A 72,089-nucleotide genomic window follows, 5' to 3' on the forward strand; every position below is an offset into this window, starting at 1 on the left:
TGAGTTGTTTGGGGAAATTTAAATTTTTTCAATTTTGGTGAAGAAAAAACCCTTCTTTTGGTTTAAAACTGTGCTAGGTGCATTTCCCCCCTTTCCCTTTCCTTTTAACAGATCAAAATTAAACACGGGGTTTTAAAATTTTAAATATGATTACAAGGGCCTAACAACCAATTGCAGGGGATAAGATTAATCGTAATTTTTAAACTTAAAAAGATATATTTTTAAATACAAAATTAACCTGCCTTTGCTTAACAAAAGCTAAAAATTTTAATAGTTAACCCAATATCCGGGGTTTTTACTAGGCATTTTTAGGATACAATTTAAAAACCTTTTAATGTCTTTTTGGTTTTGCAAAAAATATTCTTTTTCTCCCGGGAAACGTAACCCTGAAATTTTTTTTTGTTATATGTTTTAAGATTTTAAAATATTATCTAAATATAAACATATATTTTAGGATTTTGTAGTTATTATAAGGTCATTAAATATTAGGAAAATGTAAGATAACTAAATTATTGTATGTGTAAGAAATATATACAAAGCCCAAAGCATGGTCATGATGAAAATGTTTCATATTGTCTCTCACAAATTTTATCTGACTTACAATCCCATTCTCATGTTGTGCACCCTCGTCTGGGGTTTCATACGTGACACTATCCGTACTGCTATCGCTGTCAGAACTTTTGGTTCTGATGTTACTGTCTCTTTTTATTCTTTGTTCTTCAGTAGAGAATATATTTTGTTCTTTGTTTTCGTTAACCGTCATATTTTCATATGAATTACTTTCGTCATCTAAGTTTGACTCCAAGCTTTGTGTAGTATTTTCTGTTTCCGCAGTATCTGTCAATTTAGTTTGTTTTGAATAAGACGTAGACGCCTGATGAGAATTTACATCACCATTGCCCATGGGTAACACTGGTGTTTCTGATGCAATTTCCTCGTCGTGTTTGCTACAAATACAATTCGATGATTCTGCACCTTCATCGTTGATTCCTTGTGCAGGTAACGGCAAAACTAGGTCTTCTTTGCTAGATTCAGATAAAAGACCTGGCGGGTAATAATCATGAAAATGTGGCGAAGATATTTGTTTTTGTAACTGTCCTTCATTTTCAGGGGATTTGCCAACTTGTGATGATTTGAATGAGTTCTCTTTTGTTAGAACATGACCAGAATTTTTTTCGCCTTCTGATGTTCCTATGGAATGTGAATCTGTATCAAGTTTATTTTGTCGTACCGAAACAAAAGAGTCTGAGCAACCTGCAACACTCATGAATGCTGATGAATTGCTGTCTGCCATTGTATAGTCAAAAGCTGCAATATCATCAATAACTTTCGGACGGGTATTCTCATCTTGACCTAGAAAGAAGTTGAAAGAGGTAAAAGGTCCGTTTTTAACTGAAGTATTTGATCTCTTTGAGCTTAAATCGACAAGAGATAAAAATATTTATAAAGGTAATGTATTGCTTTAGTATAATTGACATGACAGAAGAGCCTTGATAATTTTTGAACTGTGATAATACAATTAAGAAATAACTAAAAAATTACACAACTAATTTAAATCTAAACATGTTCTTTACCTTTAAACAGTTTGACATATGAAAAACCCATAACAATTGCATTTTGGAGTTTTTATAAAACCATCTTTCATAGAAGATCATAATAGAAGGTTTGTAAAACAAAAATTATTTAGTTGATAATATCAGGTATCATATTTGATATCAAACCACAAACGAAATATACATTTGAATATGGATGTTGTTGGTAAGTTGGCGATACATGATCAGATATAACAAATCTTTACATTGCAAATAACAAAAAATTGTCCAAGAACAAAATACAAAATGTTTATTACATAAATGAAAATCAAAGTCACGTAAAAACATTTTCTTCACAGGAAATATCTTAAAAAATATATTAGTGGAAAATGCTCCCATTGTTGACCAATCGATTTTAATATTTTCACGATTAATTATCAATGTTTGGTATAATTAGTAGTGTGTCAAGACCTGTTTAATTTATTCCTTATATAACTAAGCATGAAACCTCGAAAATTACTTTAAAAGCAAAAGAAAACAGTCACAACAACGCAGATTAATCAGAAAAACGCAGATCCCTTTGATAAACTGTTTAAAAATAGCGCTATGAAACTATAAAAAAGTAAATGAACACCCAAAATTCGGTGAACAATATGCAAGTGATAATATATACAATATAACTGCAAGAAATCAGAGAAAATAAAGTTTGGTAGAAAGAACAAACGTCAACAAAGCAGCATTTGTAATACCTTGTTCAAAGGTTTTGTAGTCATCAGAACTAAAAGGACTTGTCAACTGGACAGATTGTTCTTGCACAATTGTCTTAGCAGGATTTGTTTTATGTTTGCTGTGTACTGTGGTTGCCAGTTGTGTTTCAAAGCGTCTGTTACCTGCTGAAATAATAAATAAAAGCTATCATTGAACATTATTCTTTAATAATGAACATTTGTGTGACATGAATAAAAGTCTCTGCTGTGCATCTTGGCATATGCAATTCTTTGAACTCGATGGACTAATTTAACACTTATTTAGGATAAAAAAGCATCTGTACATAACTGTTTCAATTTCTTAATTTGTATTTTCTGTTTTCTGAATGTAAAAATTACGAATTACTAATTCGGTGCTTATAAACTTTTTATATGCTAGTTGTTTCATTTTAAGCACTTCTTAAAAAGCGGACACACGAACTTCGGAAATTAAATCTTAATATATGAATCAAGAGACAAGCACGAGTATCTTACATTTAGTTTCTTGAACCGGAGAAGTGAGACTTTCTTTCACGCATGGTATATATCTACATTCATCAGTGACAGCTGTGTCTTCAACCTTTGAACTTCTTTTGTCAACTAAACTCAGACATAACATTTGAAATTTGAAACTGATACAAGCCTTATAATTCATAGAAGGTTTTGACAAAGAAAATATTTATACAAGTATTGTGTATGTACAAGTATGTTGCGTTTGTAGTTCTCAAGATACATTATTTATTTTATCGTATTCTAATAAGGACTTACTCACCTTGATACATAAAGCGTTTCTTCTATAAAATATAATCTGGAAACGGGCAATTGACAATTGTTTGCTAGACACTACTTTATTGAGAAAAATAAGGCAGAAACAAATATGAAATGAAGAATGTCTTCAAGCATGTAATATGCTTAATGAAAATCATTATAATTGTCTCCCATTCTTTTCTGCAAGTCTCTTTAACTTAAGTTTGTGTTTTATATATGAATTCTTAATTTTCGTTCCAAAGAAACGTATTCCATCTGCGTATTTCAAACAAGTTCCATTCGGTACTAGATCAAGCATATTTGTTCCAAAAGATGAAGATTAATGAATTTGATTTAAATTCTATCCAGCATTTCTGTCAGTGCCATACACAAACATTAATTGTACCAACAGAATGGAAATCATATATAATTTAATTGACCGATCATTTTCATCACATTCCTTCTGCGGTATGTAAATGTTGTTAAAGTCACGTTTTATGTAAGCTGTTTCTTTTGTGTCAAAGGACGAACATTTTATATATTCGCACCAGAAAGAAATATTAACAAAAATTACCTCTGTCGTCGCCAACTATCACTTGATTTCGATGTTGACTGTTCTCATTACGAGAATTTGCCGCATGTCTTCGCAAGACACCATCTTTACCTAGGGTTAAAAAGTTTACCGTTCCAAATTGACAAAAAAGGAAGAATATCTAGAACAATTGTTAAAATTTAACATTTTCTTTCGTGCTTACAATATATTAAGCAACACACCTTTACTAAAGTATATACTTCAAAAGCAAATAAAAATAATCTATATCCAATACCTATTACTTTATATACATATTTGAAGGGCCGCGATATAAGAATTGTCACATACACATGGTAAATTACAACAAGGTTAATATACGGAAGAGTAGTGCTGGGAGGTGATAATCCACCCGATGGGCATTATTCATTTCAGGCCGGCCCGTCTATGACGTGTATTAATGTCTTTAATACACTTGGCAGATCTTATACAAGGGGGTCATACCATACGCGCGCATCATCAAAATTCTGATAACGCGGTATTTTGAACAAAAAACGAGTTATGTAAAGCAATCAGAATAGATTTGAATCTAATTTGATCCTAAGTGTAATTCACTTTACACTCTTAGTTCATTTTCTTAAAAGTTGATATTTTTGTAATGCTTCGGCTCATCTGAAGGGACATGGCGCTTTTAATACTCATTAATGTACGCCATGACTAAAGACATGTACAAAAAAGGTAATAAATAAATAAACGTTCCTTGATATTTTACCATTGTTAACAAGTAATGGATTGTCCTTGTTTGAACAGAAAGATTCAGGAGTGTACCTACCATTCACTCTTTCTGGCGCTGCAAATACATGTTCAGCTGAAGAAAAAACAACAACATGAAATACTAAGTATACTTATCATATGTTGCGGTTCAGATGGGAATGTCCATCCTGAGGGTAACCTGGCTTGACGAGTTACCAACCATGGGATCGAAGGACAGATATACCTATCTAAACCACAAACACTTTTCTGATGTTTTTCACTGCATATTCTACCATATCTTGTCATATTTAAATGGTTTACCTTAAATAAATATTTTTTTTCACGGAAATCAATATCATTTCATCCGACACTAATTTCGTACAATAGCGCATGACTTTACAGCTTTTTTACAGCAACGAAATTATAAGTGCGATAAAACGTCATTGTATAGAACCCAACCGGCATCCCCTTGCCCGATGAAATTTCCAACACAGGTAAAACAGAAACACCACTCTGATATGCGAGTATATGATGTATACTCTAAGATTGGGACATTATTTCCACTAAAAGTTTAAATTTTGTAGTATTTGATGGAAACATAGATAGATATACGCAGAATTTTGTTAAAAATTGCCACTGAGTACATATTTGTTAAGATGGTTGTCTTATATACGAGAAATGTCCGCAAAATTCATATACTACTTTATATTTTACTGTAAAATAATACTTATGCATTACAAATTTTTTGCCAGCAAATAAATTCATATCTAGCAACACATTAACAAAAACCTACTGAGCTCTTATCAACTTTTACATTCTATTGTCGTTACATACAATATATTGTATAAATCAATACAGAGCGGTTCGACAACGCCTCTGAAGCGTCGTATACCGACTGATACGGTTTAATAGTAAAATTAGAAAGGGATAAATTCTATGTACTTTTGTTACAGTTTCTATTTCGTCAGTTTTATAAAATGTAACTGAAAACTATTTAACTTTGTAAAATATCTTACCATAAGAATACTGAGGGTCATCTGATTCCGTTGTAGATGCTCGCTTTGATTCCTTACAGTCATCTGAAAGACGGATCTGAATTTTGTACATTGCTCCTATGTATTTGATAATGAATGCAATGTTAATTATGGGAAACTATCAAAAATAGATATGATCTAATATTGCAATTTATTTTCTATTAACATTCTATAAACAACTACTCAAAACGTCAACTTTTTTATGATTGTCCATATTTTATTGAAAAATTGTACTTTAAAATCAAAAAATGAAAAATGAATCTTCACCTTTAATGTCATCATTAATTTCCCTTACTCTAGAATACATGTATCCACTATCTCTTTGGTTATCAAAACGTCTCGAATTCCCTAAAAAAGTAAAAGCAAATTGTTAAAATAAACATTAATTATAATGCATATTCAATTTATAGATATTTTAAGTATATAAAGCTTTATATCGTAATGTATTGTATGAAATTAACAATATTTTGTTTGAATTAACAATAATCACATTATTTTGACGGAGCATAAGTGCAAGTATGAAAAGATTCCGGGAAAAATTAAATGAATCTGATTCATTAGATAAATCCTTAATGTGTTTATTATAATTGCAATCCGCAACTTTCTGATCGTGACGGAGCCGCCGCTTCCGTAGCCACTGTCGCTGTGTAAAGATAAACAATTCATTTCCTCAATAAGACATCAAAAGCATTTTCCTACATAATGGTGTTAAAAAAGCTCTAAGGAAAAGTTTAAGAGAAAAATGTATCCCTGCATATACATTTACCTATAAATGTCAACTTTATTATGAAAATTTTTACAATAACTTCTCTAGCAAAAACAATAACTCTGCTTCAATATACAAAAATTCAAAAACCTTTTGTCATATCCGAACAAGTAGGATAAAGGTTCATTAAAATACGAAACTGAATATGAAATATTAAAATATATTAACTAGATCTTGCAATATAAAATATACTTACGCAGAACACGTCTGACTTTCTACATGTGCCTCTTTAAACATCTTCAACCATGTCTTTATTTAAAAAGAGAAAACATATATTGGCCAAAAAAAAAAAAAAAACTACTTGCACCACCAGGATTATTGCAAACATCTTTTTAATTTGTAGTGCCCTACATACTTTGAACTATTCGTATCATATGTTTAGAATAAACCATAGACAAAAGAATGTGTATTCTTTCATGGGTTTAAGTTACCTAGCTAGTTAACGAAAAGTCAATAGTTCTGAGGTGCCGCTCATGCTTGGAATAATACACGAAGAGACCAGGGATCTTCCTCCATCAGTTTTGCTAGAATGTCTCCGTATGACACTGACAGAGTTTGTGTGATTATAAACCTAACAAGTCAAATAAACAAACAAAACGCAAATGTCTGCAAATATCTTTCTCGTCTAATAGAGTTGACCAAAAATAATTTTAACAGACGCCGTATTTCATATCGCTCATAAAACAGTCATCGATCTAACATTTAGCGTTACTCTAAATGGTTTATACATCTTATATACTAGCATACAATCATCTGGAAATGGCGAATGGAGTGTACATTCCCATAGTATCTCTTTTTCCTAGCATACACACCAATTTCAAAACTGTCTATTTAAATGCCTCTTGAAATGGTAATAAGCTTACATTATCCTTCCAAGTAACGATATTCTGGTAGTTACAAAATAAAGTTGTCAAGAGAATAAGCGATATCAACAAAACATTTTGTTTATCTTAAAACACCGGATATATATATTATACAGAAATGCACAAAACAGATACCTTCCTGCACAACATACTGTACCTCTCTATTCTTCGCAGTATCACATTTAAGTATCAGGTCCGGGTTGGATTTAGCTCAATTTTCATTAATTATCATACATATATCGGTGTGAAAAGATGAATTAGACCTATTTCAGTTCATTCCGTTGGGTAAAAAAGGCAAGATTTTAGCATTTTATGATTCAAACGCCTTGCCCGGTATATACCGGAATACGGTATATAGTGTGGTGCTCCAATCCTTTTTTTATGTCTCACTCCTTCGGTTTCATGTGATTACTGAATATTATTTTTATCCCAACAATGCCCTTGTTGTATTCCAAGATGCTGAAAAACATTATAAGCCAATGGCCGAAATTAAACATGATATATAATAAATGTAAATATTTTGTTAAACATAAAGAATACCTGAATCCTAAAACTATATTAATAAGATACGACAAACAAGGGACATACTGAATATAAAAGTAAATATATGTTCAACGTGCCGAAAAGAAAAATAAATCACGGAAAGGAAGAGTCCTCGGAAACAATGGAAAATCAGACTTGGTTTGATTGAGATTGTCCATGGGAGAAAACATATATACAAAAAAAAGTAATAGCTTTGGGAAAACTTTTAAAATATTGTTCTTCTAAATCAAAATAGAGAAATTAGATATTTGGTGTGCAACAGTGTCTATCTAGTCTGCGTCTACACAATACTATATGAATCATAACACTGGTGTTGGGGTCAGATACATATAAAACAAATCTCAAAACAAACTTTCAATCACCGCAAGAATATAGATATTTTGGGTTTAGCATTGATAACTAAATATTCCTGTCAATTAAGCTTAGGTTCTGCCCAGATGCCCACAGCTCATGCCTGAAATAATTTATAAAACACTACAGCCGCCATATGGCCGTAATAGTGTCGGTGTGACTTAAAACCCAACCATAATAAACATTTGATTAAATTTTCTCAAGTCAATTTAGAACCAGCCCCGGGTTATATTGACTTTTGTTTTTAACTTACTTTGAGTCTCTATAATATTTCAAATGAGCAATTAAGCGTTAATTTTTTGCTAAAACCCTATTATGTATCATTATAAAATAATACTTTAGAGGCGCTTAACTTCAATTATCAGTGTCATCCATCAATTATCTCATCAATGCATACAATGTAGCATGTAAAATATTCATTTTATCGCCTTTGATAACTGTCCAAAAATATGCCTTACTTATCGTTTCAAACTTTATTATTGTTTCTGAATAAGTAAAATAGTAAAAATGTAATATTTATATAAATTAAGGCCATGTGATATAAAACTTTTTTTATTAGCCATTGACTATGATCTTTTACTTTTCTACTTCTCTCATCGATATTGACCACTCTTGCTTACTTGCAAAATCATTATCAAAGCAAAAAAAGTTCCATACGCAGCCTTATTTTCCTCCTTTTGAGATGATGAAATATTTCAAAATCCCTGTCAAACACAGTGAAGATTGATTTAAAATTATTTTGGCTATTACTCTTTCAGTGTTTATATATCGTTTTAAGATGTTCTTAAACTGCCAATGTGGCATTACAAACATATCAGTTACTCCGATTACATAATTAGACAAACGGTTACGCCATATAGTTTTATATGATAAGGAAAATTAGATATCCAAGCTAAAGATGAAATGAAAAGAAAGAAAATAAGTATAATTGTGGGTCATTTTCAGCAGTTGTAATGTTCACAGTAAACAATTTGGTAATCAAACCGAATATTATAGTGAATGTTTCTATATTCAATTTCTTTGACAACTAATTGAATTTTAAATTGCCTTTTACGGTAATATATGAGAGAAAATGCATATTGTTAAACTTACATTTGCTCATACCTAGCATTTTCCATTCTATTGATAAGAAACCGGTATGTTTGCATTCAAACTGATCTAACATCACTTCAACACCTGGCATAAAATATATAAGACCATGGATATTTACACACACAGAAATGTTAAAGTATATATTATTCTGATTTGTGTTACCGAAATGTATTGATTAAAATTAAATGATAAAGTTAACATTACTGTCACGATATAAGTAACGTTTAGGTAATCATACAATAACCGCTGCCGTTGTCGAGGGGTTAGAGTCGATGACATCTAATCCAGTTACCTCTCTGGCGTGGGTTCGAGCCCCGGGAGATGCTTTGGTAGTTTAGCGCAGAGGAAGGTAGTCTAGTACTGGTGTTACTCTCCAGAAACGATGGTTAGGAAACTTTACCCGACTGAAATACTGCTGGGAAAAGGCGTAAAATGAAACAAACAAACAAACAAAAAAAACTGGCTATTTCTCAGTTAACATTATTCCTAACGATGGCAGTCATAGCCAAAAAAAAAGTTACCAAATGATCATCATTTTAATGCAGTAAGACTCGATATTCATGCTAATTTTATCATGAAATTTTGACAATGTACCTAAAAGTAAAATAATGTCCAGATAAAGAGTAAAGTTATTTACAAATTACAAACGGCACTTTCTATTCGCGTATATTACCAATTAAAGAGCAATATAGGCATAAATAGCCATTGCTGCGTTAGTCTTGCAGTAGAAATATGGTGAGAAATATTTCAAAATAAGTCATAAATTATACACAACATGTAAACCATTACTTGAATTGTGCATATTTTATTTTTACTTTTCTAACTATCTTAGTACATTTTTCTCAACGTTGATTTTCTTGAAATTGGCGGACTCATCTGTTGGCATGAAGCTTTAATTCTTTAGTTAACCAGTTTCGCATTATTTAAAAAAAATATGAATACATATGGACGTAAAAATGTACAAAGTCCTTAAGTTTTGTATTACATTGTGATATATATGATTTTTACAGCGAATCAACGTAACAATAATTAAGATATGTATACTAAATCTAGTTTTTACTTATATACCCAGATACTCTTGTGTCCGTCATCACGATTTATTTATCTACTTCTTGCAGTGCACTACCTGAATAAAATTAAAAATTAAAATACATTTTACTAATACATCTCCATTAACTTACTTAAATTTTAAAAATATTTGGATCCAAAAATGGAGAATAGCTGATGTAAATATTTCGAATTATAAGTTTATGGAACATTAAAATGTTATAAACGTTTGACTCAGGTTTTGCTCTTAATAAACAGCCGTAGATCTAGATATGTATGTTAGTGTACCTATGGCTTGTGTTTATCTTTATATATCGTTTGTAAGGGTCGGTTGTATTTTTTTATTTTTGGTGTCAATTTCTTTACTAAAGAGATAATGTATAAATAAATAAATAAATAAATAAATAAATAAATAAATAAATAAATAAGTGAAACGTATAAAGTTTTTTTACTTAATATGATTTGAATATATTACCCATTGAAAAGCAATGTTATACACTTTTATATGTATTTTTATGTGTAATATCGTTATCACCAAATGTGGGCCCTTTCATAGAATTCTTTCATACATTTTATGACAAAGAAAACAAAAAACGTTATTTATTAGATGAACAATATTTCCTTGGGGACTAAAGTATTCTACTTAAAAAATGACACTACAAAACTCACGATATTTCAAACAAACATACTAGAATACATTTGTTTTGCAATATTTATATTATATTAAAACAAAAACATGTTGCGTAAACATAAGTTACATTGAGGAAGGAATTTTAAAGAAATTTTATGGTAATTTATTTCTATTTACCTTTTATTGCATGTGCATATTGTGAAAAATTGCCGTTTTCTTTGAAAAGCCTCCTGTTTCATGTTTAAACTGAAATGAAACAATGAAAAATACTTCAATACTGATGAAACTTGGCACAAATGTTGACTGGACCATAGCCTTTGTAACAGCATGCTCAATCTTAAATTTCCTGTTACCATGGCAACGGGGGACGTCTCAAAATTGCAAAACTCAATATTTTTGCATTGCTTTTTTCAATCAAAACTGATTTCAATGTGCTGCAACTTCTCAATGGATTAATACAGAGTAAAAGTGCATTGATATATTTCAAAGCATTTGAACGAAAAACCGTGCATTATTATAATACAACGCACGAAAAATTAATATCTATTTCCATTCTTATACGTCAAGAGAAAAAATTGTTGGACTATATTTTTGGTCATTAAATTTATTTTCGCCCAAGAGTTTCAAATAGAAACGTTCTTTAAAGGCTGTTCAAGTCGGTTGAAAAGAGTCTGCCGTTTGCAGAAACATTTTGAGAAAAATGAATTTTGAAAACGTTGGTAAATTTTTTGAGTGTTTCTGTTATTTCACTTTATATTTTTCAAGCGAAATACAGAGTATAAATAGTGAAATTAATGTAAAATTTAACTGGTTTGCGACATTGAAATAGCGTTCTTGTATTGACTGTTTTTGCAAGCGCTGTTTGGCGCTACATTATGACGTCTAGTAAACAACACTCTTAACGTCTGTACAGCGTATATGACTGAATTTATGATATTGGTGTTCGAATTTACTTTCTTAGTCAGACCACACTGAAGGTTCAATGATTACCGCCATATAAACATATGCGGATGTTTCAAAACTCCAAACTGTACCAGTTCATGTTTAATCTTGAATTCAGTTTAAGCCGGTGCTAGGGGGTGTGGACGGTAGTTTGAACTTGACAGTACCGTCCATGAACAGGCTCAATCAAACCGAGCCTTCAATATTTTCAATCTTGCCATGATGGGCCTTTTTTAGGGATTCTAACTTTCTCTATTTTTTCAGAACAAAGATTCAATTTTAATTTATCAGATTTTTTAATGAAAGTGGCGTTGTCAGTGTGTGAATATGAACGGCGAGCGCATTGTTGTGATTTTGGCCGTCTTTGTTTACATGAGAGAAATGTCCTATAGTGTTAGAATCGTTATTTTACAGTCTTGATTTTTGATATACTCAAATGACTCTTGGTTTTTGTCTACGGTCACGGTTATATATGAACCAAGGGAACTAACTCAACTGTGCTTAAATTGAAACATCGCACACTTTATCTATAGAAGTTTGTGTTATCTGAGATATTGTTATGTGCGTTAAATTACCAATAAAGCATGTTAGTTGACGTATAACATCTAAGGAATATCAAAAAGCCGCATCATGCGACAAAGTTTATTTTCATTAGACAAAGAGCAAAAACAATATGTTTTTTTTTTCATGTGTAAATTTCTCACAAATGGAAAAAAACATCATTGAAAAAAAATGAATGGTTAATGAGTAAAGGTATGAAATATTTGTAGAAATTTAAAATTATCAAAATAAATGTACTAAGATTCAAAAGATATGAAAATACAATGTTTCGAATGTATGTTAGGTGAGAATTGAAACGTAAAAAAAGTTAAAACCATGTTATCTCTAAATAATCAGCATAAGCCAATAAGGTTAGCTATATCTATCTATGACTTGTTTTTAAGTGTTTACGTGCTGTTTTTCCCTTCCCTTGTACGTTTTTCAATTAACAATTGCCTTGGGTCTATTTTAGTCTAATCAGGGCATATTATTTGGCCAGATCTTTCCCCAATCTGCTAAGTAGTAATTAATGGATCAACATTATCAATAGATGAAAATGGCTTGTTTCATTTAATCCTTTAAAGCAAAACATACCCTTTTCTCAAGTAATTGAAACAAACATCAACACCTTTGTCTAGTCTTTGATAATGTGAACAACTCTAGTGTTATGGAACACAAGCACCTTGGTGTCATCTTTTCTGCAAATGATAAATGGACTTCACATATAACATTAAATGTCAATAAAGCATGGCAGATGATTGTATTCTTAGAATTCTGAAATTTCTAATTTCTAGAGCAGGGTGGGATAAATTGTATGTAGCTTTCATTAGACATTTGCTTGAGTATGCTGACGTGATGTGGAATAACTGCAGTAATGAACTAAAACCGATATTAATTCAGGTCAGCATGAATCAGAAAGAATTGCCACAGGAGTTACTAAGTTTTGTAACATCAACAAAATCACATCAGTAGAGGTACTCTTGCAGAAAAGGGATGAAAACATCGTGTAGAACTCCTATATAAAATGAAAGGTGGTCTCGTTCCTGATTATCTCTCTGATCTGATATCATTACTTAATCAACTTTTTACTCTTCACAATGACACATATATCCCATAATTGCACTGTAACTCCCAATCATGTGCTACTTCTTTTCGTCAGCATATATTCTTTATTTGAACATATAACAAAATGCATCCACAGTAAGTGCTTTCAAACACAAATTCTACTATACAAATATGTTGGCTAAAAAGACAAAGCACCTGCAAGAAAAAACAAACAAACAAAAAACAACAAACAAACACAAACAAATAAGTAAACCATACACGTCTGAGACTTGGATGCAGCTCTATAGATTTTGACTGGCATAGGAGAAACCTAATCCTATCTCATTTGTGCACATGAAGTACTATTGAAACTGTCTCTCATTTTCTGCTTAAATGTCCTAGTTAGGTATCACACTCTTTAAAAACCTATCCTGTGCACCCATCCTTAGTAATCTTCTTTAAGGCATTGACTGCTTAAGTACGAGCTTATATCAGAATCTGTTCACACTTGTTCAAGGCTTCATTAAACTATCAAAGCGTTTCGATTCTTAATATCCGACTCAGCATTTCGTAGCAAACTGTGTGACACAACTGCTTATTATTATTATTATTATTATTATTATTATTATTATCTCCTACTCTTTTTTATTAAAAATGCAAAATGAATGAAAAATCTCAACAAAATAATGCTTTACGAAAGTTTGTTAATTTAGATTAATATTGAAATTTAAAACATGCACTGATCATTTAAAGTGAAATAATAAAGAAGAAATTCCATTACGGAAAGAAGTTAAAGTGTCATGCTTTTGTTTTCCAATCTGTTAATATTGTGATGTAAAATGATACATGCTTGTAAATTTGCTTAATAAAATATGTTTAACCTAATAGTGGAAGTGGACAAAATTTGTTGAAAGAAATAATCGCGTTACCGTATATTCTATTAAACTAAACCGTTTTCTCGGCGGCACTACTCTACAGGCTCTGAAAGCATGTTACCGCAAATCAGTAAAATGGACTGCAAAAAGTTAGATGACATATTTTTATGTTAATGTGACCCTGATGGTTTTTCCCTTTTATAATAAAGAATAAAACTGAGTGTTACTGGTTCGTATATTAAATTTGTAGTGGAGTTCGTAGATTTGATTTGTAGTGGACACTATATATAATTCCAACTCGTCAAGATACACATTACACCTTTACATCATACTAGTCAAACATCATACAACATACATCAAAAATATAAATTTTCAACATTCCATACTATCATGAAATATATAGTTTTATACATACAATTCCTTAATTATCGTCAATCTATTCTATCAACAGATCAGTTTATTTGGATAGTCCATTCATTATATCTTATCAAAATAAATCATATACACATAAAATACATATTTAAATCTATTTCATCATAGTGTACCTGCATCTTGTGACCACTTAATCATTTACTTATAAAACAATTTACAATATATGCTCAACTTAAAAATATACATGTAGCTCCCAAAAATATATAAACAATGACATATAAATATTATTTAACATATAACCAATTTTGAACCAGACTCTGTATCTTTACCCCTGTCACTCACATTGTGAAATTAGCTCTGTACTGCAATTACTGTATATCACGAACATAGGTGCATAACAAATAGAAACAGTGATTTCTAGAAATAACTATAAGATAATAACATGTGCTGCCATCTTGAATTCTAACACTAAAGAATATTACTAATTTATCTAAATTACTCTTAATAAATCCACAATGGTATTGAGATTACAATAAGTCTTCATTTAGTTGAAATTAGAACTAATGAATAAAATATATACAAATACCAATTCCTCAATCAAGTCATTATTAATCATAATATTATTTTACGTAAAACACATAGGTCTGCATGTCACAATGACTAAAAACCTCTATTACACAACGAATGACGTCAAGTGAACCTACATTTGGAGACAAACGTTATGAATGAGCAGATAGCAATTTGGTCAAGGGGACATAATCACACAAATTAAGATTAAAATCAAACAATGTCGACAGAGTTGTCTTTCTTGGAAAATAACCTTAAAATCAACCTTAAAAATGGCACTTGGTTACATTAAAAAGTTGCATTCTGCTACTAAAGTCGGTGCTTTGTGGCGTACGTAGACGGAAGCTTGCAAATACCACTGTCATTCATATACACACTCAATCAAACCAAGCCTGCAACCTTTCATTTTCCAGTTTATGGGGGTTCTTTATTTTGCTATATGACTGATGTTCCAACCTGGATAACTACATGAAATTACAAATATCCCAAGGTACTCTCTGGAGACGTTTACATGCAGGCATATGAAAGTTCTCAAAACAAATATCTCTTGTACTTAATTTCCAATTAATAAAATGATCATTTGTACTATCAATTAATTAAAAATATTACCCAAGTTTGTATCGTCCATTAGTATGAAATGACCACAGACTACTCCAGCATTCAACCTAACCTGGTTGTCTAAGATGTCGTCTATGTATTGTGACCTGTCAATGTGCCTAAGATTAGATAAGCACAACCAGGTAGGTTCGTCCATCCCAGGTAATGCCTCCCACACCATAACTGACCTACCTCCGTATCGGTCATGCAATATTTACAGCCTGACACCGCTCCCCTCGTCTTCTTCAGACTATACCACGCCTTTTTGTGAAGTCTAGGCAGAACAAGGACTCATCGGTGAACAGAACGTTTCTCCAGTGTTGCATGGTCCGCCGTGTATGCTCCATGGTCTATTCGAAATGAGCCTGGCGATGTCGTCGCGTCAAGTGGATATGTATGCAAGGTATTCTCGACCACAAATTTCCTTCGTGCAGCCTTCTACATACCGTCTGTTTGGAAATACAGATTCCCACAGCATTAACAAGGTTATTTCGAAGAGAAGTTGCTGTCGAAAACACGACGTGTCTGAACGACCAAAATCCGACCTTGAGCTGGTGTTGTGACCCTTTGCCGACCCCAAGCATGCCTCGTGATGGATGAACCATTTAGCCGTTATCTCTCCAAAGCTCTGGTGATGACGGTGTGTTGTACACCATGCGCCGCACCATCGTGGTGACGGAAGTTGTCCCCCTGTGCACCATCCCCACATCCCTCAATAACTTTGCTTCTCTCAAATGCCGCTTAATGTTAGCATTCGCCGAATTGAAGTGACAAATGTAAGAAATGGTAGCCACTGAATGACAATATGCCCGTAATGTCGCAGTATAACAAAAGACGTAATTGTACATCCCACCAAAAGCACAAAATTATTGGGATGCATGCTTCACATGCTACCTAGACGAGTTGTAACGGATAAGTTAACACGGATTCATGTCAGGGGACTATCTCAAAACATTAATGAATCAGAATTTAAAGAACAAAATGGAAATAAATCTGTTGTAACGCTTTTCGCTTAAATGGGGCTAAGAATCGCATTTAAATTGATTCTGAGCATACATTCTCTCTTTATTATCTTTTGCAGATAAGTCCATTTTAAATGCTTCGTTTGATCTATGTTAACATTTCATTATGTTTGCAGGCTTTTTTTTTTTTATCTCAGTGGAGTTCCCTATACTCTTTTTATACATGTTACGTTAGTCTTGCTTACATGAAAAATATCACTGAGATAAATTTCCCTAAAAATAGCTTTCCTATTCTTAATTAACGCACAATGGTAAAATTCTACATTTTATATTCTGAAACCTTTCTTTTATGGTTGAAAACAATGTATTCCTTGGGACGCCTGACAATAATTTACTGTTTTCAATGAAAAGACAGTCTGCAATTTGCTACCATATAGATGATCAAAAGACAAAACTGATTTTCAAAACAATAATATACTGATATCAAATAACTTTTGTCATATAAGACTTATGACATTGGGATATATAAACACATATATATATCACAAAATCTTTTATTAAAATGTAAGGTTTCGGTTACTTACTATCATTGGACGGATATAAAAGAATACAAAACGTTAAAATAAAAGAAGAAGTGATAGATTCGATGGATCTATTCATGTTAATAAAAGTTTAAGATATAGAGGCCCTGGATGTGAGGAGAAAACATTAAAGACATTTTTAATTCAACAAACTTTGTATTGTATAGTAACACTTTTCTTACGAATCACCAATAACAATGCAGACAGAAACTTGCCCATTTTTGCTGCGAAAAATAACATTGTTGGCAAATTAATTCAGTCAGATATGGCATAGCAAATATCGCCACAAAGAACAAAACATTTTATTTTATGCTTTTCAGTGGATTACTGATTTATCCGTGAAAATTATATTTGATAATTTCACAGTGAAAATTATCAAAATATATTTTCACACTTTTCAATGCCGAAACTACTTTTTTAAGATTTTTCCCATGGGGTACCTAAATTTTATTTTTGCTAACAATTCTGACAATGTCAGGCTGTTTAAAGAAAACGCAAAGCTGAAATTGATAAATAACTTGAATGTCAAAAGTAATAAAAAGAAGAAAACTAACTTCTATTCATTCAAATTCCAATCACCAAGTTTCATTTCTAAATTGTTTGTTTCATTTTTACAGTCTGAAAAATACATTCCTTCCACATGCAAACTGCTCTTGATGACATTTGGGCATATTAAAGTATCCTACAAGCAATAACTGCCGTATGCTTTATGAAAAATTGAAAAGCAATGACAGCTACCAGCTCGTAGAACAAGTTAAATACCCAGCGTTCCGAGCAAGTTTTAAGTTTTCCATTTTCATAGCTGCTTTTTTCTTGTTTTCACATATGTCAACACTTATTTTTTGTCTGTTTCAATCCTCAAATATGTTTTCTTTCTTTTAAAAAGGTGTATGACTACCAAATCCAAATTATATCCCTCTGAATCAAACACAATTATTTTCCTCCCATGAAATACACAACTTTAAAAAATGGCTGCCGCTTACATTTAACAAAGCCAGGTCTAATATAAATTCGCAGTAAGTAACAGAAATATGGATGGATGGTTGGAATTTTTCTCCTACAAGAATTATGGTTTTTATTATCAAAACAAACGATAATTCATATTTTTTAACAAAATAAATAATATCACTGTCATTTAATGTAAATTGTCAGACTTATTTTTCAGCTCAATACTTCTTGTTTTTAATGAGACATTCCGACTAAATGGGGCTCTCAATGGGGAAAACAGATTTTAATATTTACGTTAATATTATGGAAATTTCGTTTTAACTTGTTTTTTAGAATAAAATAAAAAGAAAATTTGTTTGTTAGTTGTGTAAGATGTAATTTTATTTCATCTCGTGAGTATACTGTTTTTAAAGCCCACTCGATGAAATAAAATTTCATCTTACACACAAACAAACAAATATCCTCTATATATTTGTAGTTTGTAACATGTCAGACAGTGAGAAACTTGATTACATGATTAAAGCCGTAAAAGATGAAGACAAAAAAGCATAACATACAGATTCGAATGAAAAGTTGATACATTGAAAAAAGATACAATTGAAACAAGAATGAAGCGCCTCAAGGTTGAACTTACTACGGATCTGTTCCAAAAGAGCGCTCGTATTGACGACCTTTTCATCATAATGAAAACTGCTCAGCAAGACCAAAGACGCAATGGAGATTAACGGTACACCGCGAGGATCAGCGAAGAATGACGTACCTGAGTAACCCGGATGTCACAATTACAGCTAGAGGTATGCCGGTAACGGAAGTGGACAACTTAATTATAAAGATAATGTCAATCATCAATGAACCAGGAATTGCCACACAAGCCGTTGCTGCTACACACCTGCCTGCAAGTATTAATACTTAACCTACAATAGTAAAATTCGGAGAAAGGAATCTTATTAATAAGCAGAAAGTTACAAACCGGTTTGCAAGAAAAGTAGAAAATCACATGCCGAAAGACTAAAAAAACTTAATGCCCGCACAATCTTATGAAACATCCCAAATGAAAACATGTACAGAGTTGACGCAAATGAAAAAGTAAAACCCCGAGCCCAGGATAACACAACACAACAATATGAAAACAATCGGTCGGATGGCCGAATAAAGCTCCCGCAGTTAAATGTGCCTGTTTGGACAAAGGACATTAATAACTTAATCCTTTCGCCGCCCTTATGCCCAATCCCGGTTTTTGTTTGGTGCCTTCAGGTTGCCATGAGCTGTAGTAGCTTGAATGTGTCGGGGGCTGCGTCCTGTGAACTTTGCCTTTGCCTTGTTGATCTTTTTATTCGATTTTTACTATCAGAAGTAGTGTTCTAGAAAAAGCTTACGTCTATAAATACTTAGGAGTAATGTTTCATTTTTATAAGGACTTTTCCTTTAATTCACAAACGTTGACTATAATGCATGCGTTACTTTCTCGGAGTACATAGATTCGCCCCCAATTCTTGCAAAAACTGGAGACACCACATGGTTACCTTATGAAAACAGACGTTGGATCTGTATAATCGTTTATTGGAATAGACTTTTATTATCGAATAATAATAGATTCACTAAACAAGCTTTTAACATGGGTTATAAAATTGTACAAAATAATTGGTGTAGAGATCTTAAAGAACTCTGAAACAAACTAGAATTGAGTGAACACTTTGACAAAAAATAACAACAACATAAAAAACAACAACACACAAACAAACCAAAAACATCGCATATTAACATGGACATGTGTAAATCGATAACAATAATAGAAGATAACTATTCTACATCTATGGGTACAACAAATATTTACTGTTAGGAAACTACAAACATATGTCACATTTAAAACATCCTTAACCGAAGAAAAATATGTGCAATTAAATCTTAATAGAAATGAAAGTTCACTGTTCGCGCCATTTTGCATAGGTATACTTCCATTGACGATTGAGACAGGACGATATGTTCGCGAGGAACCAAATCCTAGAATATGTACAGTTTGCGATATGAACACCGTTGAGGATGACAAACATTTCTTACCTGAATGTAAATTATACGATGAAATTAGACTTTCTATATTTTGTAACCAATGGGTTGGATAGTCAATTTACCTCGTAAAATACCTTTATTAAATCAATAACATGGCTTAATCGATATCCTCGCAAAATTGCTTAATATCTAGTGCAAGCTTATCATAAAAGAAGGGCTTATATTTATGATAGGTAGTTGTATTGATTCATAGATTGTGTTTCACAATTGATGTACAAAATATCTCTTTAATATCAACCTGTAAATAACAGTATCAGTATAATATATATATAATCTCACTTCAAGACGTCTATAAAATTGTATAAATGTAAAAGCATAAAGGTTCATTGGGCCAGGTGTTTTGATTAATATTGTATTGTTTATAAATGACACTTAAATAAACAATGTACTCACTCACTCACTCACTCACTCACTCACTCACTCAGTCACTCAGTCACTCACTCACTCACTCACTCACTCACTCACTCACTCACTCACTCACTCACTCACTCACTCACTCACTCACTCACCCACTCACTCACTCACTCACTCACTCACTCACTCACTCACATCACTCACTCACTCACTCACTCACTCACTCACTCACTTATTTAGATATTAACTTGGGCTTTGATATAAGCACTTGTTGGATGATCCTAGACCAATTCATTTTATTTTAAGAAGCTGGTCCGTCAAACCATTTTGTTTTTTGTGTCGAAGAATATTTAAACTCGGTGCATATAACAAAAAATCCTTCAAAAGTTTATTTGATTTTTGCAACTAACTCTCTGAGTACAGTGTCAGTTGTGTATTTTTAGCTTGCAAACTCTTCTGATATTTTACGGGATACGGCATCAATAAGACTGGACAAATATTTCCATACATCTTAATTTTTTTACTACTAGAACGATGTTGAACATTGAGTCTAATGGTCATTTGTCAGTGACCGAAAATGATAAAATATCACGGTTTACAATAGAAATTTTATAACATCAAATATATATAATGCAAAATAAGTTCACCTCTTAAGGGTTCATAATTGGGTCTACAGAAAAATCTGCCAATCTCTGATCTGATTAACTCCAACACCATTATATTGGGTATATTATGTGCGTTCCCTAAATAAAACAGAATTTTGAGTAAATTTGAGGAAAGATAAAACAGGCAACATATTTTAGGTTGATGTCACATATACAGTAGGAATACATCGAGAAAACATAAAAGTATAACAGGTATGTCTTTTGAATGGCCCACCAATTTTACATCAAACATCGCCGATGTGAAAATATATTGATAACATAGGAATCATATCGATCGCCCTGCTGTTAAATATAAGATTTATTGTAAAGCATTTATGAATGAGTGTCATCTTGATACCAGTTGCAAACAAGAAAACAATAAGCTGTACGACACCGACATGGTCTCAACATTTAAACTCACAGCATCTTTTTATGTAAATAAAAATATTGATTTTGACTATTTATTCATGACTTAGCTGTCTTTCTTTATTATGCAAACATTAATATAAAAAGAAAAAAAGATAGCCAAAAAGGCAATATTAAAAAAAAATGTTGCAAGGGTTAGACTGAGCATGTTAATGGGCGATACTGGAAAATAAAGGCTACCGTCCACGCCCGCCCTAGCATCAGATTAAGCACAATTCTAAATCTTACATGAAATGGTAACATTTGGAGTAAAAAAGCTGCCGATGTGATCATATGACGGTTATAATTGAACCTTAAATGAGAAAAGTTAGTGCTAGTCCGATCCATGGAATATTGCGTCTCCAAAATACGTTTAATAAAAGTCAGTTGACAATATAATCGAGTCAGCAGACATTCATAGGTTCATGTAATTCATCAGCAATTTATATGTACGAATCATTTGGAAAATTGTCCGAAATTTCTAATCTAAGAAATATACTATTTTTTTTCTGTCTTTCTTTAATAAAAGCAAACAGGAATAGTCCTTTGAAAGATTTCAATTGGTCAAAAAAACGCAACTGGTAATTTTCTTACAGCAAATTATTCAAAAACTGAGAATTTATAAGACAAAAAATAGTAATTATCATTTAAAACTGTTTGGTTATATATATTTCTGTTTTGATGAACTGGAAAGGCTAATAATTGAGTTGTGAAACAAACGCACAGCTCTTGAGGAACATTGTTGTATTTATTTGACTTAAATATTATTTTATTTTAGTTCTAGATTCCTTTTAGCAACTTTAAAAAAAACATCGTCAATGCATCACTTTAGTATTTTATTTTATATTGTATGATTACAACAGATAAAGTTTCATCATTCAGAACTGGAACTTTATAATACTACAACGATGTCTTAATCTGACTTCCATCACTTCTTTTAGTAAACAGTTGCCATTGAAATATAGTAGAAAAGTCATTGAAATATGGTAGAAAAGTCATCAAGGATTGTAATACAAAAAAAAATTGTCAGGAAGTTTGATATGTTTGACCAGTTTATGTATTATCCATATCACAATGAAATACAGTAATTGTAATTCATTGGAATTCTATCTTTAGTCTAAGATGGATCGTGCCATTAATGATAAATATAGTCTGCCTTCCTTAGATACGGATTTCCTTGTTGGTATATGGTAACATATCGCCGTCCAAACTATTAGTATTCAAAAAGGCCGATAACTCAAGTAAAATAAAATCGAATAAACATGATAGATGAATAAAAAAAATACTTCTTTTTGTTCACACTTCAAGCTCCCATTTGAGCTGAAGATTTGTCTTAAAGCGATCGAATTCCAGTTCTGCCGTTAATTCAGACTTATTTTATACCATTACATGATATAATGACTACACGCCCAGATGTTATACATTTACCTACCATTAAATGTTCCTGGAATAAGTGAATGCATGAAAATAGAAGAAGCCATGTGCTAATGCAAGTCGATGTGACTTAAAAACGTTATATAAAAATAATTTGCTTGTACTGAGCTGAACTGTTAAAATCTACTTGGGCTTGTATCTCCCTTGAAAATAATGTTTTCATATATCTTATTTTAATTAGCGTTTAAAATTAAATACTTTATTTTGAGTACTTCCATATAACGTGTTTTTACAAAAAAAATGTTTTAATGTTTATAATACTTCCGCATTGGCTAAAGATAACATCACATAAGCAATTCATAATCAGTTTTTCATTTTGTACTTTCAAGTTTATACGTTATACTTACATTACGAGATTAAGGGAACCCAAAATATAAAACATGTTTAGCTATGACAAATTGTAAATTTTTACAGTATTTTGAAAGAACGTTATGATTTATTATATATATTTTGGATTTAGAAACATAATAAGGTAAATAAAGGTGATATTTAATACATAAGTTGTTACAATATTTAACTTGCTAATACTTGCTATTATATCTTAATTTTCTAAATTAAAGAGCACAATCTAATCTGTTTGGTCTCAAAAAATGTTTAATTACTTAGGCTGGGTACGAGCAACTGTGTTGATTTTGGTTAATATTATGTTTAGGAAATAGATATCAATTCTGAGTGCATTGTTGTAGAATAATGCACGGTTTGAGTTCAAATGCGTAGTAATATAATCACGAAGGCCGATAGGCCTGAGTGATTAATTACAAAGCATTTGAACGAAGAACGTGCATTATTATACAATAATGCACGAAGAATTAATATCTATTTCCATTCTAACACGTCAAGAAAAATATAATTATTATTATAAAGTTGGTCTTTATGTTTGGCGGTTAAATTTGTTTTTGCCTCAGAGTTTCCAATAGAAACGTTCTTTAAAGGCCGTTCCAATGGGTTGAAAAAACTGTCGTTAAATCTACCGTTTGTAGAAACATTTTGAGAATAACGAATTTTGAAAACGTTGATAAAACTTTGTTTGTCTATTTTATTTCAGTTTATAATTTTCCAAGCGAAATACAAATTTTTAAAAGTGAAATAAATGTAAAACTTAACTCGTCTGCGACGTTAAAATAGCGTACTTGATTTTGATTGTTTTGCACGCGCTGTTTGGCGCTACATTGTGACGTCACGTAAACAACACTTTAAACGTCTGTACAGCGTTAACGACTGAATTAAAGATATTGGTGTTCGGATTTATTTTCTTAGTTAGACCATTTTCTTTCATTCTAGATAGTTTTCACAACAAAATTTGACAAAAGATTGTTTTTTTTTTTTATCAGATTTTTCAAACAAAATGGCGCCCTCAATGTGAAAATACACAGGGAGATAATAAGAACGGCGAGTGCATTGTTGCAGGATAATGCACGCTTCGGGCCGTCTTTGTTTATATAGAAAAAATTCCGATAGTGTTAGAATGAACAATCAAGCTTAAAGGTGTTCATGAAGTTGTTACAAACCAAAACATTAAAGTTTTTCACTTTTTGTTATACGTGCTCCACAACAAATCTTAGACGTTCCAGACGTTTTTAGTTGGAATATAAATACTCTCTTGACATAGAAACAAAATGGCTGACATCCACTGCTTAATTTTTCACTCAACTACACTCATTCACATTTATCTATTTTTATCATTCATTTTATAATAATTTACATATGAAGTCAAATTTTTCTGTCAATGAGACGTATATGTATGTAACATGATTTTGTTGTAATAATATAAATAACTATTGAAATGAAAACTTGAAAATTTGTATTCTACTATGCTTGTTTGAAATACTGTATTTTTATGAGATTTTAAGTATCCTTAAAACCATTTACTTCGTACCCTTTAAACCATTTACTTCAGGTAGTAAATTTTACTCAGTGATGTGAATTAACCTTTTGACCTCTAAACAAGGAAGTATTACTCATTATCTTTATGTATATTTACCTAGTAAGTTATTCATCAAATATTTCTTTTCTTTGTCATTGAAATGTATGAATGATGTTTATGAAAGCAAAAGGCGCACATTCAGTGATAAGTGGATCATCCTATGCAACGATATTAATGTCGAAAATACATTTGGAGGGAAGAATAAATTCAAACTATTAGTAAAATCTTTATGCATTTCATTTATTTATTTATCATCTAGTTAGTAAACCAATTAACTGTTGACACCAAAAAGGATAAAAAACCCAACTGAGTCTTACAAACGATAAACACAAGCCGTAGGTACAACTACCGTTGTTTATTAAGAATTGACATGGTTTAAACTTTTATAACATTAAAGTTAAATAAACTTCTATTTCAAAATATTTACATTGGCTATACTCCATATTTGCAATCAGGTATTAGGAAAATTGATGTTTACATGTACATGGAGATAAACAAGTATGATTTATTTTAACTTTTTTTCATGTAGTGCACTGCAAGGTGTAGATAATATTAAGGTTGGAACGCAGACACAAGAGTATCAGGAGATATAAGTAAAACATATATTATTATTAGCTAATTAATCATTGTTACGTTGATTCGGTATAAATTTCATATATATCACACTGTTTTACAAAAGATTAAGACATGTGTATGTTACAGTTTTACAGCTACATTTATTCACAAGTTATTAGAAATAATTGAAACTTGTTTACTTAAAATTTAAAGCTTCACGCCTTCAGATGAGCCAAATAATGTCAAGAAAGTCTACTTTGAGAAAGATTAACTAAGATTTTAAGAAAAGTATTAATATGTGCGATTCAAGTAATGTTTTTTTTATGTTATGTGAGATTAATGACTAATCTTAAAATATTTCAGTTCCCCAAATTAAATAGAATCCTGACAGAGGTTCTGAAGACGCTAAATTAGAGAATAGATGACAGCAGGCAACATATTTTAGGTAGATTTTACAATATATATATTAGGAATATATCGAGAAAACATAAAATAGATATACACAAAAGTACCTCAATTATAACAAGAATTCCTTTGAATGGCCCACCATTGAACATAAAATTGCCAATGTGACAATGAATAAAATAGAAAACAAATTGGCCGCTCAGCATCTCAAGTATGAGACTAATTGCAATAGCATTAATGAATTAATGAATGAGGGTCATCTTGATACTAGTCGCAAACAAGAAATCAATAAGTTGTACAACACCGACATGGTCTCAACATTTAAACATAAAAATATCTTTCTATGTAAATAAAACTATTGATTTGACTATTGTTTCATCACTAAGCAACCGTTGTTTATCAAGCAAACATTAATTTAAAGAGAAAGAAAGAATGCCCAAAACGGCAAAATTAAGAAAGGTTGCTAGGTTAGAATGGGCATGTTAAGCTACAGTCTCACTTACATCCCGGCAGAGCCCCAGCAGAGCCCCGGTAGACGTCCGGGGTGATCCGGGAACGACCGGGGAACAACCGGGGTACATCCGTAACTCTGCCGGCAACGTCCTGGACGATCCGGGATGATCCGGGAACATCCGGCGTTCGACCCCAGATGGAATAAAATATTTAATATCACCGGGGTGGTCCGGGATGATCCGGGAAGGTATAGCTTTGCCGGCTTCATCCTTAGCTCTGCCGGGAACGACCGGGGTTATACCGGGAAAGCACCGTAGCTCTGCCGGCACAAACCGGGGATGATCCGGGGTATGATATAGCCGGTAGGCACAATATAATCTGCTTGGTCTCAAACAAGTTTGATTACTTATGCTGTGTACGAGCAACTGTGTTGAGTTTGGTTAATATTATGTTGAACAGTCAAGCTTAAAGGTTTTCATGAAGTTGTTACAAACCAAGTTAGCTCCTTTTCTTTTTGTTTTAATTTCTTATCATACGTGCTCCACAACAAATCTTAGACCGTCCAGACGTTTTTAGACGTTTTTAAATACTCTCTTGACATAGAAACAAAATGGCTGACATCCACTGCTCAATTTTTCACTCAACTACACTCATTCACATTTATCTATTTTTATCATTCATTTTATAATAATTTACATATGAAGTCAAATTGTTCTGTCAATGAGCGTATGTGTATGTAACATGATTTTGTTGTAATAATATAAATAACTATTGAAATGAAAACTTTAAAATTTGTATTCTACTATGCTTGTTTGAAATACTGTATTTTTATGAGATTTTAAGTATCCTTAAAACAATTTACTTCGTACCCTTAAAACCATTTACTTCAGGTAGTAAATTTTACTCAGTGATGTGAATTAACTTTTGACCTCTAAACAAGGAAGTATTATGTATATTAACCCTGTAAGTTATTCATCAAATATTTCTCTTCTTTGTCATTGAAATGTATGAATGATTTTTATGAAAGCAAAAGGCGCACATTCAGTGATAAGTGGATCATCCTATGCAACAATATTAATGTAGAAAATACATTCGGAAGGAAGAATAAATTCAAAGTATTAGTAAAATCTTTATACATTTCATTTATTTATTTATCATCTAGTTAGTAAACCAATTAACTATTGATAATAAAAAGGATAAAAAACCCCAACTGAGTCTTACAAACGATAAACAGAAGGCATAGGTACAACTACCGTTGTTAATTAAGAAATGACATGGTTTAAACTTTTATAACATTAAAGTTAGATTAACTTCTATTTCAAAATATTTACATTGGCTATACTCCATATTTGCATTCAGGTATTTGGAAAATTGAAGTTTACATGTATATGGAGATATACAAGTATGATTTATTTTAACTTTTTTTTCATGTAGTACACTGCAAGATGTAGATAATATTAAGGTTGGAACGCGGACACAAGAGTATCAGGATATATAAGTAAAACATAGATTATTATTTAATTTAGCTGATTAATTATTGTTACGTTGATTCGGTATAAATTTCATATATATCACAATGTTATACAAAACTCTAAGACATGTCTACGTTACAGTTTTACATCTACATTTATTCATAAGTTATAAGAAATAATGCGAAACTTGTTAACTAAACATTTAATTAAAGCTTCACGCCTTCAGATGAGCCAAATAATTTCAAGAAAGTCTACTTTGAGAAAGATTAACTAAGATTTTAGGAAAAGTATTAATATGTGCGATTCAAGTAAAAGTTTTTTATGTTATGTGCGATTAATGACTAATCTTAAAATATTTCAGTTCCCTAAATTAAATAGAATTCTGACAGAGGTTCAGAAGACGCCCTGCGAAAAAGCTAAATTTGAGAATAGATGACAGCAGGCAACATATTTTAGGTAGATTTCACAATATATATTAGGAATATATCGGGAAAACATAAAATAGATATACACAAAAATCTGGAAGCAAAGTGATCCCTCGGAAGCATTAATCACAACAGAATTACAAGAGAATTGCAGACTCGGTTTGATTGAGTCTGTACATGAGGGATAATGAATACGTGCAACATCCCTCACGCCTCCTAGCACCGGCTTGAGCGGTACTCAATTCTCAACACTTAAGAGCGGTACTCAATTCTCAACACTTAATAGTGCTGGCATCAATGATCCCGAAGGACTAGAAAAATATAACAACACTGAAGTGAAGTACGGGGTAACTTTTTACAGCTGCCACACAGCACTTGACACCTGCTGTTGTGAAGTATAAAACTCTGGAAGCAAAGTGATCCCTCGGAAGCATTAATCACAACAGAATTACAAGAGAATTGCAAACTCGGTTTGATTGAGTCTGTACATGAGGGATAATGAATACGTGCAACATCCCTCACGCCCCCTAGCACCGGCTTGAGCGGTACTCAATTCTCAACACTTCAGAGCGGTACTCAATTCTCAACACTTAATAGTGCTGGCATCAATGATCCCGAAGGACCAGAAAAATATAACAACACTGAGTGAAGTACGGGGCATCTTTTTACAGCTGCCACACAGCAATTGACACCTGCTGTTGTGAAGTATAAAAATCTGGAAGCAAAGTGATCCCTCGGAAGCATTAATCACAACAGAATTACAAGAGAATTGCAGACTCGGTTTGATTGAGTCTGTACATGAGGGATAATGAATACGCGCAACATCCCTCACGCCCCCTAGCACCGGCTTGAGCCGTACTCAATTCTCAACACTTAAGAGCGGTACTCAATTCTCAACACTTAATAGTGCTGGCATCAATGATCCCGAAGGACCAGAAAAATATAACAACACTGAAGTGAAGTACGGGGCAACTTTTTACAGCTGCCACACAGCACTTGACACCTGCTGTTGTGAAGTATAAAAATCTGGAAGCAAAGTGATCCCTCGGAAGCATTAATCACAACAGAATTACAAGAGAATTGCAGACTCGGTTTGAGGGATAATGAATACGTGCAACATCCCTCACGCCCCCTAGCACCGGCTTGAGCGGTACTCAATTCTCAACACTTAATAGTGCTGGCATCAATGATCCCGAAGGACCAGAAAAATATAACAACACTGAAATGAAGTACGGGGCAACTTTTTACAGCTGCCACGGAGCACTTGACACCTGCTGTTGTGAAGTATAAAAATCTGGAAGCAAAGTGATCCCTCGGTTATAACAGTTATACCTCAGTTGTAACAAAAATTATTTTGAATGGCCCACCAATTAACATAAAATCGCCAATGTGACAATGAATAAAATAGAAAACAAATTGGTCACTCAGCATCTTAAGTATGAAACTGCCCACCAATTAACATAAAATCGCCAATGTGACAATGAATAAAATAGAAAACAAATTGGTCGCTCAGCATCTTAAGTATGAAACTAATTAGAAAGCATTTATGAATGAGGGTCTTGATACCAGTCGCAAACAAGAAATCAATAAGTTGTACAACACCGACATGGTCTCAACATTTAAACTTAAAAATATATTTCTATGTAAATAAAACTATTGATTTGACTATTGTTTCATCACTAAGCTGTCGTTGTTTATCAAGCAAACATTAATTTAAAGAGAAAGAAAGAACACCCAAAACGGCAAAATTAAGAAATGTTGCTAGGTTAGACTGGGCATGTTAATGGGCGATACTGGAAAATATAGGCTACCGTCCACGCCCGCCCTAGCATCAGTTTAAGCAGAATTAAAAATAATACATGAAATGGTAACATTTGGAATAAAAACAGCTGCCGGTGTGATCATATGACGGCTATAATTGAACCTTAAATGAGAAAAGTTAGTGCCAATCCTATCAATGGAATATTGCGTGTGGTTCCCATATAAAAGAATGAACTTGAATATAAATAACAATGTAGATTAGAAATTCGATGGTAAAACGATACATTATAGATATAATAATCAAATTTTTCCAAACTTGTCGTTGGCCAAAATTTGTACATACATAACTTTGGCAAGTTTCCATCATTATGTAATCTCCAAAATACGCTTAATAAAAGTCGGTTAACATTATAATCGAGTCAACAGACATCAATGGTTTCATGTAATTCATCAGCAATACATATACTCGAATCATTTGGAAAATTGTTCGAAAGTTCCAATCTAAGAAATATGAACTAAATTGTTTACTAAAACAAACAGAAATTGTCAATTGAATGATTTTTATTGATCACAAAATCGCAACCGATGAATTTCTGACAGCAAGTTATTTAAGAACTGAGAAATGGTAAGGCACATGATAATACCCATACATTTAAAAACATAATTGCTACGAAAAACGTACTTATTGTTTAAAACTGTTTCGGTTTATATATTTCTGTTTTGATGACAGGTGGATAACTGAGTCATAAAACAAACACTCAGCACTCGAGGAACATTGTTATATTTATTTGACTTAAGTAATATACGGTATCTTATATTAGTTCTAGACTCCTTTTAGCAACATTAGATAGAAAACATCGTCACTGCATAACTTGAGAATTTCAGTGAATATTGTATGGTTACAATAGATAAAGTTTCATCGTTCAGAACTAGAACTTTATATACTACAACGATGTCTTACCATATTTTTGTACTTCACAACAGCAGGTGTCAAGTGCTTTGTGGCAGCTGTAAAAAGTTGCCCCATACTTCACTTCAGTGTTGTTATATTTTTCTGGTCCTTCGGGATCATTTATGCCAGCACTTTTTAGTGTTGAGAATTGAGTACCGCTCAAGCCGGTGCTAGGTGGCGTGAGGGATGTTGCACTTTACATTATCCTTCATGTACAGACTCAATCAAACCGAATCTTCAGTTCTCTTGTTATTTTGTTGTGATTAAGGCTTCCGAGGGATCACTTTTGTTACCGGATTTTTATACTTCACAACAGCAGGTGTCAAGTGCTGTGTGGCAGCTGTAAAAAGTTGCCCCGTACTTCACTTCAGTGTTGTTATATTTGTCTGGTCCTTCGGGATCATTGATACCAGCATTATTAAGTGTTGAGAATTGAGTACCATTCAAGCCGGTGCTAGGGGGCGTGAGGGATGTTGCACTTTACATTATCCCTCATGTACAGACTCAATTAAACCGAGTCTGCAGTTCTCTTGTCATTTTGTTGTGATTAATGCTTCCGAGGGATAACTTTTGTTACCGGATTTTTAATCTGACTTACACACTTCATTCAGTAAACAGTTGCCATTGAAATATAAAAGAAAAGTCATCAAGAATTGTAATACAAAGATTTATCAGGAGGTTTGATATTTTGGCCAATTTATGTATTATTCATATCCCAATACAGTAATTTGAATTCATTTGAATACTACTTTTAGTCTTATATGTTATTTTGTTGTGATTAATGCTTCCAAGGGATCACTTTGTTTACAGAATTTTATATAGATCGAGTCAAGACTGTGTTTGCTATATGAATGCAAAGGTGTTTCAATGTTTCTGGGTAATGACTCAAAGAAAGTTAGGGATAGCTCAGATGTTTTGTTCTTGTCAAAGGGAATGTATTATTAGTATTATATTCTTTATCTAAAATGAGGTCTGCCTTCCTTAGATTTGGTATCTGCTATCATATTGCCGCCAAAACTATTGATTTTGGTAAATGTTGGGTACATGTATATATAAAAGGAGACACTGTATGTAACTACAAATGCCGGAGGAGAAAAAAATATGGTTAAGAGTTAACCTTAACAAAGGTTTTGAAAATCGAACAAAATAATATTTACACTGGATCATGTTGAATAGGACAGCCGTAATTTTTTGTCTCCTCCAGCCTACGCCTACACCTTTCTTTTTATGTCATGCGTGTACCCGACATACTTGTATATTTTAAGACACGATATGTTTTGTTAACATGGACAATATGGTTCTTAGTTATATGTGTCACACTTCGATACCGGTAATAATTTCGTATTGGCTAAAGATAACGATAACATTACGTAAACAACTCATAATCAACTTTCAGGTAATACTTATCACAAGGGCTGGGAACCCAATATACATGTAAGCTATGACAAATTGTAATTTTAAAGGTATTTGTAAATACATCAAGATTGATAAAATATAATATATCTCGGATCTAGCAGCACATTTAGGTAAATAAAGTTGATTTATGTAAATAAAATTGATCTTTAATACACCAGTGGATACAATTGTTTTACTTGCTAACATATCTTAATTTTCTGATTTAACGGGCTTAATCTAATTTTGCCAATGCTTTCTGCTTGGTTTTCAAAAATTTAATTACTAATGCTGTGTACAAGAAACCGTGTTGAGTTTGATAAATAATTGTTTAACAATCAATCAAAAGGGTTTAACTGAAGTTTTTACAAACAAAATTTATGTAGCTGTTACTTCCTTACGATTTATGCCCAACATCAAAAAGCGTAGACTGTTCAGATCTTTTTAAGTTGGAATATGAATAGTCTCTTGAGATCGAAACAAAAGGCGGACATCCGCTGCTTAGTATTGTACTTGTCAGTCATTCACATCTTTTTTATTATTATTCATTTTAGAATAATTTACTCATGACAAATCAAATTGTTTTTTTCTTTGTGTAATGACAATAAACATAATTAAGCTAAATAAAATGCTATTTAACATCTCCGTGAGCAGAAACGAAATAAATTGACTCTAGAAAAGTAAATTGCTTCATACGAAACAAATATAGAATACATTCATCAATGAATCTAATGTGTATGCAACATGATTTTGTTGTAATAATATTAATAACTGTTTAAAGGAAAGCTTGAAAAGAAAATTGTTTTCCACTATGTTTTTATTATAATTAATGTGAGATTTTAAGTGTACTATATTTTACCTTTTCACCTCTAAACAAGGAAGTATTACTCATCATATATAAGTGTATTAACCTGGTTAAGTTATTCATCAAATATTTCTTTTTTGTCATTGAAATGTATGACTGATTTTTATGAAAGCAAAAGGCGCACATTTAGTGATTGCAACGATATTAACATCGACAAATACATTGAGAAATGTATTAAACTTTGCTTCGGAGGCAGAATAAATTCAAACTATCAGTAAAATCTTAAAGTTTATAAATTTCATTTATTTATCCATAATCTAGTTAGTAAACAAATAAATTACGGACACTTAAAAGGATAAAATACAACTGATTCATACAAAAGACATATAAGATAAAAACAAGCCATAGGTACATGTACAACTACCGCTGTTTATTTAGAGATAACATAGGTTAAACTTTTATAACATTTGAATATTAAATAAACTTCTATTTTGAAATATTTACATTGGCTTTACTTCCATTTTTGGATTCAAGTATTTGAGGTATATGTTTACATGTATAAGGAGATGTACTAGATGTATTTTAACTTTATTCAGGTGCACTGCAAGGTGTAGACTATATTAAGGTGTGATGGCGGACACAAGAGTATCAGGAGATATAAGTAAATCATATATTATAATTAGATTATTAATTATAGTTAAGTTGATTCGATATAAAATTCATATATATATATCACAATGTAATACAAGAGTTAATGACCTGGACATGTCTATGTTACATTTTACATCCATGTTTATTCACAAGTTATTAAAAATAATACGAAACTTGTTAAGTATTAAAGCTTCATGCCTTCAGATGAGCCAAATAATTTCAATAAAATCTTTTTTTGAGAAACATGTACTAAGATATTTTAGAAAAGTAAAAATATGCGCAATTCAAGTAATTGTTTACATGTTATATGCGATTAATACCTTTACATGTTATGTGCAATTTATGACTAATTTTAAAATATTTATCATGCAAGACTATGCAGCAAGGGCTATTTTTAATATTTTGCTCTTGAATTGGTTATTTACGTGGATAGAAGGTGGCGTTTGCAATTTGTAAATAGTATTCTTCTTTATCTGCAAATATTTTTTACTTTTAAGTGCATTGTCAAAAGTTTCATAATAAAATTAGCATGAATCTCGAGGCATGCTGCTCTAAAATGATGATAAGGTATTATTTGATGGCTATGACTTCCATCGTTAGGAAGTTAACTGAGAAAATAGCCAATATAGTTTGTCAAGATGTATGAGTTTCCGAACTTTTCTTTGTCTTATATCATGGCATTATTTCTATATTTATGATATATTTTAATCAATGCATTTCGTTACACAAATCAGTATAATTTATACTTTAACATGTTTGTATGTGTACATATCCATGATTTATATATTTCATACCAGGTGTTGATGTGATGATAAAGCATTTTGATTGCAAACATACGGGTTTCTTATCAAAAGAGGGGACAGGAATACTAAGCTGGAGCAAATGTAAGACTAACAATATAATTCCTTGTCTCTCATATATTACCATATAAGGCAATTTAGAATTCAATTACTTTTTGACAAATTATCATAGAAATGAAATATAGAATCATTTACTTTAATATGCGTGATAAATATGGTATAATAACCAAATTGTTAACTGTGAACAACTCCAACTCCCGAACATGACACACATTATACTTATTTTCTTTCATTTAATATCATCTTTTGATTGGATATCTAATTTTCCATACCATATAAAATTATATTGCGTAAACGTATATAATTAATTATGTAATCAGAGTATCTCTTATGTTTTTAATGGCACATTGACAGCTAAAGAACATGTTATTAAGATATCTTAACACTGAAAGGGTAATAGCAAAAATTATTTAAAATCAAACTTCACTGTGTTTGACAGGGATTTTGAAATATTTCATCATCTCAAGAGGAGCAAAAGAAGGCTGTGTATGGAACTTACATTGCTTTGATAATGATTTGTCAAGTAAGCAAAGTTGGTCGATATCGATGCGAGAAGTAGAAAGGTAACAAATTAAAGTCAATGGCTTATGTACCATTTTTTTATTATTTTCATATCACATGGCGTTAATTTAAATATACTTATTTTTTATTTATTTAGGAAATCAGAGAGTTTGAAACGATAAAACATATTTGACAGTCACATGCTATTTTTTGATTAGGTAATTGATGGATGGCAGTCGTTATTAAAGTCAACGCCTCTAAAGCACGACTTTATAATACATAACAGTTTTTTTATAAATGCTTGATTGCTCACTTGAAACTGATACGGACTTGTATATGTAATAAATTATATGCAAGACAGAGCTTGTAATCTACCATATCCAATATATTTTTTATGTGACAATAAGATTACCTTTTAAACCAAATATCTATGCGCTTCGTTATTAAGATATGAGAAGAAAGATTAAATTAAGTTAAAAACAAAAGTCAATATATACCGGGGTTGGTTCTAAATTGTCTAGATTTGAGAAAGCTTAATTGAAGGTTTATTACTTTGATGGTTGGGTATTTAGTCACACAGTCACACTGGTACTGTTACGGCCATATGACGATTGTAGTTGTTTATACATTGTTTGATGTATGAACGGATATCTGGGCAGAACCGCAGACTAGCTTCACGGGGATATTTAATGATCAATGCTTTACTTAATTCTGGACGCGGTGATTGTTAAGACGCACAAGTTTTTATAGACACAATGTTGCACACTATATCTATTCTTTCTATTTTGGTTTGGAAGAACAACATTTAAAAAGTTTCCCCTAGCTATGACTTTTAAAACGCATATATGTTTTCTCCCATAGACACAATCAAACCAAGTCTGATTTTTCACCAAGTCGATGTTTCATTGTTTCCAAGGACTGTGTGATTATTTGTATATTTAGCCATGTAGAACATATATTTACTATTTATTATATTCCGTATTCAACAACGTCGGAATATCTCGTTTTTTCCGTATTTCATAGATACAGTTTTATGATTCAGGTATTTTATGTTTAACAATATATTTACATTCATTTCATATCATGTTAAATTTCTGCTATTGGCTAATAATATTTTTTAGCATCCTGGAATACAACAAGGGCATAGTGGGGATAAGAATAATATTCATTGATCACAAGACACCGGAGCTGATACTAAAATGTGATACTGCAAAGAATAGAGAGGTACGGTATGTTCTGCAGGAAGTTATCTGTTTTGTGCGTTTCTATCTCTATATATATAGCTTCGGTGTTTTAACTTGATTTTTTTTAATAAATACAATGTATTATAAATGTTCGTTACATCTGACATTCTTTTGTAACTACCAGAATATCGTTGCTTTGAAGGATGATGTTAAAATACAATTTCTAGGTGCCATTACGTAGACACTTTGAAAGTTTTGTATATGCTAGGTATAAACTACGAGGGATGTTCAAATATGAATGCAACTAGGCCAATATCTCGTTTTTATCCACATTTTGCACAAACCATAAACATGTTTCGCATAGATGGTTGTGTTAGCTTTCAATTGATACAATACATGTGTAAATCAGTTCAGTCTAGCTTTGACAAATAGCTCGATTAACACTATCTACACGTGTATGCTTAAACTAAAATGGTTGGAAAAGGTCTCCTTTCAATAACCAAATACGGTCATATATCAAGAACCGCTGTTTTCTTGGTAGACAGGCGAAATGTTTGAAAAAGTAAAGAATTTGATTGCTACTGATGCAAGATTAACAACAATGTATATAGCTAAATGCTGTGGCATCTCTTTAAAAGCCACCCATATTATTCTCAAACGTAATTTAAAAATGAGGACGATATGTGCCATCTCCTTACAAAAGTGCACAGACTTGGTCGGGCAAGAATCTCCAAAAAATTGTTGAAATAGTTCTTTAAATACATCAACAGATCTTTCGCAAATGTCATAACTGGTAATGAGACGTGGGTTCATAAAAGTTCACTTTTATGAGCCCATAACAAGATAGGGACAACCAAATGTCAAAGACCTTGCATAGCAAAACGCACCATGAGCGTCAAAAGGGTCAAATATGTAATTTCCTTTACCAATCAAGGTTGCCGTACCAAAGGGTACATCTGTTAATGCCAAGTTTAACAAAAGCAAGACCCTTCATAAATGAAAGAATTTTTCCAAACCCGTCGAACATCAAGTGGTATCTGTGGTGCATGACAATGCTTTGTCACACAAAGCGTCTATTGTACGAGAATATCTGAAACAGGTAAAGGTTATCGAGCTTCCTCCCCTCGTCATTCACCAGATCTTTCCCCTTGTGACTTTTTCCTATTTTCGAGGCGCAAAAGAAACATCTGGTTGGAGAAAATATTAAGCGTGACTAAATCTCGATTCGGCTATTTTCCAGTGTCTGAACAGTATACATCAAAAAGATTAAGAAAACGCATTTACAAATTGGATTAGAATACTAAAACTTTGTATATCACATGGTGATGAGTATTTCGAAGTATTGAAATAATTAATTTGGCACTGTTTGTTAAGCACTTCTGAAAATTGATCCAGTTGCATTCATATTTGAACACCCGTCGTATAATGTATTTCAGAGATAATGGAGGACCTTTAACTCTTTTCTTCATTTTCCAGATGTTTGTATACTAGTATTCAAGATGTATGGACCATTTAGAATAACGCTAAATGTTCGACCAATGATTTTAATTAGTTATATGAATGTGTATGTTGAAATTGTTAATGACCAACTCCTTTTGATATGAAAAAGATATTTGTAGACATTTGCATTTGCTTGTTTGCTGACTTGTTAGATTTATAATCACACAAATCAATGTCATACGGAGACAATCTAGCTTAACTGATTGAGGAAGATCCTGGTGTCCCTTCGTGCATGAGCGGGTACTATAACTATTGACCTTTCGCAAAGTAGATGGGTAACTCATTCACATGAAATACTACAAAGTTGGTATTCAAATCAGTAGTGTTGAGGGGCAAGTGATTTTAAGTATTTGCAAAATGTGGTTGACAGAAGTTAAATAAAACATTTCGATTCCAAAATAAGTTAAAAATACAGTACATCTAATTGTTTGTCGGTGATATACCCTAAACATATGATATGAATAATTTAAAGTGTGTAGGGCACTAGAAAGAGAAACGATGTCTGAAATACTCCTTGTAGTGCAAATAGTTTCTTTGGGCCATTACATATTTTTCTTTGTATAAATGAAGATATGGTTGGAGATGTTTAAAGAGGCCCATGCAGAAAGTCAGCCATTATCTACGTAGGTATTTTTTATATTGCAAAATCTAGTAAATAAATTTAAGTGTTTTGTATTTTAAAATGAACCTTTATCCGACTTGTTCGGATATGACAAATCAATTGTTTAGTTGATCTCCATGTTCGAAGAACCCTTTAACTAGTTTAGTTAATATATATTTATATGCAATGTTTTCTTGTAACCTCAATGACATCTTCTTTGTATATTGAAGCAGAATTATGGCGTTAATGTTTAAAAAAATAATAATAAAGATGACATTTATAGATTGATGTACAAGTATATGCAGGAATACATTTTTTCTTGAACTTTTCTTTAGAGTTATTTTAACACCATAGGAGAATGTCTTTTTTTCATTGTTTAGAAATCAATTTATATCTTTACACAGCGACAGTGGCTTCGGAAGCGGCGGCTCCATCCCGAGCAGTAAGTTTCGGATTGCACAATAATTATAATAAACGCATAAAGGATTTATCTATTAAATTAGATTCATTAGTTTTTTTTTTTTCCCCCCTGGGTTTAAAATGGCTTTTTTTTTCCCCCCCTCCAATAAAATTGGGGTAACTTAGAAAAAACCAAATGATCAGCCAAACGTGTACATCATTAATTCAACCAATAATGAAAGTTACAGACAGTACATACAATATATAGCTTCATAAACTTTAGGAAAATATCTGTAAATTGTATATGCATTATAATAAATGGTTGTTTTTAACAAATTGTTTTTACTTTTTTCAGGGAATTCAAGACGTTTTGATAATCAAAGAGATAGTGAATACATGTATTCTAGAGTAAGGGAAATTTATGATGAAATTAAAGGTAAAGATACACATTTCGTTATTTGATGGCAAATTACAATTTTAAAATAAAATATGAAAAAAATGGAGCATTGAAATGTTGACATTTTTAGTTGTTGTTTATAGAATTTTAATAGAAAAAAGATATCAATGCAAGATAATGATTATTCTTAGTGGTTTCCCATAATGAACATTGCATTCAGTGTCAAATAGTTAGGAGCAATAACTAAATTAAAACGTCTTTCAGGTAACTTGAAGGAATCAGAACGAGCATGTACAATGAAATTAGATGACTTTAAGTATTCTTTTGTTAAGAGAACTAACAAAGTTAATTAGTTTTCCAAACATAACACATATATAAAAATACATAGCATTTATTAATCTTTAGTTTTACCATTAAACTGCATCAGTCCTTTTGCGTAACGGTATACGCGTTGTCGAATCGCTCTGTTGTGATGTATATATGTTGTATGTTACGACAATAAAATGTAAAAGTTGACCAGAGCTCAGTAAATTTTTTGTTTATGTGTCTGCTAAATATGAATGATTTTGCTGGCAAAAATTTGTAATTCGTATAAAATGTTTTATAGTAAAAAATAAAATAGTATATGAACTTTACGGACAACTGTCGTATTTATCACGGAATGTACTCAATCGGCAACAAAATTATCCACACAGCTATGCTTCCATAGTTAATGCAACAGTATAATAATTTTTAGTGGAATTATTATATATTTCAATGTTTCACCTGCTAAACACTTATATAATTTCCATGACAATTGCTATTATTGCTTTAGGTATTCCTCATACCTTAATCTTCAGTAATTTGAGGTATTGTGCGGAACAAACTGTCATGAAAGAAACATAATATAATGATGTCATATGTTGCAGTTCGGATTAGAATATCCGTCCAGAAGGTACCCATCGGGCTTGCCATGTTTCCGCCAAAGGGGTGGTGTGTACGCGTCCCCAAGATGAGGTTACAGTCGCGTGCTGTACAACAGCGTCCTTTTTGCTCATTTTTAATTATTTAAGCGCATTCTATCACAGAACTGCGATGAAATGACGTCATTTTGGTGCATTTAAGAATGAAACTTTGTGCTTAGGTCCGTTATGATGTCAAGTCATACGCTATTGTACGGGAAAAGTTTCGGGTGAAATGGCCTTAATTTCCATGAAAAAATATTTAATTCAGGTAAACCGTTTAAATATGATATGATATGGTAGAATATAGAATGCGAATGCGGTTCAGGAAAGAACCCTTTGAGTAGGATCCCTTTGGGAACCAGTCTATGGGTAACACGGCAAGCCAGTTTACCGGCAAAAGGGCGGGTACTCTCAGAACGGACATTCGATCCGAACCGCAACAAATGGTCTCCAGATGAGCCGAAGCATTTAAAGAAAAACGAACTAAGATTGTAAAGTGAATTGGTCTGTAATGAAAGGTCCGTAATACAACAAAAACGTATTTAACAGTTTTTTTAGTATCAAACGTTGCAACACAACACGAAAGAAAGAAATATGGATGTTGTTTGCAGGTGTGAGATAAATAATCTAATACTTCACACAAGCACATATATAGTAGATAATCTATAAATAATAAGATGTTCTAGAACAAAAAACTATCATTAATCATTTAAATGTTCATACAAAATCACTCAGAACTTTATTTTCGAAGAAAAAGTTTATTAAACTCTCCAAATGACCATTTCTATAAAAATTTTTAGCAATATTTGAAATAGTTATGAAAAACGTGCCTATTGTCAACACCTACTCTGCCGTATATTAACCTCTTAGTGATTTACCACATCATATATGAATAGATTGTTTGTGGCGCATCAAATATGTAATTAAAGTAAAGTTATTAGAAATATACTATTTTTTTATTTGCTTTTGAAGGTGTTACCTTTAGTAAATGTGTGTTGCTAGAAATATTGTAGGCAATTGAATTTTCAAAAGTTTGAACAATGTTCTAGGTATTCGTCCTTTTAAATCAACTCGAACGTAAATCTTTAAAATTTTAATCCTAGGTAAAGATGATGTCTTGCGCAGACCTGCAGTAAAATCTGTAACTGAGAAGTTAACGATGAGTAAAAATCGAAACAAAGTGATAATTGACAACGGCAAAGGTAATTTGTAAATATGTTCTTTTCTCTAGCGCGAAATTATAAAATATATTATATATTGAAACAAAAGTAACAGCTTACATAGAACAATACTTAAACACCGAAATAATAATGTGATGAAAATGATCGGTCCATTTAATTATATATGATTTTTGTTCTGTTGGTACAAATATTGTTTGTGCATGGCACTGACAAAAATTGCTGGACAGAATCTCTATTAATTCATTTACTCCTCTATTGGAACAGATATGCCTGATCTAGTAACGAATGAAACTTTTTTGAAATACGGAGATGGCCTACGGGTATTTGGAACGAAAGGTAAGAATTCATATATTAAACACAAATTTAAAGGGACTTACAAAAAAGCATTGGAGACGGTGTAATTATGATAGTTTTCTAATAACCATATTGATTCACATGCTGGAAACATTCCTTACATAATATTTGTATTTGCCTTATGTGTAACATTTTACTAAAAGTCGTGACTAGCAAACAATTGTCAATTACCAGAACATATTGTAAAGAAAAACCGTTGCTTTATGTACCAAGATGAATTATTCTTATCAGAAATTAACAATACTATAAAACATAATGAACCTTGAGAACTACAAATGCAACATATTTATATTTAAAAGATTCATTTACAGAAACGATTTTATCGATATTTATTGTTGCAAAATGTCAAAACTTTCTCTCACTTAGGAGGCTTATTTCAGTTTTTTTATTTACAAATGTAATTTCTGAGTTCAGATTACAAAGTGAGTGCAAAGGTTGAAGACACAGCTGTCACTGATGAATGTAACAAAAGTACAGATATACCATGCTTGAAAGAAAGTCTCCAATCTCCAATTCAAGAAACCAAATGTAAGATACACAATGTCATGCTTGTGTCTGATTCATACATTAATATGCAATTTCCAGAAATGATGTTTTCGGTGGCCGCTTTAAAGTGATTTAAAGAAAACAACCAACATATAAAAATAGCACCGAATTAGTAATTCATATTTTGTACATTCATAAAACAAAAAAATACAAATTAAGAAATTGAAACAGTAAACACTTGTAATTTGTTAATCCTAAATAAGAGTTAAATAAGTCCATCGAATTCCAAGAATTGTATGTTCTAAGGTGCACATCAGAGACTTTTATTCATGTCACACAAATGTTCATTATTAAAGAATAATGTTCATTTGATAGCTTTAATTTATTACTTTAGCAGGCAACAGACGCTGTGAAACACAACTGACAACCACAGTACATAGCAAACATAAAACAAACCCTGCTGAGACAATTGTTCAAGCACACCCAGCTCTGTTGACAAGTCCCTTTAGGTCTGATGATTACGAAAACTTTGAACTAGGTAAGACAAATGCTGCTTTGTTGAAGAAGTTTGTTTTTTCTATCAAAATTGATTTCTCTGATTTCTTACATTTTAAAGGTATATTATATATCTCATTGCTTGCATATCGTTAACCGAAAATTGGGTGTTCAGTTACGTTTTTATAGCTTTATTGTTCTATTCTAAACAGTTTATCAAACGGAATTTGCGTTTTTCTGATTGATTCGCGTTTCTATGACTTAGTCCTTTGCTGAAAACCCCGAGAATTCCATGCTTAGTAATGATTATAAGGACAATATTAAACAAGTCTTAACATAATAGTAATAATCAACATTGAAAATTTCTCAAGAAAATATTAAAATTTAAATTGATTGTTCTATAATGGGCGCATTTCCATATGTATATTGTTATAAAATATATCCTAAGAAAAAATGTGAATAAAGCTTTAAGTGATTTTGACATTTATGTGATGAACATTATTATTTTGTCTTAGGACAATTCATTTATTATCTGCTATATCTGGATATTTTATATCTAATCATGTAACACCCACTTACCAACAACATTCATATTCAAATGTAAATTTCTTTTGTGGTTTGATATCTAATTTTATCAGCTAAGTTAAACCTTCTGTTATGAGCTATTATGAAAGGTTATAGAAATCCAAAATGCAATTATGTTTTTTTTAATTGTCAAACTGCTTTGAGGAAAAAAACATGTTTCGAAGTAAATCATTTTTGTACTTTTTTTTTAATTTGCATCATAACATTTCACAAATTATCATAATTCTTTCATGTCCATTCTACAAAAAGAATACAATATACACTATTTTCATTAACATTTTTATCTCTGATCAATACAAGCTCAAAAAAACCAAGAACTTCAGTTAAAACGGACCTTTATAAACCTCTTTCAACATCTTTCTAGGTCAAGATGAGAATACCCGTCCGAAAGTTATTGATGATAATACAGAATTTGAATATACAATGACAGACAGAGATTCATCAGCATTCATGAGTGTTGCAGGTTGCTCAGATTCTTTTGTTTCAGTAGGACAAAGTAAACTTGATTCAGATTCACATTTTATAGGAACATCTGAAGGCGACAAAAAGTCAGATCATGTTATGATAAAAGAGAATACATTCAAATCATTACAGGTGGACAAAGCTCCTGAAAATGAAGGACATATACCAAAACATTCATCTTTACCTCATAATCAGGAATATTACCCTCCAGGTCCTTTATCTGAATATAGCAAAGCAGATCGAGTTCCGCCGTTTTCTGTACAAGGAATCAAATATCAAGGTGCAGATTCATCGAATGATATTTGTAACAAACACGACGAGGAAATTTCGTCAGTGTTACCCACGGACAGTGGTGATGTAAATTTTCGTCAGGCGTCTACGTCTCATTCACAACAAACAAAATCCGAAGTTACTACGGAAACAGAAAATACACCTCAAAGCTTAGAGCCCGGGTCAAATATAGAGGATGAGAATTATACATATGAAAACATCACGTTTTTCGAAAACAAAGAGCAAAATAAAGTCTCTGTTAATGAAAACGAAACAAAAAGAGGCAGTAACAGCAGTACAAATAGTACATCTAGTTCAGGTAGTAGTACGGATAGTGTCACGTATGAAAGCCCAGACGAGGGTGCACATGATGAAAAAAAGATGGTAAGTCAGATAAAATATATGTGAAACAATATGAAACATTGTCATCATGACCATGCTTTGGGCTTTGTATATATCTCTTACACATACAATAATTTAATTATCTTACATTTTCCTAATATTTAAAAACCTTACAATAACTACAAAATACTAAAATTAATATTTATATTTAGATAATATTTTAAAATCTAAAACCAGACAACAAAAAATAATTTCATATTACAGGTCTTTCGAGAAGAAGAATATTATTGCGAACGCCCGAAAGACATTAAAAGGTATTGATTGTATCCTGATATGCCTAGTACATATCCGGTATTCTATTAATATATTTAGCATTTTGTCAACCAAAGGCAAGTTATTTTGTAATAAAATATATCAATAGTTTAAATTGCAATTATATTTTATCGCTAGCAATCTGTCGTTAGGAGAGATTCTTCTAGATCATAGTGAGTTTTCAAACGCGGTTTAATGTGGTCTGTTCATGACAGAGAGTGGAAGGTGCACATAGCATCAGATTAATCAGAAGGTATTCTTCACCGCAATGATAAATTAGTAACCACGTACACAATTATTTACGACTATGTACTATTTCGTTAGCGCATGTTGAGACACACTCATTTCATATAATAGTAGTGTATTTTTGTTGTTCCTTTTTCAGAAATCTTCAAAACAATCCTCCTGGGACATTTCTTATTTGCAATATCAGATCCGAGCAGGTATGTTATAAAGGGATACTCAGGCAAATTATGACAAAAATATTTAAATTATCTTATGAACTCAAATCATGCTAAAATGACATTTTTTAATATCCCAGGATGAATTTCTGTATATAATGTTATATATTTTGGATTTGGAGCGTAAATATATCTATATATGTTGAACGAAATTAGAAGTCGACATAAACACCGAGTAGTTTTAAAACAGGTAATGTCATTTGAAAAAAAAACTGGAAGTTACAATAGCATATATTGTGGATATTTTATGATTGAAACAAGTTTAATTCATTCATTTTACGTTTAACGTTTCATTTAACGTTTCCAAAGTTCACTGTGGCAACTATTGTAAAATCTCAACGCTCTAACCTGACGGGGTTAGAAAACCACCATGTAATACTTTGTAATGAGAAAAGATTTGTTGCTGTGACTCCCTAGAATATTCATTATGAGGACATTTATAGAATTATAATGAATAAAGAAATCAAAACGAAGAATTGAAAATTTTTCCTATGTCTCCCTTTGTTAGTTTAGTTAAGTTTTAATTTATTCAAATTTATTTTAAATCGATTGTGTTTGAAGCTATAAGCTTATTTAAGCACTCTCGAATCCGTCTCTTGAATCAACCAGTACTCAAATGAATGTAAAGTTAGTTTCTTGCTCAAGGAAACAACGGCTTGCCCCTGACAGGGTTTGAACCCACAGGGTCAGCAATTCTTAGATTAATAGTCCGACGCATTAACCACTCGGCCACGCCGCAACTCCTTTAAAGGAAGTAATAGATATTTGCACTTGTCATTTACTTTCTCTGTTGTGTTTGTTTTAAAGTCGTTTTGACTTTGATACTTGACGAGTAAAACGATGTTTGCAAGTGTTAGGATGATGAAATACCTTTGTTTTTAATAATTAGTAGCGGTTGTTGTGCAGTAAGAACAACTCAATTTACACAATCTGTGTAATATTTTCAATACATTTCATTTAACTTTCTTATGAGATTTGATAACTGCTCGTTTATGCACAATATCACAAATGATTGTTGTGGACTGACACTAAAGAGACATTTTCCAAGAACCCCCTTATAGTATAAAAATCTTCAAGAGGTGCGTTATGGTCGTTCAATGTTTTATATTGAGTGAACAGGTGACATATTTGCCGTAATTCCTTTCAATTTTATAATTGACTAAGCATTAACGATCAGTGACTCAAAGGGCTTCTGTGTAAATACCCATCGTAATTAACCTGGTACCTTCAATTATAAAAAGAAAGAGGGGATCTATACATATTTCAGGCAGATCTTTATTTTATCCATAACAATTTCTAATATAAACTGTTGGTTATCAACATTTTGTCGCCAGTCAATCTATTTAAATATAGAGCTACACAATGAAAAAATGAGAAGAATATCACTTCAATTCATAGTCTATGTTAAGAAATATAACTTATTGCTGTATAACATGAATTTTGTTAACAAACATATTTATTTAAAAATTTGGTCATATCTTTGGGTAAAATTTTCAATTACATTTGTAGGCTACAGCCTTTAATATTTAATAAATCTAACCTGTTTCTTTTATGATTCATACGTTTTTCAAAATTAAATATTTCAAACATATGCAGGTGTTGTGCCTGGTCACCGATAAAGGCATCAAGCGTTTCATCATTCATCGACAAGTAAGTCAATTCTAGTGTTTGGTCTAAATTGTAAAATTGTTAATAAACTTTAAAGGAAATTCAGTATCAGGTTTGTCTATTACTTTATGTAGTACGTGTTTATCAGAATGAATGTGTTTATTGGCATTCACTTGTATTTTTTATCAAGTAACATCCAAATACACGTGTCATTATATAATTTTCCTTTAAAATTCCATTACCTTTGAATTAATTGCACTAACAATATCAATCAGGTTATTTAAAATAATTGCTATTCATAAACTTAAAAGGCTGCATAAAAATGTCGATGCATCCTCTGTAAAAGCTTGTAGAAGATTTAAAGACCGGAAGAGGGAAGATTATGAATGTTATAGCACATGATGCAATAACATTTATCTACAGCTTTTAAAACATTATTATTACCATTAACATCAATTTAGGAAATTATTTAGAATTAACTGCATAATAACACAAACAAATCAAAATTCATAAGAAAGCACAAGTTCTTTATTATCTGTTATGTTGAAGTTTATGTCCCACTTTAAGTTACATGGTGAAGCCATTTAAAATACATTAGAAACAAATATATCTTTTGAAAATTCTTCTTTTTTCAGGGGGAGAAACTATCGCTTTTCAAAGACTTTTCCTTTCCAGAATACACCTTTCCCGATCTGAATAAATTACTCAGGTATTACCATATGTACGAATTGCCCTCTAAAAACTTTAAAGTGAGACTTGAACGAGCATACAAATCTGACAAAGAAGATTAAATGAATAAAAAGAAACTATAAAGTCAACTTATCGGATAATAATACCTAATACTTGTAAAGACAAACGATATACGATACACATGTGTGCTAACTGAGTATATGCTCTGAATCTGAAAACGATACAGGTTGAGAGATATTTATTTCTTTAAGTTACAGATACTAAATGGAAAACTTGTACATAATTATGAATTTAAAAAAAAGCTTTATTAAGATGTATAATGTGTTAATAAATGAAAATTGAAGCAAATACAGTCTAAAGCTTAAAACGGATAACAAATCTCGCTACAGTACTAAATGGATTCATACATTTAACTGCAGCGCTAAATGCATTCATAAATTGATTCAACGAACAGTATTAGATTTATGAAGTATATGGAGTTATAAAATAATGACTTATTACAAATAATGATGAACGTTTTTATTTGACAACAACAACAACAAAGACAATAGACAATAGAAGCTCCACGTTTCTTTAAAAGGTTGTTATGTGTATCAAGACCTTGACAAAAAGATAAAACAGTTCCGGTAAGAAAATGATGGCATACCATTTGCAAAAAAAGAGATACACTGGACTATTCTCACCCTTTTGTCAAGCTCACGACAATCACTTTTTTATTAATGTTTTCACCTTATTTGTGAATAATTATGTAACATATTATATAAATGGTTAAATGTGGCTCATTAAAATACCTGCATTGTGATTTAATGAAATATAGCTATTTACTTGATTGATGGTCTTTTTAAATCATTACATCATCAAATTAATGTCCTGTTTCTTATATTTACTATATAAACGCACTGCCCGTTTTTTGTGTCAATGTGTTAATAACGGTAGAAGTTAAATGAAAAGCAGTTAGCTACGATTTGAATTTTGAGCAGATAATGAATGGTGTGCATTTTAACGTTGAAAATATCATATCAAAAAATCGAATTGAAAGTATTATCAGATAGCTCACATAATATCATATTTACAATAGGTTGCTACAAAGTTGCATGTAATGGTTTTTTTTTAATTTAACTTCCAAATAAGGCAACATGCTAAAAAGCAGGAATAATTATTTTTTGAAAGCCTGCAAAAGTATTAACTTTATTTTGGTGATGGATTTATTGGTTACAAATTGTAAGAAAAAGTCATACATATCAAAGCATAAAAAGCTTTTAAACGTCAGTTTAAAGTCCTCATATTTTAAGATATGATACTAGATGATAACGACCCTTATGGACTCTTGCCGTTGAATAGCATGTAAAATTGATTTGCTGGGCACTAACAATACTAAAGCACGGAAGCGGGAAGTGACGGAAGCACGGAAGCATTTATAAATCAAAGGGCTGCAAGCTCTGTGGTATTTTCTGATCTTTGCAATCTAAATCATACTGACTATCTGTATGTATTTTCCTATATAAGTTTATTTTTATATACTATAATTCATCTAACGCAGCGACTGCGTTAAGATTTTTTTCTATAACAGTTTGAGATTGATACATATGGAATTTTGCATGACTAGAGTTGCATCAAAAATCATTTTTTATGACAGCCACACTTTATCCTTGCATATTGTGGCTACTTCGTTAAAAAAGACACTTCAAAGAAAAAGTTGCCTCGACTAGGATTTGAACCTTAGGCCTCTCACACCCTAAACGAGCGCGATACGAGCGCGATACCCCTGCACCATGGTGAAGTAATACGTAATACGTAGCCTGAATAAAAACAAATACATTGTAATTCTAAATTGAGAATTTCCATTTTGTGTTTGTAATCCTTATCAATTTCGAGGTATTTTGTTCACGATAAACATGTTTAACACTGATAAAAATAATTTAGCGAAAATTATGGAACGCCATAGCTGCCTCATGTTTTTACATTTCTTTTTATCGTGCCAAGAAAGCGTCTTATCATGTCAAATGTAAGCGTTGTAATGCCATTGTTATTTGTCGACTTGTCTAAACATTGCCTTATTATGCGTAACAGTAGTCTTATCTCTTTAAAATATAATGTTGACTTGTGTTAACATTGTTTAATTATTTCAAACAGTAGTGTTATCATGCCAAAATGTCGTTTTGGCTTGTCTGAAATGTGTCATATTATGTCAACTAGTCGCGCTATTTGGTCAAATTGGGGAGCTGTTTTGTCAAAAGACTGTCAGATCATTTGAAACAGTAGTGTTCTCTTGTCAAAATTTGGTGTTGACTTGTAAAAGCACAGCTTTATTTTATCAAAATGCCACGTTATTTTGTCAAAATACGGTGTTTAAATGCCTTAACAGTGTCTTATTGTGTCAAACAACTGTGTTAATTTGCCAACGTACACTACTGAATTGTCTTTTTATATCAAATATTCGAATTATCTTGCCGAAATGAGGTGTTGAGTGGGTTACAACATGTCTTATTATGATAAAATGTATGCTATTTTTTCAAAAAGCGGTTTTGACTGGTTAAAACTCAGTCACATAATGTCAAAAAATTGCGGTATCTTGTCGAAAGGTGGTAATGACTTGTCTAAACTCTTTCTTATAATGTAAGACAGAAGTGTTATATTGTCGAAATTTGATGTTTTCTTGTAAAACACAGAAACAGTCTTATTATGTCTAATAATTGTGTAAATTGGTTCAAATTTAGTTCTGTCTTGTGAAAGCGCTGTCTGATTTTGCTTAACTGTCCCGTTATCTTTTTTGCTCTATCTTTTCACGCTCCGCGTGGGCTCTGGTCACGTGATACTAAATTTGGACAACATCGCATCTGGACAGGATAACACGATTATCTGACATAATGAGACGGTATTTAGAAAAGTTAATGTAATAAATTGGCAAGTCAGCACCACTGTATTACATAATGATACTGTGTGATACAAGTAAACAGCACATTTGAAAAGGAAAAATGATCCTTCGCCATAAAAGGACGATGTTTAGTAAAATTAACACCTAACCTTGACAAAATAAAATTACACTTTGACAAAAAGATAGTAATTTTAGACCAGCCATTACCACGTTTCGACAAGATGATATGACTATTTGACATAATAAGACGATTTTAGACAAGTTGAATCTGCATTAGGACATAACAGCATGACAGTTTGACAAATTAAGATAGCGTTTTAACAGTTCATAACCATAATTTGTAAAGATACCACCATTATTTCACATAATAAGACGGTGTTTAGGCCGGTTAAAATAAAGTTTGGATAAAATAGCATGGCGATCTGAGAAAATAAGGCAGTGTTTAGACATGTCAATACCATTATTCGACAAGTCAACAATACTGTTTGACATAATAAAATAACGTTTACAAACAAAATTTATGGCAAGTCAAAACATTAGTATTTCACATAATAAGTATATTTTTTTAGACAGGATAACAAACAGTTTTAGACAAGAAAGCATGATGTTTTGGCACAATAAGACAGAATTAAACCACCTCATACAAAAGCAACATAACAGTTTGACAAAAACAGGCAGCACTCAGTCAGGTCAATATAACGTTGACAAGATACAGTACTAGCCGACATAATAAGACATGAGTTTGACAAGTTGACACCAAGTTCCGACAAGATAACACTACTGTTTCACATAATAAGACAATTTCTAGACAAATTACCACCACAGTTGGACAATACTGCATGCTATTTTGACATAAAAGACATTCGTTAAGCAAGATAACACCGAATTTGAACACAATGACATGGCAGTCTGACAAAATGTGACGGTGTTTAGACATGTCAATGCCACATTTGGACAAGAACAAACGACAGTATAACATAATACAACAGTGTCATAACATACCAGGGTCACATTTGGATAAGATGACACCAACTTCCGACAAGATAACACTACTGTTTCACATGATAAGACAATTTCAAGACAATTCAACAGCACATTTAAACAAGTCTGTGTTCAGAAATATTGAAATCTTAATTCGAAAAGATGGCGTACATGTTAGACATATTAAGCTTCCATTCGGCATGTTAACACCGAATTTGCACATGATAACATGACGTTTTAAAATAATAAGACCGTGTTTAGACAAGCCAGCACTACGTTTGGACAAGTTAAAATGAATATTTGACCTAATAAGACTTCGTTAAGAATTGTTCTCATAAAACGTTGGCAAGCCAACACTTCTATTATACATAATAAGACGCTTTTAGGGAAAAATAAAATGAAATGTAACAACATGAGGCAGCTATGGCGTTCCATAGAAAATCTTCTCGCCAAAACAGTCCGACATGTATATATTCCACTACTCGGCAGTCAGATTTATTTGTGTACTACGCCCTGGAGTATTCAGTAATCGACATATCTAAAAATAGCATTTTCATTGATTAAAATGATATTCATCCGCGAAATTTGTGATTGTAACCTCATATTTCTATTGACTAATCTGAACTTTCAATGCACTGTAATTCGTTAAATGCCTACATTAAAAATTATTCTGTCTTTTAAATTGCTGGTTTTTAATCAGTTTCGAGTGAGAACTACTTTGCGTTGTTAGGTTGTTAGGAAATTTTGTGTTAGACCGTGGATGTTAGCTATGTATTTACTGATCTTGCGATCAGAAAATACAAAAACAACTTTCATTACTTCATCAGTGTACCACAACTGATACACTTTCATTATTTAGAACTAAACATTTACTTATTAAGACATTGCCAAAAAGCAAATTTCTTTAGTTAGTATTAAAAGAAATATTTCATAAGCCATTATGCTAAAACCACAATTTCTTTGAAGGAAATAGAAATACTTATATTCAATCCTTTATAATAAAGTAAAAAGATTTGTCTGCGCTATTTTTACCCTGCAGCCTGATGGTGAACTTTGCGGAACCCTTTTAGGGCCATTCACAATGTCACCATCGCGTTTGCATGAATGACACACCACAACAGTGACAAAGCGACCTTATGAAGTGACACCGACGGCGAAAATCTCAAACGACAGTGTCTCGATATCCACTTTAAAATGTCACCAATAGAAACACGATGTATCGCGATGTATATTCGCATTGTTGAGTGTCGTATAGCATTGTTGTTTTGTCACTACATATTGTCGCGATGTCACTTCCACCTGCCGCGTGTACACACTGCAAATGCGACTGAGACATTATCAAACAACACGCGATAATCTTAAACGACGCTCAACAATGCGAAGCGACATTGTCGTATTGTATATAGCGTGTCACGGTTTTGTCTGAGGGTTGACACACCACAATTTCTATGTATTATATATGCTGCAGATTCATCTATCTTACCCATTACTTCATAGAGAGGTCTTTGCACGCCTTTTCACCACTCCCCCTTTGAGGTCTCAAATAGTGAAAACAATGCTCTATTTAGACATCAAACAGTTGTTTTTGTTTGAGAGATGTTGTTAAAAGTAATAATCACTTTTTCGGCGCCGACCCCTATCAAAAAGATACATCAGGGGGTACAAAAGGGGAAATGTGCCTCCCTTCTGCTTAGGGGTTTAAAGGGGCAGAAGGCAAGAAAATTATGTACTTGTGAGAGACTAAAACGGTCTCATGTCGATCTTAAGGTAATGTGTAACCGGCGCCGAAATGCCTTTGACTTTATCTCAATCCATTGAGAAGTTGCAACACGTTGAAATCAGTTTTGATAGATAAACATCAACGCAAAATAGTAATTTTTGGCACTTTTGAGATGTCTCCTCATTGCCATGGTTAAAGAAAATTTTGCCAAATTTGATCAATATTGAAGCATTTTTCATAGCAATTTGAACTTGTTACAGGAAACAGCTATTTTCCAATCATTGATGGGTTCAATTACACACTCTTCATTGTAATAAATAAATATAGCCAGTTTAAAGACACTGATACATACATTATTTACAAAGATAACACACTTAAACATTAAAAAGCTCTTAAATCACTTACTGATTTAGATTCATAACAACTATCTTAATAGCTTCGTATTTCAAAATGTAAGAAATAGTCTTTACTGTCACTATAACGGAGGGATCGTCATTAGATATATACACAAATTGTTACGAGCCAGGCGTAACGAGAAAGAAAAGCCAGCAACAAACTTGTAACAATAACAAATTTATTACAGAAAAAGTATCATAGAAAAATTTAATAACAAATTATGTTCACAAATACCTGAAGTCCAAATAAAAATGTAAATTTCAAATGTCTAGTCTGATCCTGGAATGATCCTTTTTGAATAGCACAGTTAAATCCAAGTAAAATCCAAGAACACTTTAGAATAAATTCCCACAATAAAATCCACAAGAATAATTTTAACTATTTTAAAATAATCCAAGCTCCAATAAATCACTTAATATCCAAGTTGAATAATACTCCAAATATATTGATGACTTAAAAGGTAACTGATGACTTAAAAGATCACTGATGACTTAAAAGGTACCCAAATGAAAAATATCCCGTAATATATATATAAACTAGGAACATTCCAGAAAAGTCTATTATGTTCTATCATAATCTAGCAACTTCAACAATAAAGATCATTCCGGAAATTTCTATCTAAATATAATGCATGAGTTTTCTACAACAGTTAAGAAAGTTCTAGTACATACATGTAGTTTATGTTCTAAAAATAGAACAATGATAATATTGGAAATACCAACTGGTCAGATATAAATTATATACATGTAATATGTTGCATACATAACACAAATAAATATTTTTTTTTCTAATATGTAATTTGATGTTATAATATAAAAAATCTCAAAGGGATAGTTTCATATTATTTTTCATATTTTTAATCAGAACTATAACGAACATAAGCTATCACCGAAATAGACCGTTGAAAAGAGGAAGGGATGTTTTTTATGTCAATACTTATTACTCTAAAGTATGTACTAAATCAGTCATATTGACGATTTTGTTCTCTCACGAGACGGACGAGACCGACATTATGTCGACAAATATCTACTCGTATTAATATATTTTAGGGAACATCGAATTTATTTTATCTTATTTTATTAATAATTTATGAATCTTATCATTCTTTTAAGATATATATATTTACATAAAGGCGTGAGTGAAAATTATTCTACTTAAGTGTGATGACAAATTATTTTTCAATAGTTTTAATATATGTCTGTAAGGAGAAAAATACCCGCATGTTTCTGATAAATAATGGAAGCATTGTATAACTGAATTGTATCCCCTAAATGAGTATTTCCTAAAACATAATCATTGTACATTTAAATCCGTAATAAATGTGAAAACTGCGTATTAAAAAGTATGATTGTAATAAATATACAAGAAGTAAAAGTATGCATTTATATACATGTAAATCGTATGTAGGCTTCTCAAGTATAAGAACAACTTTTATATGAATTTTTGGATTTATCGTTTCTATTTATTTCTTTTTTTCTCGGAAATTAATTAAAGCAGTATCATCAAAATAGTTGAACTACAATTGAGCCGCGTCATGACAAAACCAACATAATGCGTTTGCGACCAGCATGGATCCAGTCTAGTTGTGCATATTGTCAGCATTTTCCGGTTCAATAATTTTTGTCAGAGTTATGGCCCTTTAATAATTTTTAATTTTAAAGTTTGTCCGGACTACTTCTCTTATACCACTAATGCAATTTCAATGAAACTTTACAGGATTGATCTGTAGCTCAAGTCCTTGCGCATATTGCACGGGTTTTCCGGTTGAATGATTTTTGGCCGAGTTATGGCCCTTTGATAAAAAGGTGTTTTTTTCTGTGTGTTGCCAGATACACAAAAGCTTGTTCTGACTACTCATCATAAACTACTGGTGCAATTTTATCCAAACTTTACAGGAATGATCAGTACCAAGTCTAGTTGTGCACTGTCAGTCTGTCTGTCCGTCTGTCACAAAATTTGTCCCAACATGAAATTGGCCATCATGAGGCGACACATGTGATTACTGATCGCTCTTGTTGTATAATTTCTGCAGTGTAAAAATGAGCTGGATTTGTTTTTTTTTTTTGTGTGTTTTATGGTTTTATACTTTTAAGTATGATGTTAGTTTACAATTCATGGAAACAACAATACCTACTTTAAATGTTCGAGGGTTAAGTAATAGTTAATAAGAAAACAATCATTTAAAAGGCTGCATTCACAACCATATTCTATTTATATGTGACAATAAACACACTTAACAAATCAATTTGAACATTTGAAAAATGAATGGAACGGCACAACTTTTTTCAGTGGAAATAAATCAAACAAAGCAGGTGTTTCTGATTAAATATGATTGTAATAAAAACACTTTAGATTAAAAAAATGATAATAGGAAAATTGATATTGCTTGAAGTAAAATAAATAAAAAAGACTGCACAATACTTAAAAGCTGTGGACCAAATGATGAAATTAACATATACATTATAATATACTTGAAAAGTTTATTCTTGAAAATAACGACAAGAACATTATAATCGGCGGCGATTTCAATACAGTAGTTACTATAACTTTTGATAAAAAGAATGGAAATCTTCATACAGTTGAAAATGTAGAAATAAGATGAAAAGCATAATTGAAACATGTTATCTATTATTTGATATTTGGCGTATTAAACACCCTGAAATGAAAGCAAAGTAAATATATTTTGCAAACTTAGAAAAAGATAAGTAGAGAAAAAGATTGTATGTGAATTAAAAGTAGAAAATAAAGTTAAAATTAAACATCTAATTCAGCAAAAATTGCAGTGTGGTATTCTCGTCTAATTACAAAAGAAATACAGATATAACTGAGAAACTTTTTTAATTGCTTGAAAAATTGCAACACAGAAAACAAACACTTACGGGTAAAGTGATGATAATACGTAAACACATTTGCCTTACCTTAACTGTTATAACCAGTTTCAATTTTAGAAAACCCATAGATAAAAAAAATAAAGCACCATTTTTTCCTATGAGATGGCAAGTCAGAAATAATCAAACGTAAAATATCAAAACTTAATGTTAAAAATGGTGGTTGAAAATGATTGATATTAATACTTTCTAAATGCAGTAAAAGAAAATTGTGTCTAACGATATGTTAATAAGGACAATAAAGGATTATGGAAACTGAGTTCTTTTACCTATTTTTTAATGATATTAACATATACATTACTATATACTTGAAAAGTTTATTCTTGAAAATAACGACAACAACATTATAATCGGCGGCGATTCAGATATGTTTCATGATAATAGCAATTTCATTTCATTTCGTTTATTGGCAAATCGGCATTTCAAATGTCTTTGACTATTTTACACATCTAAATATGGTTGAGACATATACAGTTAACATTAATTTTACACAAATAACTACACATTGTCATTTATTCTTTGAATCACCGAATATCAAAACAATAAGAAAACTCACAAAGAAAATAAAATCAGCATGATTTTCAAGGCTTATTTTCTCAAGTTATAAGCTTCCGTTTCAAACTTTGAATGTTTTACAATACTAGTTCTACGATTTGATGACATAATATTAATGAACTTTTGAACTGCCTGCCAAGCATTATTTGCAAAATGTTTATGTCGTAAAATCATAATATTTATTGCAGCATATAATTGGTACTCAGATTCAACTGATTGTGATAAAGAAAGTTTACAGATACGATTTGGTATTTTAATGCCAGTATATCTACCTATTTCAATTTCAAGATTATAACTTGTGCTGATATGCTAAATCTAGTATAGAGCTCTCTTTGTTTACTACTTGTTAATATGTCTAAACATATTTCGTAGCCGAAAGTATATAGTATTCATGTTTAACTATATTATGAATCTCCATTTTCCTGTTTCGGATATACTTATCTTTTAACATGTGCTTTAAAATACAAAAATAGTTACAGAAAAAGCCAAACTTTAACCAAATATGAAAATTTCATTGCTTTGTATAATAAATGATAGGCCTAATAAAAAGATAATAATAATAATAATAATAATAATAATAATAATAATATAATAATAATGATAATAATAATAATAATAATAAAAATGATAATAATAGTGATAATAATAAAAATAATAATGATAAAATAGTAATAAAAAACTAAGATTAAAGGCAACTTTAAAATAGAAGAACTGAAACACTGTCTTGTGAAATAAAGGTCAACGTGCAAATTGAAGTGCATCGGTGCATGGGTTCATGTGTCCACTTTATAATGATATAAAATAATGTATGTATGCGTGCGTGCGTGCGTGCCCAATATGGCACAAAAAAAAACAGCCAATGCTGTCGGGTACGGACCCCGGGCATGTCACAAGTCATGCCTTCTGAAGCACAAAGTGGTGATTATTAACCTCCATGCAATTGCCACAAAGTATGAGCCAAAGACATGAATTTGGGTCAAAAAGAATGTCACTGTGCGATGGTTAATGAGAACCTAAATGTAAAGTAGCCTGAGGCAATAATGTATAGTAGCCCTTAAAAGGCCTGTTGGTACCGGCAAAGGGCCTCCCGATCATGCTGTCTATCTCTGCTAGGGGTTCATGCACCCTACTAGACCCTATCACACCATTCTTGTCGTCTTGTTCTACTTTGTATGGCCACTCCCCTTGGCAATAGTCAGGACACCGGAGGTTGGTTTGCAGTAAAAGTCCTGATATTTTTGCGCCATCCCAAGTCTCCAAATTTTCTGCCGATGTCCTACTACTTTTCAGCAACGGGCACGCTCCGATGGGAAGTAAAAAGTGAAATAAGAGAAAGTTTCATGAACACCATATCAAATAACTGTACTGTATCGCTGCAAACACTGTTAGCTATATGACGAATGTAGTATGGGTGACAAAACAAACTGTATGTAATATTTCCCTTGCTTTTCAAGATAACATCAACAAAAGCACCTAAATTTTGTGATATATCAATGCCATATGTTGTTAGTGCCACCTGGAAACACATGTTCCTTTAGAAATATGCTATTTTATTCCTTCTTTTCCTCTCTTTTTCTGATAGCTAACGTTTTCTTAAATAAATATATTTGAAATCCTCTATCAACCAACTACATACTTATATGTTTTGTGTATAACATAAGAATTTTCTTATTAAAAATTTGCTCATTGTACTTTCAAACATATCATATTTTTAATTATCAATGTGCATATGTATACACAATCCCAATTTTAGCAAATAAATCTATCAATCTATCTTCCGTTATCGTCAAACCCCTCGCGGGGACGTAGACATGCTATGGTAAGACCTAAATAAGCGTCAGTTTTCGGTTTTGATTCTTTTTCATGCATTGTATATGTTGTAAAGTCTGTAAATTGTAAGCAAATATACTTGTTTGAAATTATCTATAAAAAATATGTAAATTGAAGTCCGTGATTTAGGTTTAGGACCTAGCGTGAATCTCTCTATGTTATAAAATTTATTTAGATCTAGGTCGCGCACGTGCAGCAGATTTATGTTGTTGATTGCTCAATTTATGATCAAATATACGCTTATCCAGTAGGTGTTTTTTTTTCTCCTACCAGGCCCAGCATATGAAAATTTTGCAGTGTCCAACCTTATATTAGTTTCCTGCCTATTTATTGAAGCGCTACCAACAAAGAATAATAATTCATATTGCAAAAATAGATAGTTTTTAATTTATCATATAAAAATACAAATTTTAAACGTATTTTTAAAATCTAAAACAATACCGTGTGCTGTGTTCTGTTTAATCATAGAAACATCATACATATTTTGTCCCCGAAATAAGCTACCCTTTTTACCGCCGTTTAAAATTCATGAAAATGTAAACAAGTAAATTTTGGTTTTATCGAAATTATTTTAGAATTAAACTGTCAGCTTGCATAAAATGTATATCAAACAAGTAAACATTTGATTTAGCCTAGTTTGATTTCACTCTTTAATTAGTATATCTTTTTGAGTTACCTTTTGTTCCCGGTTGTCTGTTTCATGTTTAGGGTCACTTGCGGCAAAATTTTAATAGAAATATATTTATTGATTGATGTTTCTTGCGACATTTTCATTGCAACCTACCCAAGCATTTAAAAAAAACCAAAGCATCAATTACCTTTATAGTTAAAGATATTATAAACGGTAACGAAAGAAAAGGAAACCTGGGATCGAAGAGCATGTATCATTATATGATTCAGATGCTCATGGTATATATTAAGCATTTTTATAAATGCTATAACGCTATAACTCTTGGAAGTTCTTATTAAATGTCCGTAAATTACTAACCATCTAATCAGCATTACGTAAAAAAAGAAATCAAAGGCTTTTTTCCAAAAATGATGTCTACCTGATGTGTTATTAAATCATTAAATCAGAATTATGAAACCATTCTTTTTCTATTGTTGGTAAAATGTGAACACATTAATTTTATAAGACTGACAATTTCGTCTCCATTTTCAACATATTGCTTACAATCCTATATATACAAGTTTTAATTTTAAAACGGTTGATTTAAAACTGTCAAATTGAATGCAGGGTGAAGTCATTTTACCTATCAAATTGCTAGTAGCGTGTTGTTTGGTTAAAAACATGAGTTTATCGTATTAATTTCTTTATTTTTAAAAGGGATTTAAACGCCCTTTAAAAAAAACTCAAATTTAGGCAATGCACCATGTGTTTTTGAGGGTAGTGTAGGAAAATGTTGTTATTTAATTTTGTCAGGAAATACAAAAACAAAAACCGGTTTGCAATTTTACAGTTTTTATTTCATTTTGCATTTGTGAAATTTTTGGGGAAAAGGGGAAAAATGAAACACAAACAAACAAACAAAATATTCATTTTGATCTCACCGCAAACAAGGCATTTCACCCTTCGTTTAAAGTTAAAGTCCTATACTCGTTTCCGGTACAATTGTACTGTAAAACAACGACAAAAATAATCATTCAAAGTTGTTAAACAATATTTAGGAGATTAGGGTGAATTTGTCTACAATGGAACGTCTGCAATACAATGTGACAACACCAAACCGCAATAGAATTATACATATAACTTTTGGCATGTATGAGATACATGATCCGATAAAACATATATTTATTTAGCAGAAAATGGTTTAATTCTAAATTACTCTGCAGACATTTTCACACAAAAATCTAACGACAATATTTTATCATTTGTGAAATCTTACGAGAAATTTCTATTCACAAAATATCTTAGGAAAATCTTAAGTGCAAAATCTGTCGTACATTTACAATAGGTGTTCCCCGTTCGTGTTATTTTTCTCTCTTAAGTGTGAAACATCATGTATCTTTTATCTAAACAAAATAAAAACAATCAAAAAATGAAAGGACAAATATTATATTAAGGAAGGAAACAGTTTGTTGTAAATAAAACATATTGGGTCAATTTGGATCTTTTATAGCCAGCTCTTTTGAACTGTATGTCGATGTATACATCATCAGCTAGTTTCGTTTAATCTTTCTCCCTTTTGAAATCTGGTGAAAGTAAATAACTTCTTTGAGCAAGAACGTATAAGAATTAAAATTGAAAATTGCAGACTCAGTTTGGATCAGTCTGTTTATGAGTGATAGGAAAGGGTACAATATTTCCTACCATCATAAACCCTGTTAAGTGGGCACTAAACGTTTTTGAATAAATGACATGTTCACAACACAGAGATATAAAAACGGAACAAGCTTTCACAGCTGCATCAAAACACGTGACAACTGCTATTCAACTCGGCAAAGTTTTTTTCTTTGTTTAAAACATAAAACGAGAATTACTTATATGTAAATGCAGGGCTAAGAGTTAGGTTTGATGTAGTATTTACTAGTTTAATCTCCTAGTTAGTGCTATTGCTGCGGCGCCCCTCTGTCTTCCTAAGATGAATGTCTTGTTTATTGCTACATGCTTATTGCGGTAACACTTCTTGTTTTATGTTGCCAACAGTAAGATTTTTTTCCCTTACTTTTCAAATGTAGCTCCTCTCTGATCGCTTCCCTTTACACCTTATTCCTGTGTTGTCCTTTTAATAAAGTATACTGGCTTTCTTGTGATGCTCCTTTCAATATATAGATCATGAATAGTTTACGAATACATATATTTTTCTGAACCAATTTAGATATATTGAAAAAAAAGAACGAAATGAAAAAAAAGAACATAAAATCTAAACAAGAAAGAATCCCTCAAATCAAACAAGGCAACAAAGCGCACCCCTTGACACAATCCAGCCATACTAACAGAGTACTCAGAAAGCATTGAACCATAAACAGGAGAGGGCAGGACGGTGGAGAAAGGAGGGAACGGACGTTTCCACGAACTGTTACAATAAAGCATATAATAAGGGAAATGATAAAATTTAAGAGGGCTAATACGGGAATAAACGGGAAAAAGAATGTTATGAAAGAAAAAAGGGGCAAGGGAGGGGCGGAAGGGGGCTAGGAATGCAATATGAAGGCGAATATAAAAAAGGCTTACCGCTTACGACAATTAACAAGAAAGGAGATAGAAAAATAGAGAATGTGCCAACAATAACGATATGCGTCACACGATGGGGGATATCATTTCAACGGACTTGCTATTGTTTTGATAAATACCCATTTAAAGACAGAAATCTTCACAGTTCGCTAATGAAAGACTTAATTGATGCAAAAACGGAAGTGGTGCTTTAAATATTTCTTCATCATGGAATAAGATTGAAGATCAACTATGTAAAGCAAAGTAAAACAAGTACCGGACATGTGACTGAAAAGATAAGAACTACTCAGTAATTTCATTTAATTATAAGCTTTTGAATTGCATTAAAAATATCTTACTTCATTCTTCCTCATCCGATTTATATTTTTAAGTGCGTTTTTCTTTTTTTTCTTGACAGAAGGATCTGTAATGTTGTTAATATTTATTTTATATATTAACCTTGTGAACCTAAACTCAATAGAGGTCTTCTACCCAATATGGGCAATCACCATATGAAGTTTGAATATTGTGGGCCAAACGGAACTTAAGTTATGCTTCGGATACTGTTTTCAGTTTTAAGGTAATAGTGACCTTGACCTTTGACCTTGTGACCCCAAAATCGATAGGGGTATTTTACCTAATATGGACAGTCACCATATGAAGTTTGAATATTGTGGGCCAAATTGAACTTAAGTTATGCTCTTGAAACTGTTTTTCAGTTTTGAGGTAATAGTGGACTTGACCTTTGACCTTTGACCTTGTGACCCAAAATCGGTAGGGATCTTTAACCCAATATGGACAATCATCCAATGAAGTTTGAATATTGAGACCAAATGGGACGTAAGTTATGCTCCGGAAACCAAATTGCTAACGGACGGACGGGCTGGGGGTATAACATTATATACTTTTTCGGGCATATAAAAATTATAAAATATATATTATTTGATTACAAATTGATAAGAATGGTTAATATAAATGTAATTAATTCATCTTAATATCACTTCATTGACGCTTAACCGTAAAGTAAACATTCAAGTATGCATTTACGATGTATTTGAAATTACCTACCAAATTGTATACATTTCAAAAGGAAACCCAACATATTATCGAGCTATGACAAATCGCATATTTTTAAACTGAGTGATTATTTTCGATTTTGACACAAGAAAGGTAAATAAATATTTATTGTTTAGACGCATTAGATATTTATTTCATTTTTTTTTAGATTTTATTGACTTTTAGATAGTCATTTGATTCGATATAAATATTTAATTATTACCTTTTAATCATCGTTCAACTTAAATTACTCTTAAATTACCGATGTATACTTGTATCATTTTACGTTGTTTGCCAAAATTGTGTCAGCTGTACATTCATGTTGTTTCCAGTGTCAACAATATTGTTTACATTGTAAGTCAATACTGTTTCCGTTGTATATAAGTATTGCTCCTATCATATGTCGATATTGTCCATAGGCAGGATGTCCGTAGCCAAGTGGTTAAGCCGTATGACCAATTGCCTCTCCCCGCTGCGGGTTCAAATCTCGACATGGACTTTGGATTCTTTCATGTGAGGAAGCTATCCAGCTAACTTACTGAACGTCAGAAGTTCTACCTAGGTGCCCGTTTGTGCATGAAATAATGCACTGAAGGACTGATTATGTCTTCATCCACCTTTAAAACTAAAACGTCGCCATATGACTTATACTGTGTTGCCTTACCAACACATGATATGGTTTATAAGACGATTATTCATCAAGTTGTGTATAGGCAAATGTGTGACTCTTGCTCAGTTTTAAAACTCGACGTTTGAAAGTGAGTTAGTCTATAATTGAAGGTGGTAAATGTTATTTTACAATAAATAATGATGTTGATTGTATTTAATATCAGACATTACAACAAGCCAGGATAGAATTATTAGCAAGCATAAGAAACATGATCCGATATTACTCTATATGTTGTCACCTTAATGCAGAAATAGGTTAACTCCTTATATAATCTAATAGAAGTTAACTTGTTACTGCACTAAAGTGACAGTATTTTAATACAGAAGACAAAAATTGTTCTAGAACAAAATATAATATTCATTGTTCATTCTAAATCACTTAGAAATTAATCAACAATTATTTCAAGAATTAATTTACAAGTATAAGCTTATCCAAATGATACATTTCATTGTTCTTTTTAATCAACTTTTGAAATACTTATAAAAATTGTGTCAATGTTTGCCCAATCCACGTTAACTGAGGTTATTGTGAAAAAAAAAATGATCGAGCAAGATCATGACAATGTTGTCAATTACCCTCATCTAATAAACGATATATAATGATCATTTATCATAATTGAATCGGAATATCTTGTAGTGTGTGAATTGATATTACGCTTAAATAAAAAAAACATAGCTTTAATTTCGTCAGGTAGATTTTAAATTTCGTTATACAAATACGCGATAACAATAAATTAGGTCATCAGTCGTATTTTGTCAAATTGTTAACCGGGAAGTACATGTATATTTTTCTTATACGTAATCTTTACACGCATGGCAAGTAAACCTTCATAATTATAACAGTCTGTATTTCATGCGTAAAAAGGGTATACACCTAAAGATTTGTTGATTGCTATTTATACCACTGATTGTAAACATCCAAAAATAGCAAGAGCTGATATTTATTGAATATCTCAAGTATTTCGTTTCATATCAGTTATTAAGATAATCTCAACTATTGTATTATTTGTTCAAAGGCACGGTCAAAATATTTAAAAGCGTTGGTTATATGATACATTTTAATAATCTTTCTTTTTCAGGTGTAATTAAATTGTTTTGTTTTTAGTTTAAGGGAAACAATAGAAATAATTAACAAAGCAAGAGGCATGGTATGTCCTAGATACTATGGCGGAAACAGAGGCAACAACTGAGATATTAAGTAATAACTCATATATACTATATATCCTTATCATTTATAACACTATAAGGTAAATGTACCTTTGTTTTCGTTCATTAACACAAGCAAAACCACGAGGACGGATATATAACCATAGCCCGCAGAACGAGGGATTTTCAAAGTCCGAGAGCTTCTGCAGATTAATGCACGATAAAGGTACATTAGTGCTATTCTGGCATAAAAGTATGCATCTAAGTCTTTTTTTCTACGTTGTGTTATGTATTTACCGTACAAAAGTATAGGTTTTTTATATGCTTTTGAGATAACGAAAGACTCACGAGTTTGACTTGACATTTATGGTTTAATACTAAATTACCGGGCTGTATGGTGCTCGAGTCACGTAAAACCGTAAAAGCACTGAACGTGCCAGCATGATTTTCTGTTAATGAATTTATTTCTGTCAAATAATATTATCTTATGCAAGCAGTGCTGTAAACTAGTGTTATATATGATTATGAGGTTAGTGAATTTATATATTTTAAAACGTTTAATGTCATTATATAAATGAACTAAATGATAAAGTTGCAAATGATAAGTATGATTGTAGTACAATGTTTTGAAAATAATTTTCAGGCTCAAGCTGAACACCCACATTGTGAGAAAATAACTAAATAAAATAATCAATGTGGCAATTAATAACAAGTTTGAGCTGAGGTTTTATATATATTGTAAAATCATTTCTAATCGTGTCTGTGAATAAGTTAGAATTTTTTTCAGCATTGTACGAGTATATATCATAAACTTGTTTATTGTATTGATTTTGTTAATCCTTCTCTTACACAAGGCACATCAGCTGTTAGAAAGTATTTTGATATCAAGCATTGTGGTAATTTGCATGTAGAAAAGAAGAAGTGGGCTTTCTTTTCTAAGACAAAATGTAAGTACAAATAGTTTTTGAATTTAGGACACATTATAAACTGTATTATAACAGACGAATTATCATTGGCAACGTTCATTAAGACATCATACTTATTAAGTCAATTTATGTATTTGTTCATTTTTTGTGTAAAGATTTCTTGCAGCTTTATTTATTTAACAATATTGTTTTAAATTGACAATAATTTGCTATGCGTTACCAGTGTACACACAGAATCACCGTACCACATGTTCCCGGTGTTTTTATCTGAGATTGTTTGTACTTGATCATGAATCTAAATTGATTTTGCATTATTTCTAGTTTCTTATTTTGCGTAACGTTTATTCTACATATCGCTATGTATTTTTTTAAATAAATGAATGATTAAATTCAAAAGTTTCAATATTATATCTGTAGAAAATAGTTATCACTTAGACCTAATAGTGCAATTTAATTTATATCACATAGCTGTTAATCACAAAAATGAATTGTCCTTGCCAATTCGATTCTGTTCACTTTAGATGCCAAATTCTTTCCTTTGCCAAATGTTATTCTCATTGTCATTTTAATGCCAGAAGTTATCCTATTCTTACACTTGTAACATGGGTTATTTGTTAAATCTTGAAACAAAACACCAGTATCATGTGTAACGTAACAATGTAAGAACAATGTACTCTTAAATAATGTTGTTTTTTTATTTTGTTTTTTAAGGGGATCAGAAATACTTTATGATATCAAAAGGGGCCAAATATAGTTGCAAATGGAACTTTTTTTGTTTTGAAAATACATTCGCTAGTAAACAAGAATGGTCAATACAGATGTCAGACATGGAAAGGTATATCCGATATTCTTTGGCTTTAATTGTATATGAATCATGTTTGAATAGCAATAAAAGAAAAATGTAAAAACGCCTTTCATTTCAAATACATGTATTCATTTATACGAAAAATATTCATTCCTCACATGAAAAGATGATGTTAACGTTAAATTTGCTTTACTACTTACACATGGACCTTGTGCTTATACTTGCAATTGCATGAAACATTTGTATAGGATTTGAGTTATCAGAGTCAAAATATATGTACCTTGATGTGTGTGCTTATTGTTATGTACTAAGTGTTTATCATTATTAACATTTCCATGTCATTCTATAATGATAATGATAATAATAAACCTACAAATACTAGGCAGGTTTCGAATCAATAATAAAAACTATTGAAACTGTATTTTATCATATACATATTTTAATAGATAAACGCTTTTTAAGGATGCACATTTTATCAGATTCATATATTTAGTAAGTTCGATTATGAATTTAACGGTTGTTTTAAATGCCTTTAAGCGTCCGGGAATATGGCAATAAAAGTGACAAAGATTTTGTTGGGATAAGAATAATATTCATTACCCATAGGCCGGAGATGATATTAAGATGCGACACGGAACAGAATAGAGAGGTAAGTCTTTAATATGTTAAATGAGAAAATTTATATCAACAGACATTTAAACAAATATAAATGTTAGTCTTGTGGAATACTTTACTCTACTAGAATATAGAGAGTTTTTTGAAAATATTATTTAACATAATAAAGTGATTTACCTTTTCAATATTCAGATTTTAAACTTAAACAATTTGATCATTGAAGGTTTAATGATAAAATAAAAGATACTTACTGATTTCAAAGGACATTGTAGGTTGTTATCAGGATAAACCATCAATTAACTGTTTGCAAAAAACAACAACACCACATATGACGTTTTGCAGATTTCATTTGTACACTTACAGTATTGTCATATATTTTCGTCACCAACAGATTAAATATATTCATGTTCATTTTTTTAAATAGTTCGCCACAACTCCTGTAATTTTGTATGCTATTTTTCATTTGAATAAAGGTGTGGATAATAAACATCCGTGAAGCAATCCAGGAAGCTCATTCAGATTCTGTGTAAGTAATAACTAAAGGATTTTGCTTAAACATTTATATATTGGTTGGGTTATGTTGAAAAAAACCAATGACCATTTTAATATATATTCAAAGATTATCATGCAGAAAACATTTCCTATATCAAAACTATTACAACAAAAATACATTACTTAGTAAACATGTCACAATTAAAATAACGTTTAACAAATTGAAGATTCTGTTTTGAGAGCAATGGAATGTGTGATAATGTACTAAGAAAATAAGAAGCCCCAAGAACCAAATCTATAAATAACTTTCATATAAATCAATCATCCATCATAAAACTTGATCTACAAGTTCATTCAACCATAAACAAAGAATGAAAAACAATTGCACACAAAGCACAAGGACAAACTTGGTTTGGCTTAGTTCCCAAACTTGAGTGATTGCTGTAAAGTCTATAAAAATAAGATTTTATTATTTTCATGCAATCTGTACCTTTTGACGATACATTTTGTTTTCTTACTAAAAATACAGGTCAACATTTTATAATAATTTAAAATATAATCTCAACACCAGGCTGTAGTTATATGTTCTCCAATCACGAGATTTAGTCAAATGCCACGATATTCAGTAAATCATATACAAAGAAGATAAAGTAAAGATTTCTTACTAATACACATTCAGCATAAGTCCTTGCATATTCATTCGATTTTTTAATTAATAAGTAAACATTTATATGTTTTATACAGTGACAGTGGGTTTGAAAGCGGTGGTTCAATTGCTAGAAGTGAGTAATTTACCAATTCAAATTAAAGTGTAAATTATGAAAATCATTATTGACTGCAGCTTTATGAAAACGGAAGGACATCAACAAGAATACTATAATTATAATTATGTTAATGATAATAATAATTCTAATTTTGCTGGAGTCTGAAATACCTTATTCAAATTATTTAAACATGATAGATACACTCACAAATAAACACTTATGTTATTTTGCAACATATACTAGTTAAAGATAAAAAAATATATATCATAATGTAATGTCGTTGCCTTTGATATATCAGGATGCATCACCAGAGATTCTAGGAGGTCAAATAGACAAAGCAATAAATATCACACAATCGATGAAATTGAAAGTGATATTGAAGATGATAATATAACTGAAGGTGGTAACTATATCTTGTTTGTCATGTTTACTTTGATATCTTTATTTGAAATGATTTTCATGATTTTTATTGGACATCATAGCTATTTTTTTATATGTTAACATAAGTAATATTCTGAGCACTCTGAATACGTCAATATATCCCTGGTGCTACAAAACTTAAAATTGTCCAGAAAACCATTTTAAATTCAAATTCAGTCTGAGAATTAAATAACTTCTACTCATATAGTATGTGTCATGAAAACCATTATAAAGTTTTAAAAATCATATTTTTCTTTTTTTTTTTCTAATCACAGAACTAAGTTATCATGTTATTCATATATCGATACCACATCAATGTTTCTTTATTTTCTAGAGCAGAAATGTACATTACAATAACATTTGAATAATCACATCTGTAATATACATTTGCCGTCAATCTTGCACAGAACTGTGCATAAGTAACAATAACTGATCACACTTTTGTCAACATTTTCTTTTTTATTTGTCAACAGAAAAACAATCACCCGTCGATATTGCGTCAGAAACAAAAGGAAGTGACATATTCAAAAAAAGCGATGAAACGTCTGGAATAAAAAAGAAAACGAGACATTACGAAAATGTCCTTCCAGACGGTGAGATTAAATTCCCTCTATATACGAGATTTTTTCATATTTTTATGCTTCCAGAGTAACGGACACTACAATAAAACAAGTAGTTTTCTTATGAGTGGTTTCTTGTTGATATTTGCTTTTAGACAAATATTTCTTATAACATTTATCCTTCTTTTTTGCATTAACTGATGTTTTAATTGTATTATATTAACATATTTTGTCGCATATCATCATCTGTTATATAAATTATCATAATAATATTTTCATAAATTATTGTAAAATTATAGATAAGCAAAATTACTCAACGATATAAATTTATAATTTAACTTATTGCCTCATTAGTTTCTTTCTTTCTTTGTTTAAATTATTGTCTGGATTAAATTTTCTGTTACTTGTAGTATAGAAGAATTTCAATTGAAATATCTACGAAACAAAATATTTTTAAGGTAACATACGATTTAATATACAAGATGATAATGACAAAAGAAATGGTGAAGGGAGAGAAATTTCGTCAGACACTCTTTCGGTTCCCATTCAGGTGGACGATGGTAATAAATCTGTTCTATATGTTGTTGATTTTTCTACTTAATTGATCAAATATATTCCCTATCATTTGCAATCAAACATTAGTCTCGAAAAAACAAAATTGCATGCAAACAAGTAAAAGTTTGTTTATTTGCTTACCTGTCTGATTTGTACACAAGTTGATCCAATTTCGAAGGTCTGTTCACCTAACCGGCTTTCATGAATACCCAAGCAGTAAATGTCAGTCTTACCCAATGCCCGACTGTTTATCCTACCCGACTGCTTATCCTAAATAATAAATCAACGGTTACAAACTCGATGATTTCCTTGTTGACCTAAACGGACAGACGAAGTGCGTTTAAATTGATGCCTTTACGTTTATAGTTTCATTTTGTATCATATGACTTTCATTGTTCATGGTATGAAATATAATCGTAAGTGTCTATTAATTAAAAAACTTCTGACCCAGGTGCATGATTCGAAACATATAGAAAGGCATGAGACAATAATTTAAACGACATACTGATTAACAAATATCCTGCAGGACCCAGAACCATGTGACACAAATATCAAGCCAGGCCAGCATACACCTCCATGCTCTTTACAGTTTGAATATTATTTCCTAATTTGATATTTTGATTCTTTAAACTTTGAATAGATTTTTTCATAATAAAAACAGGGCGGATCCATTTAAAAACAGCACGTGTACGGTCAGAAACATAAATATCTGAAAACTGTTAATATGTCAAATATTTAAGTACAATCGGACTACTTCCGTTTCATTATGCTGTTTTGTACATGTACCAAGGTTAATAACAAATTGCTTCTCAAGGGTTTGTTATCATAACAATATCACGGATAGAGTAATTAATTTTTGGATAAATACAGTTTTGTCAATTGACAAAATATATACAATTTTGTCTTTCATGTTTGCCTCTCAAAGTGGCAAGTTATTAGAAATGTTTCATTTATACTGAACAGATATGGCGGGACTGGAATTCAATACAATGGAGGAAACATATGCAAAAGAAATTGAGCCGTCTAACACACAAGAGGCTGAGGGTAAATATTTATTTCAGCCATGTGTCATAAACAGACAACAGATAAGATAATATAAATATATATGGCTTAATTGAATCAGATTGATGTCCCTTTCCAATTTTGATATAATTTCATGATTACAAAGTTCTCATTCTATATGATGTGTTTGAAATAAACTTTAAAAACAACAATATGTTGAAGGTGCTGTCATAATGCGAAGTCTTGCACAATCTGCATCTTTTGCATCCATAAAAAGCGATCAAGGAGAATCAGTTGAAAATTCATTTTCCATGGTGTCTATAAGATCACATGAGAGTCAAAAGAGAAATTTGAATGATAATGGATCGTGTTTAAAGAAAGGTCAATGTAGGGATAGCAGCAGTAGCAGTGGTAGTAGTGGGAGCGAATCAACTCCCATCGATACACCGGCTCGTTTAACAGAGGTCTGTATGATAACAAAATAAGTACCTTAAATTTTGTAACCCAGTACATGTATATCTGAGTAATTCATAGTTAACTTTATTACAGAATATTCACCCTTACAAACGACCGTTTCATTTGATACCGCAAAAGTTATCACACACGAATAAAATAAGGAAAATGTCATTTGGATATTCGGTTTTGATATATCATGAACGAAGACAAACATACTGTCAATATTTGTTTGTTAATATGCAAGTTTAAATCACAGTATCGAGACCAAAATGTGTTATAAATAATATTCATTACAAAATAATTAAAAAATGAGAAGGAAGTATAATTGTTTCCGACTCTAATAAATTGAACCAATCATATTGATGAATCAGGGTTGGCTTTATGCATCGTAAATAATTTAAATACAACATTTGTTAAATTTAGATACTAAGTTTTGTAATAAAACAAGTGCCTTTGATATATCTAATTACATAAATGCGATATAGTAAATCATCTGATTTTACAGAACTTTGAAGAAAATGACTACATCTACACTGAAAATCATTTTGATAAGAAGTAAGACTTTTTTAATCAAGATAAGTTTTATGTAACTCGCATATAGAGTCACTTACTCGTAAAGATTTTTATTCCATTATTTCATTCTTTTAATTTCATGAGACTATTAATTGAACAAAGTTATCTTGATGCATTTGTTAAGACACCGTTTATTTATTTTGCTAATTAGTAGGCATTCTTTGAAGCAGAGACACAAATTTTCAAGTTTCAAATTATAACAAACTTTAAAATGCATGTATATCATGTATATCTGCAAGACAACATTAAATCAGTTTT

General features: G+C 31.4%; 4 protein-coding genes and 1 long non-coding RNA gene across 11 annotated transcripts in view; 3 read left to right on the plus strand and 2 right to left on the minus strand.

Annotated features, from left to right (window-relative positions):
* Positions 1–478: 478 nt before the first annotated feature.
* LOC132723982 (uncharacterized) lies at positions 479–6,384 on the minus strand. Its single transcript, XM_060708784.1, has 7 exons — positions 5,609–6,384; positions 5,324–5,386; positions 4,387–4,422; positions 3,600–3,689; positions 2,774–2,878; positions 2,282–2,425; positions 479–1,353 (listed from the first exon to the last, which is right to left on the minus strand). Exons 1-7 carry the CDS (start codon positions 5,646–5,648, stop codon positions 479–481), a joined length of 1,353 nt encoding a protein of 450 aa, XP_060564767.1. The 5' UTR covers positions 5,649–6,384.
* Positions 6,385–7,228: 844 nt separating this feature from the next.
* LOC132723983 (uncharacterized) lies at positions 7,229–10,939 on the minus strand. The gene is made up of 3 exons (XR_009624827.1): positions 10,812–10,939; positions 10,017–10,082; positions 7,229–9,040 (listed from the first exon to the last, which is right to left on the minus strand). It is a non-coding gene; the product is annotated as an uncharacterized LOC132723983 (long non-coding RNA).
* A 12,365-nt stretch (positions 10,940–23,304) lies between these two features.
* LOC132723984 (uncharacterized) lies at positions 23,305–41,842 on the plus strand. 5 transcript variants are annotated; one of them, XM_060708788.1, is made up of 11 exons: positions 27,500–27,801; positions 28,137–28,231; positions 33,707–33,771; positions 34,559–34,645; positions 35,061–35,184; positions 36,244–36,346; positions 38,377–38,429; positions 38,812–38,849; positions 39,162–39,242; positions 41,251–41,349; positions 41,593–41,842. In XM_060708788.1, the coding sequence occupies exons 3-11, from the start codon at positions 33,741–33,743 to the stop codon at positions 41,727–41,729; spliced, it is 753 nt and encodes a 250-aa protein (XP_060564771.1). In that variant the 5' UTR covers positions 27,500–27,801; positions 28,137–28,231; positions 33,707–33,740; the 3' UTR covers positions 41,730–41,842. The 5 variants fall into 5 exon arrangements, with proteins under 5 accessions (XP_060564770.1, XP_060564771.1, XP_060564772.1 ...); XM_060708787.1 differs by lacking the exons at positions 27,500–27,801; positions 28,137–28,231 and adding an exon at positions 23,305–23,438; XM_060708789.1 differs by lacking the exons at positions 27,500–27,801; positions 28,137–28,231 and adding an exon at positions 32,228–32,347.
* A 216-nt stretch (positions 41,843–42,058) lies between these two features.
* LOC132723980 (uncharacterized) lies at positions 42,059–48,259 on the plus strand. 2 transcript variants are annotated; one of them, XM_060708780.1, is made up of 7 exons: positions 42,059–42,210; positions 42,563–42,706; positions 43,613–44,364; positions 44,587–44,636; positions 45,020–45,077; positions 46,692–46,745; positions 47,339–48,259. In XM_060708780.1, the coding sequence occupies exons 3-7, from the start codon at positions 43,672–43,674 to the stop codon at positions 47,492–47,494; spliced, it is 1,011 nt and encodes a 336-aa protein (XP_060564763.1). In that variant the 5' UTR covers positions 42,059–42,210; positions 42,563–42,706; positions 43,613–43,671; the 3' UTR covers positions 47,495–48,259. The 2 variants fall into 2 exon arrangements, with proteins under 2 accessions (XP_060564763.1, XP_060564764.1); XM_060708781.1 differs by having other exon boundaries at positions 42,077–42,210; positions 42,566–42,706.
* A 14,579-nt stretch (positions 48,260–62,838) lies between these two features.
* Positions 62,839–72,089, plus strand: part of LOC132723981 (uncharacterized) — an 11,472-nt gene continuing 2,221 nt past the window's right edge. Inside the window, exons 1-13 of one of the 2 annotated variants that reach the window (XM_060708783.1) lie at positions 62,839–62,962; positions 64,623–64,715; positions 65,518–65,610; positions 66,301–66,424; positions 66,932–67,043; positions 67,483–67,535; positions 68,246–68,283; positions 68,564–68,668; positions 69,159–69,278; positions 69,704–69,805; positions 70,764–70,844; positions 71,025–71,266; positions 71,764–71,813. In XM_060708783.1, coding sequence (XP_060564766.1) covers positions 64,682–64,715; positions 65,518–65,610; positions 66,301–66,424; positions 66,932–67,043; positions 67,483–67,535; positions 68,246–68,283; positions 68,564–68,668; positions 69,159–69,278; positions 69,704–69,805; positions 70,764–70,844; positions 71,025–71,266; positions 71,764–71,813 — 1,154 coding nt within the window. In that variant the 5' untranslated portion in view covers positions 62,839–62,962; positions 64,623–64,681. The other variant, XM_060708782.1, reaches the window with a different exon arrangement.

The sequence above is a fragment of the Ruditapes philippinarum genome, unplaced genomic scaffold (genome assembly GCF_026571515.1).
Source record: "Ruditapes philippinarum isolate M1 unplaced genomic scaffold, ASM2657151v2 ctg8861_1_1_1_1, whole genome shotgun sequence".
In the NCBI taxonomy this organism is placed as follows: domain Eukaryota; kingdom Metazoa; phylum Mollusca; class Bivalvia; order Venerida; family Veneridae; genus Ruditapes; species Ruditapes philippinarum.

Bases quoted from the DNA above. Each gene is read 5' to 3' on its own strand.
- LOC132723980 (XM_060708780.1), top strand. From the start codon at position 43,672: ATGACAGACAGAGATTCATCAGCATTCATGAGTGTTGCAGGTTGCTCA. The intron at 44,365-44,586 runs GTAAGTCAGATA...TTCATATTACAG, and splicing joins CACATGATGAAAAAAAGATG to GTCTTTCGAGAAGAAGAATA. The intron at 45,078-46,691 runs GTATGTTATAAA...AAACATATGCAG, and splicing joins GCAATATCAGATCCGAGCAG to GTGTTGTGCCTGGTCACCGA.
- LOC132723984 (XM_060708787.1), top strand. From the start codon at position 33,741: ATGGCGGACACAAGAGTATCAGGAGATATAA. The intron at 36,347-38,376 runs GTACGGTATGTT...GTATAAATGAAG, and splicing joins ATACTGCAAAGAATAGAGAG to ATATGGTTGGAGATGTTTAA. The intron at 38,850-39,161 runs GTAAGTTTCGGA...TACTTTTTTCAG, and splicing joins CGGCGGCTCCATCCCGAGCA to GGAATTCAAGACGTTTTGAT.
- LOC132723982 (XM_060708784.1), bottom strand. From the start codon at position 5,648: ATGTATTCTAGAGTAAGGGAAATTAATGATGACATTAAAG. The intron at 2,426-2,773 runs GTAAGATACTCG...TTATTATTTCAG, and splicing joins TCCGGTTCAAGAAACTAAAT to CAGGTAACAGACGCTTTGAA. The intron at 1,354-2,281 runs GTATTACAAATG...ACTTCTTTCTAG, and splicing joins CTACAAAACCTTTGAACAAG to GTCAAGATGAGAATACCCGT.